Below are 72089 nucleotides of genomic sequence, written 5' to 3'. Positions count from 1 at the left end.
CCCCCCGGCCCCCCCTGGCGGGGGACGGGAGGGAGATTAGCACCTCAAACGCACAGGGTGAGCAGACCGTGGGACCTACCTTTGTTTAGAAGGGCCCGCGACTACTCAGACACGCATCCCACACGCCACCAGGGAACGGACGTGAGCAAACCCCCGTCACAGCCCCCAACATCGCGGGGTCGGAGTCAAACCCCAACCGGAGGAGGTCCCAGCCTCAGGCCACCCCGGGGCTAGGACCCCTGAAAAAAGGGGACTGGTGAGGTCTATGAGGCCGTGGTATCGAGACCCCACCAGACGGTCACTGGTGACACCACCCCCCACATCGCCAGCGTATCGGACAGGGCCTAAATCAGGTGAAGGCCCTGTCACAGCCCCCAACATCGTGGGGTCGGAGTCAAACCCCAACCCGGCGGCAAGGCCGTAGCAGCGGAAGAGGTCCCAGCCTCAGGCCACCCCGGGGCTAGGACCCCCTGAAAAAAGGGGCCTGGTCTATGAGGCCGTGGTATCGAGACCCCACCAGACGGTCACTGGTGACACCACCCCCCACATCGCCAGTGTATCGGACAGGGCCTAAATCAGGTGAAGGCCCTTCCCACCTTGGCACGCCGCTCTGAAGCGTTCTCAAGGAGGCTTCCCGCCCACAATACTGTGGGGCCAGCCGGCGTGCCGGGGAGACAACCCTCCAAGGAGGTTGATCCCTCAATCCAGGCAAACAGGTCCCAAGAGCAGAACTCGACCTGTGCCCGGAGCACTGCGGACTAGACAGGCGCCTAAGGGGTCTACTGTAAAAACAGTACCCCGGTGGAAAGGGTGTTCGGTATGCTGTGCACCATGTCACAATCTCCACAAAACCCGACCCTGCCAATTTATTAATCCTGCTGGGTTGAGGTTCAGAGAAAGAGGCTGACACAATTGGCAGACGTCATGAAAGATGCGGGGGCATACTCTCGGGCAGACGGGTCAGGCCCGGCCTCAACCCGGGAGTCGACTCTGCTACCAACACACCGGGGAGCCAACCACCCCCCTATGTTTATTTTAACAGGAGGCGGTTGCTCCCTTAACCCACTAAGAAACCTCAGAAACATAACTGCGCGTATACACAGGCTATACAAGCAGTTCAAGCGTTTCAGGTTTCAAAAGGGTTAACCCAGGCCAACAGGTTATCGAGGAAAAGGCCCGACCTGGGCCTGGTGGACCGGGACCTACACAGGGATGCATAGAGGAGTTGACAGGGCAACCTCCCCGACAGCCCCCTCCCTTCCCGGCTTAGCAGGGAGGGAGGGGTGAAACAAATTGAGAAGGACCAAGCCCCTTAACATAGTGCAAAGGTACAACACAGTATGGACCAAAGCACGTCACTGTTAAGGGCAACTCGTGGTGGCATCCATATGACACACACATTCATGACATCAATCCCCGCGACGTCCGGCCCGACTCGGCATTTCCCCCCCGGAAAAGCACAAAGTCCTTAGGGGTACCAGAACTGCAGATCTGCGTCCCCGCGGGCAACGGGTTAAACTGATCCGGTCCGGCGCGACCAGAACCAGTCCCGTGTCCTAGTCACACCGCCGCCCCCAGTCCTAAGAGGGGGGTAGGTACGCGTGTCGATCCAAAACATCACAGAGGGCGCCACCAAGACGCGAACAAACTGCTCCTGGTGGCCCACCTAATGGGCGTGAGACCCCTCTGCCAATGTTTTATTCGACACCGTCATCTCCCCCCGGAGATGTACATGAGCCCTCGAGTCTAACCTAGTGCACTGGCGCTCGGTAGAGACAAAAAATCTCCTTCCCAGCCGCCCGCATAAAAAAGCGCAGTTTTTATGATGTTGGGCAACCAAGGCGCGCCGGCCCACAAAGCATATCAATCATTGAAAAAACACTGTGGGCCAGCGCTGATCGGTCTCGTAAGACCATACGCTGTTTATGAAATCAGCGTATGGTCTTACGAGACCGATCAGCGCTGGCCCACGGTGTCTTTTATGCTTGCAAAGAACCAGAGAACAGTGACAGCAAATTTCTAACAAGAAAGAGCCTCACAACGTTTCCCCTTGCTGTCTGGGACGAGCAGCAGGGAGCCGGTCTACAAAAGACACAGACACGAGTCCTCACATGACGAGCCTGGGAATAACAACCGTGTCAATTCTGCTCCTTATGTAAGAGGGGAAGACAGCGGTCTACCCATAGAAACCTCAACGTGAGTAAACAATTGAAAAAGGTTCATGTAACACATTGGACCACGACTCTCTGAGGAGGAGGCTCTGAAAAACTCTGAGGAGGCTCCCTCACTGAGAGGGATGTTCTGAAACTCAAAGGAGGCTCTGAAACTCCCTGAGGAGGAGGCTCTGAACTCCCTGAGTGGGAGGCTCTGACCCAATATACACTACTGGAAGGGAGCAGAGTAGAAGACAATTGTCCCTACTACATTGCACCACCTATCCTTTACAATGACAGTGGTCTGTAGCACAGGCCCTGTAACTCACGGACATGTCTCTTAGCTAATAAGAAAACACGCTTGTGCTTCAATGGCCTCTCGAGCCTGGGAATAAAAACCGTATCAATTCTGCTCTTCACGTAAGAGGAGAAGACAGCGATTCTCCCAGAGAGACCACAACGTGAGTAAAAACAATTGAAAAGGGTTCATGTAAGACCTATCTCAAACCCTGCCCTCTTTTCTTGATCCTCCAATCACAACTGTTGCTTACCTCGGACAAACAGGTAAGCGACAGTTGTGACTGGAGGATCAAGAAAAGGGGCAGGGTTTGAGATAGGTCCATTTGACCAAGACTCTGAAAACTCTGAGGGCTAGATCCACAAAGAATGGATTGCATGGAGCAAGTTGCACCCTTACTTACAATTCATTATGAATTGAAAATGGGGGACCCTGATGTAAACAAGATGAAAGTCTTTCCCTGGTCTGCATTCCCTTAACAATTGTGTGTATTGAGCCGTACTGTATTGTACCCATTCTGCAATCTGTTAATACAATTTTGCAGTGGCGGCTCGTGAATTCTTCACGGGGGGCGGAATTAATTAGTATCCCCCTCTATCTCTCCTTCTCTCTCTTTCTCTCTCTCAGCGCGACGTGGAATCGATTCGTTACACAATCAGACCTAGTATGTGTAGTAGTATAGTAGTATATACCAAGAATAACTTCAGTATGAGTACAGGGCTGTACACATATTTTGCATATTGTTAAACGAGCCAAGGCTAGCTATTAAACTATCGATATGAATTGAAAATGGGGGAACCTGATGTAAACAAGACAAACGTCTTTCTCTGGTCTGCATGTCCTTAACAATTGTGTGTATTGAGCCGTACTGTATTGTACCCATTCTGCAATCTGTTAATAAAGTTTTCATTCATTCATTAATTCAAACATAGGCGATATTGAACAATAATCCACTTATTTTCAATCCAAACGAAACTCCACTCCAGAGAGAGAGAGAGAGAGAGAGAGAGAGAGAGAGAGAGAGAGAGAGAGAGAGAGAGAGAGAGCGTTAGTTAGTTTAGCATTAGCTGAGTGGCTAACAGCGGCTAACGTTAGCTGAGTGGCTAAGAGAGAGAGAGAGAGAGAGAGAGAGAGAGAGAGAATTAACTCACTTTGTTTAATTGAAACGTGGTCGAGCCGGAGGGCTTGATAAAGTGTATGTCCACTGACTGTCCCCCAGACTGTTGTCGATGTATATCCATTCCACTGCCCACTGTCCAGACTCGAGACTGCATCACAACACACAGCATCGAACATCCTGCAAACTACCGTTCTATCGTCCACTTTTAAGCAAAACCGAGAAATGCGGCTACGGAAATTATAGACGCCTCTTGCTTAGACCGCTTCAAAACGCGCCCGTGTTCCATCATAATACATCATATTTCAACGCACAGCGCGTTACGCACTGATTGACTGCGACGGATACAGCGATGAAACAGTGCACGGCGTGCACGCGCACTCAAAACGCTATTGCGTCTAGCCCGAGAGAAATGCGGCGAGGAGAATGCAGCTACGGTAACGGAACGTATTCTCTATCAGACAGTGAGTCACTTCCTGTTCAGGAAAACAATTATTTATATTTGATATATTAACATTATATTGTGCATTGGAAACACAAACATACTTAAAATGAGTAAATATTATTGATTTTAAACATGTTTATATTATTTATAGGGCTATAAAAAAAAAACAAGAAAATATATTTCTTATTCTTCTCTCTTTTAATCAGGGTTAACCAGGGGGGTCGGCGCCCGAGCGCCCCTAGTGGCCAGCCGCCACTGCAATTTTCATTCAATCAATCACTGTGCTTTAGCGTCTCGAGGTTCTCCCGCTGCTAAACTAGCCTAAACTTTTCAGCTAACTAGCTATCGTTATTTTGCTCTTCCGTGAACTGGGCCCATAACCTGTTGACAGAGTCACCTGGGGAGCAAAATAACTGGTCATGACAACGAGGTCCTCTTTAGCCTTAACTCGCGTGGTTTATTTCATATGTACATTTCCACCACGAGACCTGCTCTCCGTGAAAGCTAGAGAGAGAGAGACAGCTGCTATAGCTGCGTCTCCTTACGCCTATAGCGCCCTCTTGTGGAACAGTTAAAGTGCAGTTATATTCAATCATATTATTACTTACATTTAACATTTCCCATCTTTGCTGAGCAAGACTTTCGTACAAAAGGAATTATAGATGCCTGTCCCAAATATAGGCCAGTTGTATTCAATGATTGAAGAAAATAAAGGCCTTGGCCCTCATTTATCAAGAATTCTTAGAAAGTGTTCTATCTTTGTTCTTAAGCACATAATTTAGAATGTGTGTACGCACAAAAAAAACTGGATTTATCACACGTGCGTACACAGGTCGTACGCACACCTGTCTTGATAAATATCACTTTGATCCTACGCTGCAGCTCGTGCACGGTTTTACGTATTTGCATATAGCACCGCCCGTAATTAACCATATACGGTAATGGAACACCCCCATGAAATGTGGAAAAGTGGACTAAGCCAAGGGAAGCGTGTTATGGAGAAATACGTGACAGGCTGACAGACATGTACACGTACGGTGATGTCGGATATGATATCTATTAACTTAAAGACCATATTAACTAATAAAGACCATGCTGGAATATGACTGCCTTTTTTCGTTTTGTTCGATTAATACCCAGGGATTAAAGTTCTCCTCAATTTTATTCCAAATTGCGATGGATTTTGCGTACATTTTCTACCTGCTGCATATGATTTCTAGAGGCATACAATCAATATTGATGTCGGTATTGGGTAGCCTATATAAACAATAATACAAGAGCATATACAAGAACAATGAATCTCACTGCCATGTATGATGTAGCCTATACGCCATGTGTAGCCTGCCTATATGTGATCAATACAAACATGAACTTGAATTCCATCATGTCTGTGTGTGGGAGCTCACAAGGCTGTTGTCACAATGTAAATAAGAACGTGCACTGAAAAGTTACAGTATGTAGTTGGTTGATTATTTGTATGACAGTGTCAGATTATGATATATATAATCATGAAGATAATGGCAGATACATTCTATGGGTACATGTATAAATCATGTAGCCAGGTCCTGGGTTCTTGGCTCTCTCTCTCCCCCTCTCTCACTGTGGCACAGACAAGAGTATAAAGATCTTAATCAGACCATAAATACTCACACACACGATGGCCTACAAAAGGCACATTCATTTCCAGAGACGCAGAGTTGGAGCAATAGCTTTAACTCAATTAATTTGACACGAAATGCCACAAGTAACTAAATTATGACTTGACTAAGATTACCCCGAGATTAGGGGACGGGGCCAAGTAAAGTTTAAAGTACTAAACATAAGACACATATCAATAAATCCTCCCTTTCCAACACACCTAGAACACATTACACACACACACACACACACACACACACACCAACACACACGCAGACACACACACCAGCATGCACACACACACACACACACCAACACACACGCAGACACAACACACACGCAGACACACACCAGCATGCACACACACACACACCAACACACACGCAGACACACACACCAGCATGCACACACACACACACCAACACACACGCAGACCCACACACACCAATTATATGACGTGTCATGGGGAGGAGAGTGAAAAAGGGTTCGGGGGAGAAAGCCAGGACACACTTCTTCTGCTTTTTTGACTTGAGAGGAACACACTGACCGGCCGGTCGATACTGTGTGTTCAAATTACTAGAATTATTGCTTATTCCACTTTTTATATCGTATCTACTTTTATACCTTGTTCATTCATTTTTATATAATAAACTACCTCAAAAGTGTTTCATTCTTCACTTCTTTTTAAATCATTATTACCGATCGGGTTCTCAAAAAGGTTCCAGTCCCGACAATTTGGCTTCCCTGGGGTGGGCCAGAAACCCGCTCTGAGAGACGACCACGGGGCACCAACGTTGAAAGGTAAGAATAAATATGCATGGTTAAAAAATAGAATAAAGAAGTCTGGCGCCCGTGGGACTTCTCGGAGTGGGTTTGTGACCTTTTTCAATTTATAAATGAAATGTGAAAATTGCTAAAGATAAAAGTGAACTCAAATAAATGCTTTTGATTGAAAGTGAATGAGCAAGGTGCAAAGTTACAGTACTATTTTGAATGTTAACAAATTAATTTAATTTTTTTCCCCATAACCCTAATCAAATACAAATTACTGTGTGATTCTGTCCTTTTTTCCCCACTGTTGGTGTGATGATTGTTGAATGAAAAGTCCTTCTCTATGAGGCAATAAGTAGTGTCATAGGTTAGAAGTGACCCATTTATTTAAGTTAAGGGTAATCAGTTATTGAGTATAGACATAAAGTGGATTGCAGGTCTGAAATGCGGGAGAATTACGCCCATATTACGATTAAAGGAGCGATCGGCCTTTTCTTAGTCCTGGGATAGTGTCTCATTTGCCTCAGTCGACTGCAATCCAAGTCTTCAAGATAAGTTTAGTCAAATTGCCAAGTTAGAGCAATAAGGGTTTGATTGTGTGGATGTGCTCGATGAAAAGCAGTGTGTTTTAAATGATGTTATATTGGGTTAAGTTGTATCTTAAACAGAAAGACTCGAATGGAGTGAGATACTTGTCATATTCTTCAATTAGCCCGCCCAAAATACGGGTAGAAGATTGGCTGATTATTATGACAATTTCAAAATACATGCGAGTCTTTGAGATACTGGGTTTATTGGGGAATATTGGCAGTGTGTTTTAAATGATGTTATATTGGGTTAAGTTGTATCTTAAACAGAAAGACTCGAATGGAGTGAGATACTTGTCATATTCTTCAATTAGCCCGCCCAAAATACGGGTAGAAGATTGGCTGATTATTATGACAATTTCAAAATACATGCGAGTCTTTGAGATACTGGGTTTATTGGGGAGTATTGGCAGTGTGTTTTAAAATTATGTTGTACTGGGTGGTTAAATTGTATCTTAACAGAAGGACTCGAATGGAGTGAGATACTTGTCATATTCTTCAATTAGCCCGCCCAAAATACGGGTAGAAGATTGGCTGATTATTATGACAATTTCAAAGAACATGCGAGTCTTTAAGATACTGTCGTGACGGGGTTGGGTTTATTAGGGAATATTGGACTGGCGCTTTCATTAATTCTAGATTGGACTGGCGCTTTCATTAATTCTAGATTGGACTGGCGCTTTCATTAATTCTAGATTGGACTGGCGAAATTATTTCAATATTGGACTGGTGCATTTATTCCTAGATTGGACTGGTGCAAATAAGGGGAACAATTTTGGCATGGTTATACTAGTTCCCAAGGTACAGAGGCACGCTAAATAGTTTGGATAAATAGACTGTACTATTTCGTTAGTTCATTAGTTTTTTCACACACACGTGAAATTGTTGCAGTCTAGACGATATGTGGTACATTTAATGTGATACACTGAATCCCATTATTGACTGGAATACCACGTTTGGCTGATTGATACTAAATCGATTTGCAAAACAAAACGGATAGAGGTACAGTTGAATCATTTTGTCGTGCTGCGCTGCTTGGTCGGGGTGAATTTCTTCCCTCCATTTCACCCCAGCAGAGAATCACACGTTTTTCCCGCCTTTTTTTTCTTTCTTTTTTCACACACAAACACACACACACACACACACACACACACACACACACACACACACACACACACACACACACGCACACACACACACACACACACACACACACACACACACACACACACACACACACCTAGAACACATTCCCCTCTTCAAACACACACACACACACGCAAAAAAAAAAAAAAAAATCCCTCGCTTTACACAAATACATACTACACACACACACAGATCTTTCTTTGCCCCCCCCCCCCCCCCAGCACTCACTTGCTTAGATACATACTACACACACACACACACAGATCTTTCTTTGCCCCCCCCCCCCCCCCCCCCAGCACTCACTTGCTTAGATACATACTACACACACACACACACAGATCTTTCTTTGCCCCCCCCCCCCCCCCCAGCACTCACTTGCTTAGATACATACTACACACACACACACACAGATCTTTCTTTGCCCCCCCCCCCCCCCCAGCACTCACTTGCTTAGATACATACTACACACACACACACACAGATCTTTCTTTGCCCCCCCCCCCCCCCCCCAGCACTCACTTGCTTAGATACATACTACACACACACACACACAGATCTTTCTTTGCCCCCCCCCCCCCCCCCAGCACTCACTTGCTTAGATACATACTATATATTTTGTCTTATTTTTACGGCTGACTCACAGTGGAATCATGACTGATATAGAGCAACAAACGACGGGCCAGGTTATAGAGAAGGTGAATTTGAGGCTTGATGCGACAACTGAGCCTCAGAATAGGAAGAAGGTTAAGAAACAAATGGACAAATTGATATCTTCCTGGCAAATAAGAAATTTACTTCCAAAGGATGACGAACTTGCCCTTACGAGGACACATAGACAAGAAATACTGGACTATGAGAAAGGGGAATTGACTGTCAAAACCATAGAATGGGAAAAAGCGGGGAGACACAGAATCGGGCAGGCTAAAGCCGCTCTGGACAAAGCTGAGCGGCGTATGACAAGAGTCTCCTCTCTCTTGCTCCACTTCAAATACGCAATACCTACTCAAACGGCAGTGGGCCCTGTGTTTAAGGACATAGATGAGCTGGACCGACTCAATACACAGGCCCGGGCCAATTCCACCATTCATAAAGTACTCACAGTGGAACGAGCTCCGATACTTCCACTAATTGACTTATCTTTAGAGACCGGCTCTCTGACCCCCTTTCTCTATCCTGGCCTCCCTCCTACCCCGGCAGCAGCACAGGCCTCCGAACTGTATGGCACAAATCCCCCCGCGTACGCACCGCACAGGTCCACTCCTGGTCGGGAGATGATTCAGGCCCTTCAGGCCCCAGTAATACGCATTACCTCGGGGGTCCTAGAGGTGGCTGAGACGGAGAATGACCGTACACTGACACAATTAGTTGAACAGGTTGACAGGATTACGCGTAGTGCCCCACACCTGTTAACAGGCCTCGGCAACCGCCATGACAGAACCAGACAAGGGGGGTCCTCACCTGACACAACTTTACCCTGGGTTAAAGATAAACAGGGCGCAGCGTGCGGTAGCGGAGTGTCTCTAGATGAGGAAAGTGAACCAGGGGAGGAAGAATGTCTGCTAGACAGAAGGACGGGCTACAGCCCTGTTATGAGGTTTAACAGGCAGGAAGAGGAGCACCATGAGACGAGAGAAGTGGAGAAGATCAGTGTGATAAAGGGAAGACTGAAGATGCAGGCGAGAGGGGGTGAGACGAAAGGGGGGTCATACGACATTAGCGGAGGAGAAATGCTGATCCAGCATCAAGGTTATGACTCCTTTGCACCGACCACGAGTGGCGGAGACCAGGGGGGAGAAAGGGGGGATGGGAAATTCTCCACTCAATGCCCACTAATTGCTAGCCCTGGAGGGCAGCCCTATTATCAGCCATGGAGTCACAGAGACATGGACGCCCTAGTGGCCAGATTGCCCCCCTTAACCAAGGGTGGTCAAAAGTGGGTAATGGAACTTGAAAAGTACACAGCAGGAGATCGCCTGTGTTTAGGTGACCTCCGGGCGTTGATGGGGAGAATAGAGGGGCGATTGCCTGCTAGGCAGACCGATCTGCTCGCTCAATGCAATATGCATCAAGACCAGGAGGACTTCAATCTACATAGGCCACGCTATTGGGCAGCAGTAAGGGACCGTTATCCTACTAATCGGACGCTCACTGCACTGGCCAGCCTAAAAAAGGAATCGAATGAGGACATTCACACCTTTCTTAAACGGTGTGAGGACGTTTGGTTGGAGTGTACAGGGGAGAGGTATGACGAAACAGAGGCCACAATAATGGTGTGGAGGGGTGCCGTAGTTAAAGCTCTCCCAGAACCGGTCCGTATCAAATTGGACGATATCGTGGGGTTGGACACGAAAACTGATGAGGAATGGAGGGCATTTCTCATACATTATGACATTAGAAACCAGAAGGCACAAGGGGAGAGTGAGGAAGAGATGAAGAATCTGGCTAAGAGACTATTAAAGTTTCAAGTTGCGGAAAAGGACAGTGAGCGTAATCAAGGGAAGAAAGAGAGGAAACAGATGCTATTGGGGTCCGCCTTGAAACAAGAGCCTCAAGAGGCAGAGATGGCAGTTGCGCCTGGTGGAAATGTGATGGAACAACAACAATGGCCCAACCCCATGCAATACCCAATGTATGGGGGGGGGGCCATGCCCAGACAGGGGAGGGGCGGGCAACAGCAGCGGGATGATGCCTGCTATCTCTGTGGAATGCGGGGTCATTGGGCCCGGAACTGTTGGGGTCACAACCAACGGGGTATCACCAGGGGAAATCAGAGACCTTTTGGCCCCAGAGGAAGAGGGGGTTTACGCTATCAATCAAACATGGGTCCGCCGAACATCCAGGCAGGACAGCCACCTTCCCCCTACTGGACTCCTCCTGCATACCCTGGTCAGCAACAAGTTCCGCCCCAGTACACACAACCACAGTATGGTCCAATGCCACCCAATGCTGCGCAGTTGCCTATGGCTGCATGGGGTAATGACCAACAATGAAGAGGCCCAGAGGGTCCAGCCACGGGTGACACACTTCATGAACCAATGGTCACCTGTCTAATTGAGGGAGAGGACATCCAACTAATGGTGGATACAGGGGCTACAGTTTCTGTCCTTAACAGTCTCAGGGGTAAAGTCCCACCGCTGTCCTCTCATACTCTCAGAACGGTTGGATTTTCGGGTAAAGCAGATGTACAGAAGTATACTACCCCATTGGTCACACAAATAGGCAGTCAAACCCTAAATCACTCATTCCTCCACGCGCCACAGTGCCCAGTCAATCTAATGGGCAGAGACCTCCTAGTTAAGATAGGGGCTGTCATTTTCTGTACTTCTGATGGTATCATTTTGCGACTCCCGGGAAGTCATGACGACACTCTCATCACTCGACACTATGGACAAAGGATATTAATGTTAGGAGCAATTGACGCCCAACAGGAGCTCACACAGGTCTATTGGAGTAGGCTGCTTACTACTGAGGTTGACACGCCGGAAATACAGAGACATTATATGATGTGGAAACCATGGATAAATACCCTAGGGGCGTATAGGCCCCCGTCAGATCCACTGCATTCGACATACAACTATCTTAGGAGGACTGATGAGGAGTATCAACAGGCCTGGGAGCAAGACAAAGAAGGCCACACTGAGACAATACAGACATCTGACATTATTGTGGGTCCCCAAGGGGTCGCTGCATATTCACATCTGACCCCAGAACAGCAAACATGGTACACTCTAGACGCAGACGCCACACCCCATGTCACCTTGGCGATTGCAGTGGGGTATGAAGCTAGGTCCCTGGGCTTTATGATGAGAGAGGCCCTCACCTGTGAGTGGGTGCCCACTGCATTCCCCAAGGTCTTCACAAACCCCGTAAACAACATGTGGAAAATCCTCCACAGAGGCACAGATAAGGGCTTGTTGGAGGTACAAGAATTGGAACGTGACCATGGACGAGAACACACAGATCACCCAGACACTGAGACATGGCTGCGTGCTGTGCCGTCCAAACTGTGGACTACGGGACCATTCGATGTGGGTTGTGTGACACACAGAGGAGTATCAGTTACCCTTAAGCCTGACCAGTATCCCTGTTGGCGGCCGCAGTACCGCCTTAAGCCTGAACAGATTGTTGGAATAAAAGACACTATCGAGGGGCTCCTGGAGGTCGGGGTTTTAAGATACACCACATCCCCATGGAACACACCTATCCTACCAGTACCCAAGGCAGGGGACAGGGGGTGGAGAATGGTCCATGACTTAAGAGAGGTCAACAACGCAACCATGACAGAAAACATTCCTGTGCCTGACCCATATGTGGCACTACAGAACATCAATCCAACACACACCCACTTCACAGTCATTGATCTAGCAAATGCATTTTTCTGCTTACCCCTCGACCCAAAAGTGCAAGATATGTTTGCCTTTACCTATGGTGGCAGTCAACTCACCTATAACAGGCTGCCACAGGGCTATAAAGACAGCCCTGGGCTATTCAATCAGGCCCTAAAGAGGGACCTGGACACCTTACAGCTTCCTGAAGGGGTCAATTTGATCATGTATGTAGACGATTTAATCCTGGCCTCGCCTACAGCTGAGGCCTGTTTAAGAGCCACCACTGACCTACTGACGCTACTCGCCGAGGTAGGATACAAGGTGAAGCGAGAAAAGACACAAATAGCGAGAAGGACTGTCACCTTTTTAGGGCGACTCATCTCAGCTAACAGCCTGTCGTTGACTTCGTCACAGAGAACATCTATACTCTCACACGGTAAACCGAGGACAGTACAACAGATGTTGGCCTTCCTGGGCCTCACTGGGTACAGTAGGACTTACGTGCCAGACTATGTGACTCTGACTCAACCACTCAGAGACATGATTGCTGAAGCAGGGAATAGAAACCTCACAGCAGAACTGGAATGGACAAGGGAGGGCGAAGAGGCCTTCACTCAGACCAAGCAGGCGCTGGCACAAGCTGCGCATTTGTGCACACCAGACTATACGCAACCATTCTACCTTGATGTTTCTGAAGTAGGGGGGGTAGTGAATGGTGTCTTGTATCAGAAACAAAGGGGAGAGAGGAGGGTGATGACATACCACAGCTCGAAGCTCGACAACATAGAGCTGGGTCAGACGGGATGCGCCAGGCACCTGGCTGCACTGGCCAGAGCTATTGAAAAGACAGCTCATGTAGTCATGTGTCACGCTCTGAAGGTGAACACATCACACGGTGTAGTTGCATTTTTGAGCTCTGAGGCTTTTGCATTCTCACCTGTCAGGAAGATCAGAATTTCAGAGTCCCTCACACAGCCACACATTAGCTACGAGACCGGAAAAGCTAATATGGCTTCGGGATTAGCCTCTGATGATCATGAGCCACATGACTGCAGCTACATAGCGGAGCGTGACTTAAAAATCAGGTCAGATCTGCGGGAGGAACCGATACCAGAGCCGGATATGGTTCTCTTTTGTGATGGGTGCTGCTACAGGGGTGAGAATGGGAATATTGCTTCTTATGCCGTGGTAGAACAGAGAAACTCTAGAAATGTGACTATAGAGTCTGCCATCATTCCTCAGCCAGCGTCTGCTCAACTGGCTGAAATAATAGCATTGACAAGAGCATTGGAACTGGCACGGGGTCGAAGGGCAAACATCTTCACTGACTCTGGGTACGGCCACATGGCTGTGCAAGTGGATGGCCCACAATGGATTAGGCGGGGGTTTATTACCTCTCAAGGCACACCAATAAAACATGCAAAAGCACTTAGGGATCTTTTGGCAGCAGTCCTCCTTCCCCTGGAGGTGGGGGTCATGAAGTGTAAAGGTCATCAGAGTTCAGACACATTTATTGCCAAGGGGAATGATGCAGCAGATAAGGCAGCAAAATTTGTGGCAGGGTACAAAGGTCAGATGATGTGTTTACGTGAGGCGGAAGAGCTGGAGTTGACAGAGGAATCAATCAGGGAGCTGCAGCGACAGGCTGGTCCATATGAACAGAACCAGTGGCTGAGGAAGGGAGCTACATGTGTTGATGGGATTTGGAGAGCACATGATGGCCGCCTAGTGGCGCCGGCTAAACTGTGTCAACTGATCATAAAGCAGGCACATGGCCCCACCCATGTGGGCAGACTGAGAACTACTAAAGAGGCAGAGACGCATTGGTGGCATCCATATTTCAAAGAGATGGTGGAGAACTTCATTACAGACTGCCACACCTGTAACGCCTTTAATGTAAAAAGGACCTACAGGTGTCCTATGGGTAGGTTCCCTGTCCCAGATGCGCCTTTTAAAGAAATCTGCATAGACTTCACAGATATGGGAGCTGAGAATGTTGTACGTGGATATAGGTACATTTTGGTTGCGGTAGACAGGTTCACCCGTTGGGTAGAAGCCATCCCCTGTAGGAAAGAGGATGCGGCCACAGTTGTTAAGTGGCTAAGGAATGAGCTTGTCCCCCGTCACGGGCTCCCGACATTGGTCCGGAGTGACAATGGCTCGCACTTCACCAGTCACAAACTGGCAATAGTGGAAAAGCAGCTAGGCATAGGACACAAATTCGGTGCAGTTTATCATCCGGCCTCGCAGGGCCTTGTAGAACGAGCAAACCAAACTTTGAAGAGGAAAATTGCCAAGGCCTGTCATGGGACTAAGATGAAGTGGGTGGATGCACTTCCCCTTGCGCTGATGTCCATGAGATCTTCCCAGAGTGGGAGAACTCACCTTTCTCCCCATGAACTAATGACAGGTAGACCAATGCCAGGCCCACCCAGAGAGGGGGGTGTTGGTCCAGCGTTGAACATATGGGACATTGAGGTGGAAGATTATATTAGGGCTCTCATTAAAATCACTCGAGTCTTGTCTTCACAGATCCAGAACGCAGAGCCAGCCGAGGAGGCACCGGAACAGACTCCTGTTAAACCTGGTGACTGGGTAAGGGTCAAAGTGCACAAAAGAAAGTGGACTGACCCTAGGTGGAAAGAGCCTGCTCTGGTAGTGGAAGCTACCTCGCACGCTCTGAAGGTAAAAAGTAAAACGGGAGCTAATTGGCACCACCTCACACATTGTGTACCTGCACAGGAACCCTCTCGTAAACTTGGAGAGGTTAGACACGATTTGGCCGTGCTGGAACAAGAGAGTAATGAGAATCTGGCTACCTGATCTATTAGAATCAGCAATATCGGATGATATTCTGTCTGATATAGGACAAAACACGCTTGACGACATCCTTAATATAACGTCCCCTTCTTCTCACCAAATACGACACCAGAACGCAGTTGTGAACGTTACTGGAGTACGCCATATCTCTGTAAAACTGAGTAGGGTAGTGGTGGGTAGTCTGGCAATCACAGTGTTTTCCTTGCTACTTGCTGTACTTGGTTACGGAGTGAGATACCTCCTAAAAAATGGAAATGGCATCTAAAAATGTAAAATTCACATGTCTTAGAATCAGTCTGGTGTTAGGATGTCTGTTAGTTTTTACCCTTGGTCTGTTCTGCTATTGTTTCTCATCCAACCCCCGTGCAGTGCAGCAGACTGTCAAAGAACCCGCTTCCCGTGACTACGCCCAGAGACGCGGGGTTAGAAGGGCCAGATACATTATGGACGTCAGGTTTGAGGAAGGGAAGACAGCAACAGTCTTGATTGACGCTTGTATATTGGCTGGCTGTAGAGGGAATCATGCTGCATACTCCCAGTTGATTAAACGCATCTGTGTTTCCCATGCTCTTCCGTGCCGTTCCCCCACAGACTCAGCTTGGGACACTAAGGGGAGCAGGGACCATGGCCGCACGCAGGATCCAGAGATGAGATTAGACGAGTCGGGGCGCTCGCTTAAAGACAGGCTGACTGTGATCAACGGACAACCCCCACCCAGCTGTAAAGTAGGTTCATGTAACCCCATTGTTATTACCCTCGTAAATGCACAGGTGGGGGATGCCGTTGATCTGGTCGTAGGCATTCCGGGTGTGGGATATCCAGATTTCACAGGACCATTTAGACTGGTGATAGGGCCCCCGAACACCCCACCCCCCCTAGTAGAAGGAGTCCGACCCAGACCATTAGCCACTGAGCATCCACAAGTCACATATGTTCGTATGGGTTCGGTGGAAGACACCATAGCCATAGAGACAGGATATACTGAGCCAAATATGTGGTTAAAATGGATGCTGTTCACTGCAAAACTGAACGACGTGTCTGAATGTGTAATCTGTGCATCAGCCAGGCCCTCATTGGGCACGGTCCCCTTTCCTGTGAACATGCGGGAGGACCCCGGGGGTTTCATGTGTCTACTGGACATGTTCCTCACTAAAATAGCTGTTAAACCCAATTGCACCGCACTCACTAAGCTCTTTCCCCCCGTTGGAGTGGCCCCCATTGCTCCCCCGTTTACTCCTTATCTGGGGGCGTACACGTGTATCACCAGGAGGGACAGAGGAGGCAGAGCAGTGGGGGAGATAAAGACATGTGACACACAACATAGTGTCAACACACTGAGTACAACAGGAGACTTGTCAAAGATGCGCTACGCCAGGACGGATGTCTGGTGGTATTGCGGTACAGACATACTCTACTCCATTCTCCCCGATAGATGGTCAGGTGTATGTGCCCCTGTTCAGCTGGTTTTGCCCTTTTATGCTATCCCCTATACTGCTGAGGAATTAGAGATCACAGCGGCAGGGGGGAGGGTACTCCGCCCCAGCCCTCGCCGTAGCAGGCGTAGGGCCCCTAAAGGCTCCTTTGACAGTGGCATTTATCTTGATTCCATAGGCGTACCAAGGGGGGTCCCCGACGAGTTCAAGGCCCGGAACTCAGTGCTCGCAGGGTTTGAGTCTATATTTGTTTGGCCCACAATTAATAAGAATTTAGATTGGATCCAGTACATATTCTACAATCAGCAGCGATTTATAAATTACACGAGGGAGGCGTTTGAGGGGGTGGCGGAGCAGCTCTCCGCTACGAGCCTCATGACACTCCAGAATAGGATGGCGTTGGACATGTTAATGGCTGAGAGGGGCGGGGTCTGTTCCATGTTCGGGGCCTTATGCTGCACATTCTTGCCAAATAACACCAGTCCTGATGGCTCAGTGACCAGGGCCTTGTTAGGCTTAACGACCTTGAGTCATGAACTTAAGCGGAACAGTGGTGCAGCGGACCCTTTCGGTGGAGCGATGGAGAGGTGGTTTGGTCAGTACAAGTCTATGTTTGTCAGTATGTTTATGTCCCTCGCTGTTGCCGGTTCTGTTCTTGTCTTGGTAGGATGTTGTTGCATCCCTTGTCTCCGTTCATTGACCAACCGGCTAATTACTACTGCGCTGTCCAAGGAGAGGGATTCCTCCTTCTTTCCGCTGTTAAAGGGAGAAGGCGAGCCGGATGGGCACTCGCTGAGGTTGGCAGAGGACGATCGCGGGAGCTACATTTCTCTGTATCCTACACCAGGAGCACTAGATGCCCGTGGCAATCTCCCTGATTCTGTGCATGCTCGTGTGTATCTCCCTAATTCTATGCAATGTCCCTTTAAGTCTGCCACTCTCCCGTATGTCTCAGACCGTATGCCCCGTGTACAGGCCGTGTACCCCACCGTATGCCCCCCTCTCCCCCCTGTTGTCCCCTCTGCCCCGTTCCCTCCGTTCCCCACTCCAGCCCCTCCTCCCAGTGTCCCCTCTGCTCCGTTCCCTCCATTCCCCGCTCCGGCCCCTCCTCCCACTGTCCCCTCTGCTTCGTTCCCTCTTTGCTCTCTGACTGTGCAGGGAGAGGAGGGCTGAGAGGCCTCTGGACTGTCCGTTGCCACGTGTTGCCAGATCATGATATCCAGATGTTGGGTGGAGGCTAGGTCTCTCCTCACCGGATAACACGGACTCTCCTGTACCTGATACCGGGAGAAGACGCCTCGTGTTATAGGCCTCTAGCCTATTCTATCTCCTATTCTACTCTCTCTCTCTCATCTCTCTATACCCGCACCAATTCATCTCTCTCCTCTGGGCCCCCACATGTATGTGGTCACACTCCACAAGTCCAGCAAGGTGTCGCACTCCACAAGTCCAGCAAGGTGTCGCACTCCACAAGTCCAACAAGGTGTCACACTCCGCAAGCCCAACAAGGTTACGTATAGGTCTGATGTATTAGTGTTGGTCATCCCGTACACGCCGGAGAAGGAGCCTCATGTCATAAGCCTCTAGCCTTTTCTATCTCCTATTCTACTCTCTCTCTCATCTCTCTATACCGCACCAATTCATCTCTCTCCTCTGGGCCCCCCATTGTATGTGGTCACACTCCACAAGGTTGCGTACAAGTCTGATATGTAGGGCTGTGATCCGTCGCGGACGTCGGGCGGCGGTGAAGTTTCGTTTTTCTTTTATATTTTTCTGTTTTTTAGGGGGCCTTTTGGCGCCCTACGCCCTGGTTTGGGTTAATACACTGTTATGTTTTGTTATACACTGTTATGTTTTGTTATACACTATTATGTTTTGATATACACTATTATGTTTTATTATACGCTGTTATGTTTGTTATACACCGTTTTGTTTTATTATGCGCTGTTCTGTTGATGTGCACTGTTATGTTATGTTTGACAAACTCACAGTGAGTCTGATATGCTGTGAGCTGCGCCAAGGGCCGTTACCATAAATAGCGGGACTATGGGACGATGTGTGCCTTTTATCCTCCAGTTATGTCATAGTATTAGGCATGTTATTTTTCATGTGTTCTATAATGGGCCGTGCATTTCTAGGCCGTGGATTGTCTCGGGAGGTTTTTTGGCCACATGCAGTGACTCTGTTTGAGGTGGTAGGTGGAGAGGTTGATGATTGTGCCGTTTCTCTACCGACTCTTGTGCTTTTTGCGGTGTAGATTGGGTCGGCCGGTGTGTTTTTTATTATATACTGTTTGATTGTTTGTTGTTGATTTATGGTCCCCTTCCGTTACATTTTTTCCCTACCTGGTGGGTAGGGAAGGGGGGACTGTCAGATTATGATATATATAATCATGAAGATAATGGCAGATACATTCTATGGGTACATGTATAAATCATGTAGCCAGGTCCTGGGTTCTTGGCTCTCTCTCTCCCCCTCTCTCACTGTGGCACAGACAAGAGTATAAAGATCTTAATCAGACCATAAATACTCACACACACGATGGCCTACAAAAGGCACATTCATTTCCAGAGACGCAGAGTTGGAGCAATAGCTTTAACTCAATTAATTTGACACGAAATGCCACAAGTAACTAAATTATGACTTGACTAAGATTACCCCGAGATTAGGGGACGGGGCCAAGTAAAGTTTAAAGTACTAAACATAAGACACATATCAATAAATCCTCCCTTTCCAACACACCTAGAACACATTACACACACACACACACACACACACACACACACCAACACACACGCAGACACACACACCAGCATGCACACACACACACACCAACACACACGCAGACACAACACACACGCAGACACACACCAGCATGCACACACACACACACCAACACACACGCAGACACACACACCAGCATGCACACACACACACACCAACACACACGCAGACCCACACACACCAATTATATGACGTGTCATGGGGAGGAGAGTGAAAAAGGGTTCGGGGGAGAAAGCCAGGACACACTTCTTCTGCTTTTTTGACTTGAGAGGAACACACTGACCGGCCGGTCGATACTGTGTGTTCAAATTACTAGAATTATTGCTTATTCCACTTTTTATATCGTATCTACTTTTATACCTTGTTCATTCATTTTTATATAATAAACTACCTCAAAAGTGTTTCATTCTTCACTTCTTTTTAAATCATTATTACCGATCGGGTTCTCAAAAAGGTTCCAGTCCCGACAACAGTCATAAACCCTTGCAAAAAGTATCCGTTTTATTTAATTAATTGAAAACATGCAGCATGCCTTTCCTCCCGGCAGCAACGACAGTGGAATCCCTTTCTATTCACATAACTGCATTTGTGATGGAGCTTTGACAGCTACATGGGTGGTACAGTAATAACAGTCTATTACTCGATCCATCTACAATATCACGATGGACCGTGCCATGTAGCCTATGTATAGCCTGCCATATGTGATCAATAAAAATGCGAACTTGAATGTTGTGTCTGTCCACTATGTTTATTACTTTGTTATTCCCCCCCCCCTATCTATGTAAAGCGACCTTGGGTCTCTTGAAAGGCGCTATATAAAATGAAGCTATTATTATTATTATTATTATTATTATTATTATTATTATTATTATTATTATTATTATTATCACGTCTGTGCGCGGAGCTCACAAAAAAATAAATACTGTCTTTTACTTTTAGTCTCAGTGAAGTTTCAACGGAGCGAGGTAATCTATTCTAACCAACAAATTGAAGTAGAAAGCATTTAGTTGTGGCCAATCTTATTTGGAAACATGACACAAAATAATAGTATGTCGCTTTTTATTTGAAACAATATTTTATTGCGTTTGGAGGTGGGTGTTCTGCGTCTGCCCCCCCGTGCCAAACAAGCAGGCAGGCCAACCTCTTGTTCGCGTGTGAGCCCGTTATAATTACACTGTCGCTATCTTACAATGAACTATAATGAATTACGGTTCATACAGAAGTTGAACAGGTCATTGTTGAAACGAATGCACGGAAGCTTATTTCCGCGGTGCAATATTCAATATTCTACCATCGGGCGCCAGCTAGGCATGCTCCGAGCTGTGCGTATATTGGTATATATATGCACAAAGTCAAGCACAAGTTCAAATTGATAAGTCCCACACTTTGCTTAGAAATGATCGTACACAGGGGTTACGCACATATCTGTGCGTACGCAACGTTGATAAATGAGGGCCCAGGCTATTAATTTAAGTTTTATGGTAAATTAGATCTCCAGTCAGTTAGTGATATTAGCAAATACTGCAAAAGGAAATAGGCTTGGGTCCAACCTGTTATCTAGCAAGGCAATTCCACTGAAGCCGTCAATAGAGAAGAGTTTCCTCTCCTGAGGACATCTTTACTGTTGTACTACTGCATGATTCCACCCTATAAGTTTGAAGTGCGCTGGAAGGAAACTAGAGCAATAGGTTAACCAACAACATACGCCATTAGCAGCAGCAGACGCAGCTCAGTCCACATCTCCTCAACAAGTACACCAAGTGAATCCCCCAGGATTGGATGTTGCCCTACGGCCTGGTTCACCCACCTCAGAAAGCACTGGTTGGTGCTAATGTGAAACCTCTCTTCAGTAAGGCTGCAAGATGCAGGAGGTATGAAGGAAGAGCAGGCCTTTTCTGTGGGCGAGAGGACTGGGCCACTGGGAGAGATTCAGTGCAACCCCCAGAACAGCAGACCAGAGAGGCTGGAGGAAATTAAAAGGCCCCAAGCCCCTGTCAATGAGCTGGAGCCTTTCCCGGCCGCCTGTACGTTAATGCCAAGCAAGCAGTGCAAAAATGCTTCCGCATTCGTCACCGCACGCTAGTGCGGTAAAGCGCCCTTCTTTTCAGACAAATGCTACCGTGCGTGCACCGGCGGCGGCGTGCTCGCTCAGGTGCGTGCGTGCGCCGGCGTGCTCGCGCGAGGTGCCCGCGCATGCGACACGAGCGGAGCTCAATATATAGAAGTCACCGCCCCTTATTCAGTATCTAGCAAATAGCTCAATTGGCAAGGACACATGGCTGTGGATCCTATGGCTTGTTTGCTGGCGAGTTCGAATCCCATCGAAAATATTTTTTAACGTGATTTTTTTTTAACGTGTATTCTTTCGCCGATTAAGGTTAGGCATTGTTTCGGAGTTGGTTAAGGTTAGAACGGTTAAGTTTAGGCGCTGTTAAGGAGCTGGTTAAGGTTAGAGTTTGTCAAAGAGAATGGCAATATAATTTCTATGGTTAAGGTTAGGCATTGTTTCGGAGTTGGTTAAGGTTAGAACGGTTAAGTTTAGGCGTTGTTAAGGAGCTGGTTAAGGTTAGAGTTTGTCAAAGAGAATGGCAATAGACAGCCTATTTCCGCGCGACCTGGGCGCTGGGCGGCGGAAAATGAAAGGCGCATTACTGCATGCCACTACGGTAAATTTTTCCACTGCTTGCTTGGCATAAAGCTACACGCTTCCCGGCCAGAGAGACAGGGGAAGGCAAGAGGGAGAGATGAAGAGAGAAAAATAGAGAGAGGCTGGGGGCTGAGCTGGCATGGAACCCAGTGCTTTTAGTGGGAGAGGAGAGACTTACAGATGAAGCGTTTAGTATTCCTGGGCGCTTTGCCGCGACGCGCGCACGGTTATATCACGTTGTTTTAATTAATTGGGAACCCAGGCTGCTGTTCTGTTTTATGCCGCCAGGAGGCGCAAAGTCGCCCGGCGCGGCGGCGGTCTATTGATTATTGACTTCCTCATTCAACACTGTGTATCCGCGTCTGTGATTTGCCTAAACGTTATTATTTTGGTAACGTCTTATTTCTGACTACAGTACAGTATGTATTACTATCTATTACTACCTACTATGGGCCAGCCGTGTATAGGTGTAACAGAGTTATAATAGTTCAATGGTTGTGATGGCGGAGTTACAGTAGCGACGCGTCCCCTTCCTTTGCATATCGTTTTATTTACTACTACCTACACTATGCTGCTATGTCTACTATCTACTACTACTTTGTATCACAAACAGTACTGTATTTGCAAAACTGATATGTCATAAATGTATAGATGTACACTAGCAGTACTGTCTACCTGTATGTCATGTATGTCATTATGAATTGAAAATGGGGGACCCTGATGTAAACAAGACGAAAGTAAAAATAAAACGTTCAAACTGTTCCAACTTGTGTATTGTTTTCATAAAAGTTGACTAAGATTGTACTCTTGTATTTTGCACTGTACAGTATGTCACAGGTGAGCTTGCTAGCCATTTGATTGTTAACGTGATATAAAAAAAATAATCAATAATTGATTGATTGATTGAAAAGTTTATTAACAGATTGCAGAATGGGTACAGTACAGTACAGCTCAATACATACAATTGTTAAGGGGATGCAGACCAGAGAAAGACTTTCGTCTTGTTTACATCAGGGTCCCCCATTTTCAATTCATCATAACATATATGACATACATGACATACAGATAGACAGTACTGCTACATCTATACATTTATGACATATCAGATTTGCAAATACAGTACTGTTTGTGATACAAAAGTGTCCAGAAAAAGAGTGTATATACATTTGGCGTAGAAACTGTACATTGGAGGAGGGGGGGGGGGGGTGATCATACGGGTGATCATACAGAAAGCATCCTTGAAGCTGTCATTACAAACAAAGTTTTAGTTTTGAATCACTTCTCTTGTAACACAACTCCTGGTCTACAGTTCTCCTGGTACAGTGTGTAAACCCATCTTAGGTCCCGTCATCTATTAACAGTCTATACTGTAGTTGAGGGGAACCTGTGTCAGAAACAAAAACAAAATTACAAACATCTCAAAACAATCTGGTCAGACTACTGCTTGACCTTACTCCTAGAATCCACCTCGCCCCTGCCCACTTTGACAACCTAGGATGGCTTAGAGTAGACACAACTTGCAATGGGCCTGGTCTACAAGATACACTACACGACCAAAGTACCCATGTACATGTCAAAATACTTCCCACTTTCAAAAACACTCTCAAAAAACACCTACGGGAGACTGCAATTCTAAACTGGCCCCTGTAAATGTCCTAACACAACCCCCCCCCCCCCCCCAATGTACAGTAAATGACCAAGTATAATAATAATAACTTTGTTTTATATAGCGCCTTTCAGAGGACCCAAGGTCGCTTTACATAGGGGGGGGGGGGGAGATGACAAATTAACAAACATAGTGGACAGACACAACATATACATATAAAGTGAGAAAGTTAGGGGTTGAAGGCCAAGTTGAAGAGGTGGGTTTTGAGCAGTTTTTTAAATTAGTCCAGAGTTGGGGCGGTGCAGAGTTCTGCTGGGAGGGAGTCAATATTCCAATGTACAGTTTTGCTTGTTCAGTTGTACAGTGTCCCCCACCCACTCTTCCTACCCAACCTGTGAACCTGATGTAAACAAGACAATTTTTCTGTTTGATATCTCAATGTTTTGTAATAAAAAAAATATTCTGATTGGACAAGAGATAACAATTATTTGCATCTTTATTGTAACAAATGTATGAACAGTCAGCAATAGATGTCAAATGATTTACAGTAATATCAAGTAACAAGTGACTTATATCTCGACCATTAGCCAATGGAAATGCATCTTCAGAAATAAGATCAGATAAACAAGACTGACACAAAACTGATGAATGATGAAATGAGCACATAAAGTGCAGACATACTATAAAATCCTATCTACATGGGTGTTCCAGGTTAGTGTGTTATCGACAAAAATCCCAAGATATTTATATGAAGAGACCTGTGAGATGGACTGTGTGTGGATGACCACAGGCCTGTGGTCCCCAACACCTCTGGGGTCAAACACCATCTCCCCAGTCTTCTTAACATTTAAAACCAGACAGTTATTGTCGCACCAGTTTTTAAAACCTCTGGATTTCCAAATAATAGTCAGCTATGGTCACTGTCATTCTTAATTAGAGCTAAAACTTTATTTAACAGATTGCAGAATGGGTACAATACAGTACAGCTCATAGATAGATAGATAGATAGATAGATAGAAGAAAAACAAACCTGTGCGAGTCTTAATTCTTTATTTTTGTCAATATACTATGCAGTATACTAATATACAATGCTATATTACATCTGTTCTAGCAATGTTGTACCAATGTTTACCATATGTTACTGTTTTACCAATCGTATGCTACAGCAGTAAAGGTGTTAATAATTGGAATGGTTTGAATTTTTTTTTTTTTTGAAATCATGGAATTAATGTAAAAACACAGAAAGTATATTTAGATTCAAAGGCAATTTTAATAGCTTTCAATGAATACAGTTTCTCTCCTGTGAAATACAGTTAAAGCATTCACTTTTGACAGCCCTAGTATTTACAGGACATAACATTGTTCAAATAACAATGAAAACATGACAAACTGAATTTAAATAATCCACATCAGTAAAACTAAGAGGCCTTGATTTTCCATTTTAGCTTTAGCATAACAGATAACAGATAACTCCGTCTCTCCCTCACTATCTGGTAACGCATGGTCTGGTGGTTTCATAACAACACTGTGGCACATATTCGTTAAGGCACAGCACACAGTCACAATCTTGTCAATGAAAGAAAAGTCCTCGCCTTCAAATGGAACCAGCAGTTGGACTGGTATGGTATTATGTAGCATGCGATACTTATTGCGTACCAAACCGATCACTCTTTCAACATGGACCCTGAGGTGAGCTATTTGCTGTGTCTCTTCTACAGATTTTGGATCCATCTGGGCACGTCCGCTTGTGAATCCAGGGATTTTCACCGATGCACACATTAATGAAACATGGTCCCCAATGTCAAATCCACGGTCTGCTAAAACCAAGTCTCCAGGCAACAGTTTATTGAGGAGACCACTGTTCTCGGTCAGATGCTTGTCACTTACACGCCCTCCCCACCCTTTGGAAATGAAAGAGATAGACCCCTGTGGTGTAATGCCAATCAGGTACTTAACAGTGTGCTTTTGCTTGTAGTGGGAATATGTCTGTGCCTGCGCTTTCAGATTTGATGGTCTCAGTGCCAATTTCAAAGCAGTCCAGAATAACCGCAACACGATTGCCAAAAGCCTCTACAAACTGATGTGGCATGGTTAGTTGGAGGCAATGTCTTGGGCCAGGCACGTGGGGGCATCATTTGAGCTGTGGGCATCCACTGTGGTGCCGGCGGGGTCTGAGATTGAGGCAATATGGCTCTTGCAAAAGTCCCCATCATCTGCAGGAAGAGTTGGGTGGTGGCCTGCTGCTGCTCCTGCATGGACCTACTTGTGCTGTATAATGACAATACATTTTAATCTAATCTAATCTTTAGACAAGGTTTAATAAGGTGCAAGGTTCAAAGTAATCTATTATTAGTATCAATTTATTTGTCTAAAGATGATCCATGATCCTTTTTGATGACTGCTATGGTAGAGTGTGAACTCTCAAATGGCAACGATAAATACTAGGTGGTGGACAATTAGCATTTCAATGGTGTGGGGGTTGCAGCCATCGCATTCCAATGTAAGTGTCCTTGAGCAAGACGCTTAACCCCCTTAACCCTCCTGCAAGACTGGGTCTCGGGCTGCCTGTCTGTTCTCCTCCTCCTTCTCCTTCAGCTGAGCCTGTAGCAGTGAAGGGCTTGGGGTAATATGTGGACTGTATGAAGGCATCTGAAATTCTCTCTCTTTAGTATCTTGCCAAATTCTGATGCAGTCAGCCTGCCCTCTCGCTCCTTGTGCCACAGTGGACATGCAGCCTGTCCCGTCATTTGCAGTTGTAGTTGTCTTGCTTCCTCAAGATCAAAGCTCTGGATGTGCTGTGGTGTTGGTATGCCTATGTCTGGAGAGAGGGGCATTGGGATGGTCTTGGTACAGTGAGAGGATACAGGCAGGGATGTTGTTGGGTTGGTCTGTGGTCGCTGCAACAGTGGGAGCTGCAGCGAAAGAAAAAAGAAATAGATTAGAAATAATTTGTCTCATTTCTTTCTCTCCCCCAGAACCATTACCATTGTGGTTGGAGCCCAGGCTCAAAACGGCTTAAGATCTTGAGGTAGAAAAATGCTGTTTTTGAGGACTTGATTAGAAATACAAAACAATGAATAAAAAAAAAATATATATTACAGAGGTGTTCCATAGACTCACAGGAATTGTGTAAAAGTGCCCAAATAGTGAAAGAAATAGTAAAATAGTTCCCCTTTACTCACACACTAAGCACAGTTACCATTGTGGTTGGAGCCCAGGCTCAAAACGGCTTAAGATTTTGACAACGGAACAACATATGAAGTAGTGCAGTGTTGTAGTACTCGGGTCCAGGACTTGGACTTGAGTCCGAGTACTGGACTGATTTTCAGGACTTGTGACTCGACTTGGACTTGTGCACTGAGGACTCGGACTTGGACATGGACTCGAGCATTGACTGCATTCGGACTCGGAAGGTGCAGACAAGGACTTGTGAATTGATACATTTATTTTAGTTTTTATTTTGTTATTTATTTAGTTATTTTTTGGTAATAGGCCCTAATCATTTGTAATAAGATATTGATGGCTAGTGCATTTGTTTGGCTATTTACATTTACATTTAGTCATTTAGCTGACGCTTTTATCCAAAGCGACTTACAAGTTCTGTACGACAAGTCATCAGGAAGGGTACAACTCTATCAGCTGAGTAACAATGTTCATCAAAGTGTTGAGTGCTACAGTGTAGGTTAGTTTATTAGGACAAGTGCATGACAGTAAGGTTAGTTAGGGTTAGATTTCTTTATTGTGTCTATTTATTGTGGCTATTGTGTCACAAAGTAAATAAACTCCATTTTAAATGGTGAACGCTGTGTCATTTATGTATAATGTAGACCTTTTTTTATTTGTATGTCAGCTCTTCGACTGCCAGAATGGAGTGGACTCAACCTTGATGACTTGGACTCGGACTCGGGTAATGGGGACTCGACTTGGGCTCTTCTTTGGTGACTTGGACTTGGACTCTGACTCAAACACTGGGGACTCGACACTCGACTCAGACTCGATATTTAGTGACTCGACTACAACACTGAAGTAGTGATGTACTGACTGTACACAGTACCAACGGAACAACATACTGTATGAAGTAGTGATGTACTGACTGTACACAGTACCAACAGAACAACATACTGTATGAAGTAGTGATGTACTGACTGTACACAGTACCACCAGAACATATGAAGTAGTGATGTACTGACTGTACACAGTACCAACAGAACATATGAAGTAGTGATGTACTGACTGTACACAGTACCAACCGAACAGCATACTGTATGAAGTAGTGATGTTTTAATGATTACTCTACATAAAGCAACTTTGATATTTCAATTCTTACATTTTCCATCTCCTTACCTGCACAACCATAAATTCTTTCTTTTCAAAATCCAGCTCCAAGGGTTTTTGGACCATGAGTTGAACTTGAGTTGCGCTTTCTGCAACGGTAAACACAGGAACTACGGCGAACACATCCTTGACGTCTCCAGCCAGGGTTAGCTTGATTTGTCCTCCCTGCACAATAAACATAATGATTCATACTTAATCACAAGTAACCACTCAGGTCTTGTTATGTGTCATACAGTTGGACAGTACAACAGGACAACATGGTCTCTGCTTTTTTCATTGAAGTGTTTTGAAACAGTGATAATAATTATATTATACAGTATATACTGTATATATATGTATCTATAATTGTTGGATATGTCTGCATATATCCCTCCCTATTCACATACCTGTATAATAAAATTTAATAATATGTACAGTATATATTATATCTATATCTGTATATATCCCATACCTACTCTCAATAGTTATACCACTGGCCAGCATGGCTTACCACCATATTCTTATATTCAGAGTTAATTATATTGTTTACACTGCTTATTTGTATCATTACAATAGTTGTATTGCCTATATTAATGTATTATACTATTACCATGCCCCTCTCCCATGTACCCCCCCCCCCCCCCCCATGCTACTACTGTATGATGCCCGCATTTCCCCAAGCGGATCAATAAAGGAATATCTTATCTTATCTTAGTACATTACCTGTATCACTTTATATAATTATACTGTAAATACATGTTGCATATATTACCAGTAGCTTGTTATATATATCACATTTAATTACTTGTACATTGTATATTATTATTGCACTTAACTGTTACAGTCTGGTACACTCTGGTTAGATGCCAAACTTCTTTTTGTTGTACTGTACTTGTGCTGTATAATGACAATACATTTTAATCTAATCTAATCTAATAAACATCAAATTAGAGACTGTTTTTTTCTTTTCAATATCTCTGTTTTTGTTTATCTTTTTAAAGAATAAAAAAAAAAAAAAAAAAATCCTGTGACCTGGTCCGCATCTCTGACAGTGATGTCGAGGGGGATGGATCCTGATGAGTGCTCAATAATCTCTCCTGTGAAGGTGTCCTGCGGGACACATGTATCTTCGCACCTGTAGAATTCGGGTTTGTTGTCGTTTATGTCGAGAATTCTGATCTGTACCTCTGCAGTGGTGAAGGCATACACCCCATGGATGTTCAGATTAGCCTCAGTAGCCTAGAAGAGAAGAGAAGAGAAGAGAGGAGAGGAGAGGAGAGGAGAGGAGAGGAGAGGAGAGGAGAGGAGAGGAGAGGAGAGGAGAGGAGAGGAGAGGAGAGGAGAGGAGAGGAGAGGAGATAATTGATAACTTTACTGCTAGGCTCATATTTAATACTAGTACTACTATTACTACTACTACAACTGCTACACTACTACTGCTACTACTACTACTACTACTACTACTACTACTACTACTACTACTACTACTACTACTACTACTACTATGACAACTGCTACTGCTAAGACTAGTAGTAGTAATTTAAATCATTATTATTGGAAATAAATAAATAAAAGAGACATGTACCTTAACAATCACAACAACCTCAACAAAACTTCCGTTGCCAATGGTTTCACGGTCGATTTCGGACTTGACTGATATTTCTCCATTATCTTGGTTGATTTCAAAAAGGCATGTATTGTGTTCAATTACACTTGCTTGACTTGCTCACAATATAAACACACAGTAATACAGTAGATGATTTGTTTTATCCTATCCAAGGGATTTGTTTTGTGACATTAATTCACATTACCTGGCATTAGCAATAGAATGACAAACAGCAAGATGCATGTCATGATGTCAGCATGTATTGTGTTCAATTACACTTGCTTGACTTGCTCACAATATAAACACACAGTAATACAGTATGCTTTGTTTTATCAAGCGCACACACAGTGTTATATTAACAAACGCATTAATCAATAGTAACATATATCGCGCACGCACGCACACACACGACGCACACACGGTGTTATAACCAAATAACGCTCTGATTAACAAATAGTAATATATAGGTTTCTTTAGACTAGAATAAGTTAAATTAACTTACCGTCTCTGGAACGTTTAACGCTGGTCTGTAACGCTGTGACTGAGAAAAATGCATTTCAATAGTAATGTATATAAATTAAGAGCTTACTGATTGAGAGCTAAATCCACTGCCGACAGAAGAGACGCAATATTTACTTCCTAGTCCAGTAAAGTCCACGGCACTCTCTCTCTGCCTCTCTCTCATTTTGCCGAGGGCGGAGCTCGTCCAGCACGTTGTCACCAGCTGTATGAGAGCGCCCCCGCTGGTCATTGTTAACATTAACCACACCAAAACGACGTCATAACGGCAGGCAAACAGCTGTTCCAGGACTTTTCCCAGCTGTATCTGTAGACACATCTGCAACAAAGACCTGATAACTTTATCTGCATTAAGTCTTGCAGCCCCGGCTGAGTTGTAGGTGGATTGGGTTCCATTGTTTTATTAGTACGCTGCACTATATCACATTTATATTTACATTTAGTCATTTAGATGACGCTTTTATCCAAAGCGACTTACAAGTTCTGTATGACAAGTCAACATGAAGGGATGACTCTTTCAGCGGAGTAACAATGTTCATCAAATAGTACTGAAACTTGGGTGCTGCAGTGTTGAGTGCATAGTTGTAAAGACATAGGGCGGAATCCACAGAGAATGGATTGCGTGAAGCAAATTGCATTCGCGGAGCCTGCTCTGCGTCTGCGAGGTATCCACGGAAGCACATTGCTCGATGAGATACCAGCGCAGACTATGTGTGGCTGCGAGCAGTCTGCACTCCTGACAGCGCTCTTGGCAGAAATATGTGTCGAAATGTAGCGTGCAGTCAAGTTTAGCACGGGCGCGCTGTCCAAAAAAAGAAAATAAATTAGAAATCAAGAAATCACTCCATCCATTAACTCAACTGGACTGTCATACTATTCATTTGCACTAGCACTATTGCACTTGGGACATTGGTTATTGATGTTATTATTTATACATGCTATATTCAGTATGTTTGTATGTGGTGATGTTATAAACTCAATTTTGTTGGACCAACAATGACAATAAAGATTATAGTGAAGGTTATTATTAATTAATTATTTATTGTATAATAATAATAATAATAATAATAATAATAATAATAATAATAATAATAATAATAATAATAATAACTTTGTTTTATATAGCGCCTTTCATAAAACCTAAGGTCGCTTATATAGGGAAGAAATAACAAACAGACTGTAGCTAAGGGGCTACACAACCCTGACTGTATTTAAATAATGAGCTTGGCAAATACTAAATGATATATTAACCAATATTAAATGTACACAAAATGGCGGACACTCTTATTAACTGGAGGGGTACCAAGTTGAATTATTACATTTAATATGTAACATAAAAACACACATGTAACATATCACATAATATCCTGTGGTCACATTAATATCCTGGGGCTAATCAAATTTACATGCAACCAGTCGGGTAGTCGCTGGATAGGGGGGCCTCGCACGGACCGGGTTCCTATAGTCCAAAACGCTGGTCTTCAGTGTTGGAGTATGTCACTGCACTTCTCCTGGCTTTGGCGATATTACGATACCGTTTTTAACTGGTAATTCACTTCACCAACGTTACCATACAGCGTTGTAGCAAAAAACAACTATTTCCTCTCTCTCTCACTTTTTCTTCCCCAACTAACGGTATCTTTCTCTCCGTTCCAATACGTAACGTGCAGGTGAGTGGCTCGCAAACTATAACAGTAACTCTTCTCCGTCCCTATACGTGCAGGTGCGCGCTGTATACAGCCACTATAGCGATATATCTCTGCATGTGGCTTCATATTTGTCGCTCAAATTAGATTATGTTTATACGAGCATTAAGCCAAAGCCCACAAAGTTATATAACGATATCTAAATAAGTACGATGCTCAATATCTTGATTTGATATTGTCGTTCGAGATATTCTATATTCTTTCGCGGTCTGCTACAATTACTGCTGCCATGATCACCTGTTTAGAGGCTCATTTACATACAGAAAGGGGAGATTTTCCACCCATATTACCTCATTTAACTATATGCCAATTGTACGGACGCAAAGCCATATGTTTCGCATGAGCAACCTAATTTCATTCATTTGAGAGCGAGATGCGGCGGCTTTGCTTCGGAAAACCCGAGCAAAGCCTCTGTGGATTCCGGCCATAGCATTTTTTTCCTTTTTTCCCCCGAACATGTAAATAAATACAAACAATATAAAATCAAAACAAATCATTGATCTCAAGAAATTAAATGAAAAAAATGAAATTATAATAAACAAAAACAAAACATAACTCAATTTACATGTTCGAAAAGGAGTAGGAAGAAGTATACACTTATTTAATCCGACCCCTTTTCCACTTCTCAAATGAGTGTACTAATTTAAAACCTTACAAAACAAATATATATATATATGCAAAACAAAAATGATATATGTAAAACATGAAAGAAATTAAATAAAAATGTAAACACCCGTGAATGTCAAATCCCTTCCTCATCCCTGTACCTCGTGAACATCATTTCCTTATAATTCAGTTTGAATTGTCTCATATTTTGACATTGTTTTAGCACCACTTTCAGACTGTTCCACAGTTTCACTCCACATATTGAAATGCAGTGTCTTCTCATGGTAGTGCGTACACTAAGAACTTTTAAATTGAGTTCTCCTCTCAGATTATAACCCCCCTCTCTATCAAAGAACAGTTCTTGAATGTTTCCTGATTACCTTTTGCTTTATACATTAATTGTGCTGTTTTAAATTCCACAAGATCATTTAACTTTAATGTTTTTTACTTAAAAAATTATATGTTTTTGTGATCACGATAACCTGCAATGTGAAGTGTTTCCCCAGACTTCAGCGCAGTAATTTAAATATGGTAAAACTAGTGAACAGTAGAGAATGTAGAGTGATTTGTTATCCAGAATGTGCTTTACCCTACTCATGACTGAAATGCGGGTTGGACATGTTTTATGTGAGATTTCCAGCAGATTTTATGGTCTATTATTACACCTAGAAATTTATTTTCATTAACTCTTTCAATAATCACATAATTTTGAGCGGCTGAAGCGCTTGCCTACCACTGCAGAGACACTGGTATCGAATCCAGCTGTCAGCGGTACATCCGACTTGGTCGGTCGTCCATACTAACCAATTGGCAGTGTTAGTGGGTGGGAAGCCGGCGGGGTGTGTATCCTGGTCGTTGTAAACAGCAACTCCTACAGGTCGGTCGGGGCGCCTGCTCAGCAAGGGAGGGAACTGGGGGAAGTAGTGTGAGCCTCCCACGCGTTACGCTCCCCCAGTGCGAGTCCTCGCTGTCAGGTGAAAAGAAGCGGCTGGCTGACTCCACATGTATCGGAGGGGACATGTGATAGTATATCAACCCTCCCTAGATCGGCAAGTGGAGGGGAAATGCGCGCAACGACCAGGAAGGGGAGGGGGACATTGGCATAATGACTAAATTGGGATGGGAGAAAAATACAGAAAAAGGAGGAGAAAAAGTAGATAAAAATAATCACATAATTTATTTTAACTTGTACTTGAGTATTTGATCTACAGTTTCCAAATAACATAATTTTAGTTTTTCTCAAATTTAATGATAATTTGTTTCTATCAAACCATCTTTTTAATTTCTTCATTTCAGATGTGATGACCTCTTAAAGCTGCTGAATATTCTCACCAAACAAAAAAGATTAGTGTCATCCACAAATAAAATACATTTAAATTAAGGCTGTCAATCGATTAAAATTAGGGATGTCTGATATTATCGGCTGATATTGGCATAAAAATGTGATATCAGAAAATATCGGTATCGGTTTTCAAAAAAATATATATAAGTCTTTATTTTTTACATTTACTTAACCTTTATTTAACCAGGCAAGCAAGTAAGAACAAATTATTATTTAATTTATTGTCAAAGTATGCATAATGTTGTGTTAATTACATGACAAGAGATATGTAATGTTAATTACCTGAAATTATTCAGTTTTGGGGGGGGGGGGGGGGGGGACCCTGCATATATCGGTATCGGTTGATATCGGAAATTAAGAGTTGGACAATATCGGTATATCGGTATTGGTAAAAAAGCCAATATCGAGCATCCCTAATTAAAATATTTAATCATAGTAATCGCATGATTATCCATAGTTAACTCGCGATTAATTGCAAATTAATGGCATATTTTTTATCTGTTCTAAATCTACCTTAAAAGGACATTTTTCAAGTTTTAATACTTGTTATCAACATGAGTCAACAAATGCTTGCTTTATGCAGCTATTTAACACAAAAGGATGACCCTCATGCATTGCAAATTTGCATCACATTCAAAACAGAGTGATGCAAAAATAACTTAAAAGAAAATAATTGTAAAAAAAAAAAATTTAATAAAGGACTCACACCCCCTGCCCCCCTTTCTCTCTCTCTCACAAACACACTCTCCCAGCTCTCTTTCTCTCTTGCCCCTTCCTCATCTACTTCTAAATTACATGCTATACTATGTTATTTGATACTATCTTGTCTAGCACAGTCTCTGGAGCGTAACAGTAAGAAGCATTTTGTATGAAAGTATTCTGTACTTCTGTATGACAACTATTAAAGAAACTTGAAACTTGAAACTCTCTCTCTCTCTCTCTCTCTCTCTCTCTCTCTCTCTCTCTCTCACACACACACACACACACACACACACACACTTTGATTCAGAAACAAACATAGTATCAATGAGAGTATCAATAATACACCTGTTGCAGTTGTGACAGTCTTTTCCTCCGTTCTGGCGGTCCTGTGGCTGCGAGACAGCCCAGGTCGCTTCTTAACCCCACTCCCAGCCCCCCGGGTTTGCATAGACATTTTAGGAGAGGGGGAAACCTTGATGCATACATGTATAGGATACTCTTAATTAGAAAAGAAATCATAATTATGTTTGTTAGATAACCAAGTAATAGGGAAAAATACAATACAATTTAGAAACAACCACAACAAATTATAGCAGTAAACAGAAAAGGAAAAGATAAATGGAAAAGATAAATGGAAACAACAGCAACATGATTTTTGTTCATTCTCTGGTGTCAAGGTACAAGTGTTCAACCTAGTGGAGTACTGATTTTACCTTCTGGGCCGCAGTAAGTAATATTTGGATCGATTCTGTCCTTGCTCCCTGTGCTCTAGCACTGGATGCCTCTAATCTCAATACTTTGTAGAAGGACAATTTCCAACAGTAAATATTGAGACTATGGGGTGGTTTCCATCTCATTACGAGCATTTTCTTTGCTGCCGTTAAACCGGCCAGAAACACTCTCTTTTTGTGAGGTGTTAATTTTAGAGATGAATCATCATTTAATAATAAAATGTGTGGCAAACAAGGTATGTTTATCTCCGTTATATTAGTGAGAAATAATGCAACCTTGGCCCAAAAAGCGAGCACTCCCGGACATTCCCACATCATATGTATGTATGTTCCTATAACTTTTTGCGGACATAAAGCACATAGAGGACTTTGTAATATTTTTATTTGACAGAGTTTCCTGGGTGACAGATAAAATCTTTGTATCATTTTGTAATGAGTTAATTGGTTATTATAATTACGAGAGGTTAGTGGAATATTATCCCATACATTCTGCCAATTTATGCAGGCGTTGTAATTCTTTAAATCTATGTTCCAGACAGTGGTATTACCTGTAGTTCTGTTTAGTTTTCCTTGTATTTTATTATATAACCCAGAAACAAAACCATTTTTAACATTTATGCCATTCACTATATTCATTAAAGGGTGACCTGGTAAAGGCTGATTCCATGGGACACTATAAGTGCGCATTGCAGTGCGTAACTGTAAATAAAAAAGAAGGATGTACTAGGGACATTATAGATTTGTTTGAGCTCTTGAAATGATCTGAGACCGTATTCACTGTATATGTCAGATAGTTTGTGAATACCTTGTCTTTGCCAATTGGGAAATGTAGCTGGTTTCCCTCCCAACAGTAAGAAGTTGTTATCAAAAATAGGGGTATCTATGTGCCATTTTGTGTTCCACTGTCCCGTTTCGGCAATATATTTCCAGACGTAAATTGAATGTGCTATAATTGGGCCGAATTTAGTACGGCAAAAGCTTGGGGATAGACCAGAAAAGAGTATATCTTTGAATGTATATGGAGATACAATGTGCCTCTCCATATTCACCCATGGTATGTCAGAATCATTATTGAACCATCTTAGCAACGGTCTGAGCATAAAAGAAAAATAGTACTGTTCAAAATTAGGAACAGATAGCCCTCCTGCTTTCCTACTGTTTTGGAGTGTGGAATTGCTGATTCGTGGATGTTGTTCACGCCATATAAATTTGAATACTAGTCCCTGTAGCTTCTCCCAAAATTCTGGAGGTGTCGGTAAATGAATCATGCTTACCAGAAAATTGATCTTAGGGAGAATGTGGGTCTTGACTACTGAAAGCCTGACTGAAAATGGAATTAATAATAGTGACCAACGGTTTAACTCGTCAGATATTACCTTCTTAAGGCTCTTGTAATTTTTTGACACAATTTTGTCAATGGATGTGTATATATCTATACCTAAATATCTGAAACCAGAGCCGACTGGTATTTCTGTATGTAGTTGGGGACTACTTGCTGCTGTATTTAGGGGAAGTAAAATTGATTTATTCAAGTTGATCTTGTAGCCTGAAATAAAACTAAAATGTTTAATAGTGTCTAGGACTACAGGTAGGGACCGTGGTGTATTGTCAAGAAATAATAACAGATCGTCTGCGCGGTGGTGTAGTGGTTAACACTGTCGCCTCACAGCAAGAAGGTCCAGGGTTCGAATCCCGCTTGGGGACCAGGTTTCCATGATGCCAGTTACCCAGGTGGGGTATCTCCCAGGCCTTTCTGTGTGGAGTTTGCATGTTCTCCCCGTGCTCGCAAGGGTTTCCCCCCCCGATAAGATAAACCCAATGGAAAAACATGCACAACAACAAGATCGCTAACGCTGTGGCGTCCTTGACGAAGACGGACAGGAGCACTTGGATTGGTCCCCTGGCGCGGCTCACGTGGCGCCTGTCTGCTCCCGGCTGCCCTTGGGGGGGAAGGACGACGGGATGGGTTAATCGCAGATACGCATTGTATGCATGGTTCGCATGTGTGCCAAATGGTGACCTCGGAGCAGGTCCTAAATTATTATTATTATTATTATTATTACAGACACATTTTATGGTAGGTGTTATTTACTATTATGGGTTTTATTTCGGCACAATTTCAAATTTTTTGGGCCAAGGGTTCAAGAGATAACGCAAATAATAATGCGGAGGCGGGGCAACCCTGCCTGACGCTACGTCTGATAGGGAAGGGTGTGGAACACTGATTGGATGTGATAACCATGGCCGTTGGATTATGATATAAGATTTTGAGCATATTTATAAATGTGTCTCCAAATGCCATATTCTTCATGGTGTGCCATAAGTACTCCCATTCCAGCCTATCGAAGGCCTTTTCGGCGTCAAGGGACAACACTGCACATGGTGATATTTTTGGAGCTTTGTCAATAATGTGTAACAGTCGTCTTAAATTATCTGATGCAAATCTTTGTTTAACAAATCCAGTTCGGTCTGGGTGGACCAATATTGGCAGTATCGTCTCTAGACGTCGTGCGAGGACCTTGGCATATAATTTTAAGTCTCCATTAAGAAGGGACAATGGACGATAGTTAGCACAGATGTTTCCATCCTTTCCTTTTTTCTGTATCAGTGTGATAATTGCTGTACTTATGTCTCTATTAAAACTCCCTTTCATAATGGCTTGTTGGAACATCTCGAGTAGTAATGGACCCAACTCTTTCCAAAAGGTCAAGTACAGCTCCGGTGGGATACCATCGAAACCTGGTGATTTCCCCTTTTTCATTTCTTTCAGTGCATCGTAAAGTTCCTCCAGGGTAAAGGGAGAATCCGTTGAGGTTATTTGTTGCTCTGTTAATTTAGGTAGATCCAAGTCTTCAAAAAAGGAGTCTAAATCAGCTTTTGAGAATTGAGCTTCAGATGAATACAATTGTTGATAGAAAAGTTTAAATTCTAGATTTATTTTGGCCGGATCGTTTACCATCGCTCCTTCTTTATTTAGGATTGATGTGATGTCTGCTTTCTGTTCATTATATTGGATTTTCCTAGTCAACACAAAGCTTGGATTATTTCCATTCAAATACTCAGTTTGCCTCGCTCTGTGAGCTAGGAACTCTGCTTTTTGTGCCATTAGAGCATTTAGTTCAGACTTCGCTTTCCAAAGCTCCCTTTCTCTTTCTTGATCGTAGTTGTTTTGTTGTTCTGCAGTTAGCAATGAGTGTCTATTTTCCAATCTGGATATTTCTTGATGGTGGGCTTTGTTACGTGCTGAAGCAAATGATATTGTATTATTGCGAATAAAGCCTTTAGTTGCATCCCATAGAAATCTTATATCTGTAACACTATTTTTATTGATATTGATAAAAAGGTTGAAGTCTGATCTAAATTGCTCACAGAATGATGGATCCTGCAGTAATGTTAAATTAAATTTCCATCTAGTAGCACGTTTTGGACAATTTTCAATTGTATATACAGATATACAGATTGGCATGGTGATCTGATAAAGACATGTTGATAATGTCCGTTTTTTTAATACAGTGTAAAATATTAGCGGATATTAGTATATAATCTATTCTTGAAAATGTTTTATGTCTATTTGAAAAGAAGGTGTATTGTTTTAAACTTGGGTTATAATTTCTCCAAACATCTATCAATGAGTGATTTGACACCAGATTTTTAAATGCTGTAGTGGATGAATTAACTGAGGTTGGACCTGACTTATCCAAGCCTGGTGATAAAACTGTATTCATGTCTGCACCAATAATTATTCCACAATCTGAATACTTTTGTAAGGTCTTTGTTAGTTGGGCATAGAATGCAGAGTCATAAGTGTTAGGGGCATATGCTGATAGCAGCAATATCTCTTTGTCACCTAGAATGCCCTTTACATAAGTGACTCTGCCATCTGAATCATTCCCTTTCTCAATAGTATTGAAATTAAGTTTTCTAGATATTAGAATTAATACTCCTTTTGTTTTATTAATAGCAGATGAGGAAGACACGACTATGTATCTATTGTTTTCCAATTTTCCCAAATCTTGTGCCATTATGTGAGTTTCTTGAAAAAAAGCTATATCAATCCTTTTCTTGTCTAGATATTCAAGACAGCTGCTATATTTGATATTCTTATTTATTCCCTGTACATTCCATGAAAGTATATTTATTTTTGCCATAATATGTTCTGTAAATTTAATTTAGCTTTGGCAATTATTATTATGTATATCTTGGAATTATCCATGACACAGTAACAAGAGGATTTCTATTTGCATTAAATTGTCAAGCTGTAGAGTAAAGAATAAAATTAGCAATACATTAGGGAAATAATATATATACATCATGTAACCCTTCCCCAGTTGTAGTCCAGCATCAACCCAAAAACCTCCCACTACCCCCCCACCCGAAGACAGTCACGTGGGTAGAATACCGTAGTATCCTTATTCCACATGGCCACCTTCCTACCTCCTATTATCTGCCTATTGCAGAGTTGTGACATGTTAGCTGGTCAGACAGCTCCCTCTACTGGTCTCCCTGTGTTATTAAATATCTACATTACCAAAAAAAACAAAATTGGAATATAAACAGGGAGATACATTATTTTTTCTTTTTCTTTCTCTCTTTAATTTATGATAAATTATATTGGGTAAGGAGAGTAATGCTATGGGTGATACTATCGTCCCCACCAGTCATGTTGACCACAGTACCATCCACAGCAGCACTACAGTAGATATAAAACAAAACAAAAATACTAGCAGTAATAATTCACCCAACACAGCTACCACTATATCTGTTGCTAATAACGTAGATCGTAATAATAATAGCACAAAAAAATATATATATATATATTTATATATATATAAGCTGAATATGGCCCAAATTATATTGGGTAAGGACTGGTGAGTAATACCATGGGTGATATTATCATCCCCATCAATCATGATGCCAACAGCACCATCCACAGCAGCACTAATAGTACAAAATTAAATATCAGCCATACTAATTCACCCAACATAGCTACTACCAATACTGTCATTAATGACTTAAATCGTAGATAATATTAGATTATATTGGGTAAGGAGAGTAATGCTCTGGGTGATACTATCGTCCCCACCAGTCATGTTGACCACAGTACCATCCACGGCTGCACTACAGTAGAGATCAAATAAATAAAAATACTAGCCGTAATAATTCACCCAACATAGTTACCACTATATCTGTTGCTAATAACGTAGATCGTAATAATAATAGCACAAAACCATATATATATATAAACTGAATATGGCCCAAATTATATTGGGTAAGGGCTGGTGAGTAATGCCATGGGTGATATTATCATCCCCATCAATCAGCAGCACTAATGGTAGTACAAAATAAAATATCGGCCATAATAGTTCACCCAACATAGTTACCACTAATACTGTCACTAATAACTTAAATCGTAAATAATAATATTAACAATTTCTTTTTATTATATAAACCATGAGGGACTAAAACAAATTATATATCGACCAAATAATAGTGATGTCATTAGTAATAAAGGGGGGAAAAAATAGGAAAGGAAATTAAATTATATATTTTTTTTGTTTTGTTATATAAACCATGGGGACTTATACAAATTATATATCGACCAAATAATAATGATAACGTCATTAGTAATAAAGGGGGAGGAGAAAAAAAATAGGAAAGGATATTAATAATTATAAAAAAAAAAAAAAAATTTAACCCATGAACAAAAGAGGATTTTATATTATTCCAAGTCCATGTGGCCACGTTAGTCTCAAATGTTCACAATCTTCCAGCTGACCACCGCGCGACCATAGGCATACCTGTGTTCTGTGATGTGATACAGTAGTAGACAGTCTCGTCCTAGGTCGGGGCTGGTGTTGAATGTGCCTCCGCGTCTAGCGTGGGCTTGATCTCAGTTGTGTAGAAGTCCATTGCCTCTGATGCTTCGGTGAAGGAGTGAGTCTTATCCTTGAAGGTGATGAGCAGCTTCGCAGGGTGAGCCACCCCGTAGCGCAGTTTTGTTTTGCGTAAGAGTGATCTGAGCTCATCAAAGGAGGCTTGCTGCTTGCGTTGTTCTGCTGTGACATCACGGAAGATGCTGATTTTATGTCCTTTGTATTGTAGCCCACCTGGTTCTTTAGCTTTCCCACCGGCAAGACGCACAACCTTCTGCCTTATATCAGAGTTGTTGAATTTTGCGATTAGGCATCGCGTCTTGCCTTTATTTGCCCCGATGCGGTGAGCGATACTGATCAAGTGAGGTGGCCCTAGATCTTCGCCAAAAAGTTCGCTCAGCATTCCGTTTACAAAACAGTGTCGGGTTGCCTTGTTCCGTTCCTTCTGGTAGCCCCAAGATTCTCACGTTGAGTCTTCTGCTGTGGTCCTCAAGCGATTCAGTCTTCTGTTTTAATGATTTAACTTCCTCAGATAGTGATTTATTCTCTGCTTCCAGTTGTATCAGCCTTTGATCAGTGTCGTTGGCAGCCGTCTCGAGAGAGAGTCAATCTTGTCCAGGCATGATGTTACCTTTAGCTGGATTTTGTTTAGATGATCCTTGATCGGCTTTAGATTGGTTTCGAGTCCTGTAGCAAGTTCTTCTCGTACAATTGTTCTCATGAGCACCGCTAGGTCAGCGTTCTCCATTGTGAACTTTGTTTGTGCACGCGTGGTCATGTGTTTGTTCAAGAGCGATTAGATTGTTTTGAACGAATTTGCTTACAAAATAAAAGAAGCTGATAAATGTCGAGGTAAAGTCAACTTTAGTTTTGTTCTTTATGGGTTCAAAATAATGATTATTCGAGGGTTTGCTGCGACATGCTGCGAGCTGCGTTCAGTCCATGCCACCGGAAGTAGAATAATACAAGAAAAAATGTTTTTTTCTAAAACGTTAATCGTGAGTTAAAATAAATAGTGGCGTTAAAGGAATTGTGCATTACCGCGTTAATATTGCGTTAACTTTGACAGCCTTAATTTATTAGATACTTTACATATATCGTTTATGTACAAGATGAACCATTTTGGACCCAACACTGACCCCTGGGGGACACCACAAGCAATGTCCAACCATTCAGATTTATAATCTCTCATCATCACAAATTGTTGCCTTTTATTTAGATAGCTGCACCCAAGACGTAGGAAGAGTGCATGACAGTAAGAAGGTTTGTTTGTTATAATTCTTTTTTTCAGATATTGAAGATGTGTTTTTAGTCGACGGCGAAATATTGGTCTGGTTTCTTCTGTCCTAACTGTGGTGGTGAATTTCGTTCCACCATCGTGGAGCAAGGACCGATAATAGGTGTTTCTCTTTGATGACCCTCCCGGAGCTCGGATAGGAGTAGATCTGAGGCGGCCAGAAGAGCGTAGGGGTCTTGAGGGTGTGTAGTTAGAGACCATTGACTGGAAGTAGGCGGGAGCCGTTCCCTTTGCCGCGCGATATGCCAGGTTGAGGACCAGTGCAGGTCACTAAGAAATGGGGTAACATGGGCTGATTTTGGTAGGTTGGAGATCAGGCAGGCAGCTGCGTTCTGAATGAGTTGAAGAGGCTTGGTGGCATTGGTCGGTAGACCAGCGAGCAATGCATTGCAGTAGTCGAGGCGAGACATGACTGTTGCTTGGACAAGGAGTTGAGTGGCTTATTTTGTCAGGAAGGGGCGGATCCTTCTGACATCGCTGGCATTTTTTTCACTGTCAAATATGAACATTTATTAATTGATATTCTCCTTTGTTTCATCACAATTTACTCAAGCCTAGTAACAGACACAATATTTCTGACACAGGGAATACATCCATAGATGTCCCTAGATACCAAGAACATGTAAATGGACCTTGTAGAAGTGGAGCATGTACTTGGGTATGTACTTTTAGCATGTACTTGGGTATGTACTTTTAGGCACATTTCCAGAAAATATGGTTAGGGCTTAAGAGGTTTAAAACACTGTACTAAAGTATAATTGGGTACTTGTTGTTTGCCTACAAAGACGTCTGTGATGATGATATAGAGTAATAATGCAATACTACTCAATAGGCTACCTGTCAATCACATACTTAATATTTTATTCTTACAGTAGGCATACAAGCGCTTCAACTTCACACATGCTAGGTTCACATCCCATGTGCTTGTTTTATGAATATGTTATGTGTTAAGACAGTATCTCCCAGAAATAACCCATTTCATTTGGGACGTGTATTCAGCAGCACCAACCTTAAATGATCCATAGCACCTTGCTGCATTGTGGATGATGGAAGCACAGATTAGCACAGCTAATTCACACTGCAGAGGAGTAATATTACCATAATGCTGCAGCAGATAAAGTGTCAGGGAGTTAATTTTCCCATGGTACTGAAGAAAGTACTGCATCACTGGCTGACGGGGGAAGGAGTGGGGCTCATCAGGTCTGCGCATTACAATCGCTAGCTCTGCATGAAATATAGTTTTTGTCCGATTAGAAGAGATCTGACTAATAGGGCAGTGACGGACAGGGCAGACAGATAATTGAAGGCTTGCTGACTTCTCTCGTTCTCTCTCATTCACTATTTCTCCCTTCATCTCCTCCATATTGGAAAGGCAGTGGGGGTCGTTAGACACCATGGTGTGGGAGACCAGTGCTTGTCAATTTGGATTTCATTACATTTTCCCAGGGCTTAATTAGATGGGAGTCTATGAGACTAATGTAATTTTGAATAATGAAGAGATCATGGCAGGAAATGAGTTTGCGCTAATGTGTTCACAATAAGACAAAGTGCAAAGACATAAACTATTCATTATGGACCAAAAGAAGAAAAAAAATCCCCTGGGTGTAGATTTTCATTTTAGTCTCAGAGTAAAGGTTGATGTGACAGTCAACACTGGGCCACAAAGACCCGGCTTTTGTGAATAGAAAACAGAAAATCAGACCGGTTTCTACAGTACTGCCAAATCAATGCTAATTATCAAAGCACTCAGTTGGGAAGGTTTTTTGCCAATGTTTGAGGAGCAGTCCCCAGTGAGCACTAATACACGTCTGATCAGGCTCCAGGAATAGGGAATTAATTACAAGTCAGTGCCATTTTATCTGATTCGATCTCATGCCCAGAGTGGGAGCTGAAACCTTGTTTGTAATGCTGAGTGCAGCAACTTGCTTATATAACGCATACTGTACCTCCTGCATGCTAGGTGCAGCACCAAAAGGGATATATGGGGAGCCAGCAATATATATGGGGAGCGGGCAATATTGAAAGGCAGAAATTGTTTCATGGACAATGAAGCAGCTTTATATGACAGATAGCCTGAGATGCAAGGACAAATCCTGGCTGAGTAAGAGACAACTCAGAGGGCTTAAGTCCATGTGGAATAAACCGGCCCCATGGGAACCCCACACATGCTGCACCCGTCAAGCTAAGATTGACTGTGTGGAGAGGATGTAGATATAACCAGAAGAGCAGATTAGAATATGACTCCAAGAAGAGTTTTCACATGAATTTCCTCTTGAGGGTGAAGCAGCGTAGGCTGTGCTGTGGATAAAAAGGTTTCCCTGGATGGGAAGGGAGTTGTACTGTGTTAAAGGTGCATATTAAAACAGATAAACTCACTTCTCTATCTATGCAATATTCCAGACACTACGAGGAGGCTTTTAAGACCACCCAATTATTATAGGAATGTAACAGAAAGTACCGTAAGCCTTGGACCGAGATTTCTCCAAGCACACGTAGAAATTGATTGAATAGCAGCACCAACGAGCCAAATTCAAAAGATGTGAAAGGGACGGACACAGTGGTGTCGTCAAGCGGGATAGACGTTCGTCAAGGACATTTTTACAGAGTCAAATATTTATGCCTGGTAATCGAGTCACCCCGAAACAGCCTCAGACATTTGTATTGATAGTCATTCCACTCCACAGAGTGTATCACTGATGCAGCACATGGTGCTCCGAGGCCAGCTTATCTCCTAGATTTCTGGTTCCATTTGGAGTCGCGAAATATGGCAAAAGCTGATACCGTCGGAGCAAACATTTGTTCATTCGGGAGGAAATACACATTCAAACACCGCAAACACCAACAAACACCCGGATCTTTCTTGGACGTGAGAGAGAGAATAGGGATACACCACCTGTCACACCATATTTGGAAAGTTTGATTGACTGTAGCCACGCCCCCTTTTTAACTTTGGAGCCCTCTGATTGGTCGAGATGTTTATGGGACTTATGGGTATGGCATACCCATGGGACTTATGGGTATGCCATACCTTATAAGGGCATATAGCCACATTTGATGGATTGTAACCACGCCCCCTTTTTGAGATGGTTTATGACCCCCTAGGGCTTCTCTGATTGGTCGAGAGGTTCAAGGAGGCGGGACATCCGGTTTAGGAGGCGGGACATCCGGTTACGGAAGGGGAGGGGTTGTAAGGGCGGGGACTTCCGTTTTTAGATTTTTTTTACAATATAAACGTTTTTTTTTATTTTAATTTTTTTTCACCATAAAAATTTTTCAAAATAAAATATTCAATATTTTTTTTTTATTGTCAGAAATAAAAGATTCAAAACGTTTTTTTATTTTCAATTTTCAGAATGTGTGTATTCCAAGGTCTTCACAATATGTATTTGTGTATTACAAGGTTTTCAGAATAAACATTTCACAATATGTATTTGTGTATCTTGAGAAAAATACAATATCTTCAGAATGTATTTTGTGTATTTGTGTATCTTCACAATATGTATATGTGTATTCCAAGGTTTTCAGAATAAACATTTCAAATGTGTGTATCTTAAGAATAAGTGTATATCTTCAGAATAAATGTGTGTGTGTGTGTGTGTGGTTTAAGTTACAGAATTAAGAATAAAATACATTTTGTGTATTCCAAATGCCAAATGTAAAATACAATGTATTATTCTTCAGAAATGTTCAATAGCCGTTCTGTCAGTATGCTGTTTGTGAGTGTGTGTAGATTTGTTTGAGTAGAAAGAAAATGTGTGTGTGTGTGTGTGTGTAGAAAGAATTCTCCTTCTCAGTAGACTGTCTCCACTCCGTAGGCTGAAATGACGCTCTGGAGGTTCACTGCAGTTCTGAAACTGTCACGATTCTGAAAGTGACACCCCCTTAGCTGTCATATAGGAGGGGTGTATGGATAGCGAATAGGGAAGCCTAAAACTAGTATATGCAGCTTCTGTCAAGTCTAATAGATTTATGACCCTCCGACTTCCCCCTTTCTGCAGAAAAAAACTTGAGGCCCCCAAGGTGTGGCTGTGCGTGCATGTTTGTGTCTATTCTTGGATAAAGCCAAATGTAATGTGTCTATATTTTTTAGTTTTCATATGTAAGAGTGTGTTTAAGCAAAAGTCTAAATAAAAGAAAATACAAATGTAAGTGAATAATAGGCTGATGTTGTTTGAAAAAAAAGTGATTACTTGTAAACAGGGGTTCTAACTAACCACAATAAGTATCTATGTATGTATGTATGTATGTATGTATGTATGTATGTATGTATGTATGTATGTATGTATGTATGTATGTATGTATGTATGTATGTATGTAATATGTAGTGTTTGTGTGTGTGTCTGTGTATGTGTGTGTGTGGAGGATTGTTTTTTTTAAAGAAAAATACAGTGTGTCTATAAAATGGTTTCTTGGATAAAGACATAATCTTTAGACATTTGTGTTTAAGCAAAAGACAATTACAAATGTGTCTATAAAGTGTAGAATATCATACTCTTTAGACATTTGTGTTTAAGCAAAAGAAAATTACAAATGTGTCTATAAAGTGTAGAATATCACAATCAGGGGCGGATTTAGGATTATAGGAGATCCGGGGCTTAGCCCAGATAGGTGCCCCCCCCCCCCCTTTTTTTATTTTTTTCATTTTCCTTTTTTTTTTTTTTTTTTTGCAGGCAAGGGGTGTTTTTTTTTTTTATTTAATTAACCTGTACGTGCAATTTCCTGCAATATAGAGCCTTCAATCTTGACCAATAAAGCTGCTCTTTTCACTATAAAACTCAGTTAACCGTTATGGTTAGATTTATATATTGGGGGGGGATATATCATATTTTTCATATGATCAAAAAGTGGTGGAGCAAGAGCATACCTTTGCTCCCCCAAGTTCAATAGTGGGAGAGCAGAGATGCTCCGAATGCTCTTATGGCCAGGCGTCTATGATTCGCTGATACAAGGTAAAATAGTGCAGTGCAATAAAATAGTTAGTAAAATAGAATAAAATAATGCAATAGTGCATTGCAATAAAATAGTTATCATCGTATTTTTTCGGGAGGCCGGTAAGGAGTGCATTACAGTAGTCGAGTTGGCTTGAGATAAAGGCATGGATCTGGTTTTCAGCGTCCTTTTGATTTATAAATGGCCGTACTTTAGCTATGTTTCTGAGGTGGAAGAATTCAGTTTTTGTCAACTTGTTGATTGTGATTTAAAGCTTAGGTCTGAGCAGTGGCGGCCGCCACTGGGGGGCGCTAGGGCGCAGCCCCCCCTTCAGGCCCTGCCTGGTTATATGAGAGTAGAACAAGAAAAGGTATCTTTTTGTTTTTTGTTTTATAGCCCTATAAATAATATAAACATGTTTAAAATGAATAATATTTACTCATTTTAAGTATGTTTGTATTTCCAATGCACAATATAACGTTATTATCGCAATTAAAAAACACTCGTTTTCCAGAGCAGGAAGTGACATCACGTTTTTTTTATTTATTTTTTTTTTTCGTATTTCTCGGCCCGGGCTATACGCGATAGCGCTCTGAGTGCGCGTCACAGTTTGATCGCTGTATCCGTCACAGCCAATCAGTGCATAACGCGTTGTGCGTTGAAATATGACTATTATGTTGGAATCCGGGCGCGATTTGAAGCGGTCTAGCCAGTAGCGTCAAGAATATCTGTAGCCGCATTTCGCGGAGACGCTCTCTGATTGGCCGACGCCAGTATTTTTTTCCGTGGCAGAATTTCACAGAGACGATCTCTGATTGGCCGAATCCAATTTCTAATGTTCCAATTCTAGCTTCTAGCTTCCTAGGTTGGTAACTCCTAGGTTGGTCTAGGTTGTTTGTCTTAGAGCGTGCCGTGACTGCAAGTTCTTTAGACTGTTAAGCTTAGGCACTCTTTCAAAGTTGGTTAAGGTTAGAGTTTGTCTTAGAGCATGGCGATAGAACGCCAGGTAGTTTGCAGTCTGTTCGAGCGGAAATGGACAAAGGAATGTACTTGTTGAGTGTTGTGCTAACGAGCTAACACTTGGCTATATGGCGGATTATACACGTTTATCAAGCTCTCCTGCCCTGGACGTTTCAACTAAACAGTGAGTCTCTCTCTCTCTCTCTCTCTATCTCTCTCTCTCTCTCTCTCTCTCTCTCTCTCTCTCTGTGCTTAACGTTAACGTTTGTAAATAGTTTTTTTTAGGAGCAGTACTGTTTAGTACAGCAGGCTACTGCTGGCCATTCATGAAGCGAGACATTGCTGATTGTTTATTTATTTTATAACACAAGACTATGACTACCAACTGCCTAGCCAGCCGTGTATCAATCTTGGATGCAATAATAACGTTACTTACCACACTGACTATGTCGATGGCTCATTGATTTAACTACTGCAGCTCTCTCGGATTGAAAATACGTGGATTATGGCTTGTTCAATATCGTCTATGTTTGAATGAATGAATGAATGAGAACTTTATTAACAGATTGCAGAATGGGTACAATACAGTACGGCTCAATACACACAATTGTTAAGGGGATGCAGACCAGAGAAAGACGTTTGTCTTGTTTACATCAGGGTCCCAGATTTTCGATTCATATCGATAGTTTAATAGCTAGCCTTGGCTCGTTTAACAATATGCAAAATATGTGTACAGCCCTGTACTCATACTGAAGTTATTCTTGGTATATAATAGGTCTGATTGTGTAACGAATCGATTCCACGTCGCGCTGTGTGTGAGAGAGAGAAGGAGAGAGGGAGAGATCTGCCTGTGTTTGGAGACGGGCGAGTTTTGTTTCTAACTTTTCTATTTATATTGTGTTTCAAGTTGTGAATTAGAGTCTAGACTATACTTTATTTGACTGGTTGTGTGTTGTTGTAGTAACAGCTGAGCGACTCGTTCATAAGAGCCGATTCATTGCCGTGAGCGTGAGTCGAATCGCTCACGTCTTGCCATGAGTCTTGCGTGGTACAGTACTGTACTGTACATGTTTGCAAAATATTTGGTATAGCGCCCCTAGTGGCGAAGTACCCAGCGGCCGCCACTGGGTCTGAGTCTACCATGACACCAAGACTTAACTCACTCAAATACAGTTAGCAGCTGGATAGACCACAGATGGAAATTAGCTTCTGCTAAATCTGGTGCAAACATATTTTCATGTAACAATGATGAATTGTCAAAAAAAAAAAAAAAACATTTTTTTATTTTTTTTTTTAAATAGATTCAGGGCTTTTCAGAAAACATTCGGGGCTTGAGCCCAAGTAGCCACCCCCTAGCCCCGCCCCTGATCACAATCTTTAGACACTTGTGTTCGGAAAAAATATATGTGTAGATAAAATATATGGGTGTTACAGCATGGTGTAATGCCAACAGGGGACAGGGCTAGTGTTTAAGTCATATGCTTGGAGGCTAAGTTCTGCAAGATGGTTGCCTCTCAAGGGTGGGGGGCTGATTACAAACACCGTTGTAAAACCGGTGAAGGGTTTTATTTAAAAAATAGATTCTTTTAAAAAGGCTGCATTAGTGTTTTTTGTATTATTCACATTAAGTATTACACCTATATTACACTATATATGATAGCTTAAAGAGAGTTGTGCTGAAATGTCTGTGTGGGTCTGTGTGTGAGAGGTGTGAATAGGCTCCTCTTAAAACACCACATGGGGGCGTGAAGATTAGGCGACATGCAAACTCAGAGTAAAACTGTAGAACATTATAGTCACATTTACAGTCATCATTCAAATACAAATGGTTTATATCTTTGTAACATGAAAGTTAGTGTAGAACATTATACTCATAGCATATGTTTAGTTCACACAATGGATGGGTTCACATGAACACAATTTAAAACAGGTACTAGAATTAACGGATCAGATCCCAAATCCACTGTAACCTCACGCCTACTCACAAAGGCTATGGTTAATAAAACGTTCTATTATTCTAACCTATATGGGCACAATGGACATTCAATTCCATCCATTTAATTCACACAACATATATATCTGAGTTAGGGGGCTAGGGGTTAACGTTTATGAATGTAGCATAAAATCATTAGAATTGTTATCGTGTAGCAATAAAACACAAAGTAGGTTCATGAGAACATGCAGATTATTTATTAATTTCAGATTATTTGACTTGTTCCAAGACCAGATGACATTTGAAGGAAATTCAAGATATTATATGAGATGTTTTTAAAAGGGGAAGGAACTAATTTACTAGATTGAGTCAGACCGGGCTCTGAAGATGTCCAGGGCTAGGGTGTCTGTCTGCTGACAGTTTGGGACACGGTGCTTACAGAGAAGTTGTAGTTATTATTTCTTATTTCGTAAAACGAATACAATGTTGACTGGAAAATGAGTCTTTGACAAGGTTAAGAGGTAATAGATCAGAGAAAGTCTTTTGTCTTGTTTACATCAGAGTCCCCCATTTTCAATTAATCAGGGCCTATATGGCATACTGATAGACAGCAATGCTACATCCAGACATTTAGGACATAGCAGATTACAAATACAGCAGTGCTTGTGATAACTTGTAAGGGTGTGTCTGTCCAAGCTGTTTTAACTGTTTCAATAGGGTATTTCATGTGTCTTAAATTAATAAATTAAGACTTATTTCTGGATATAGATCACTTCAAAGCCTGAATGTCCATATACTGTTTAGGCCTACATTTTTAGGTCAACTTCCCCTTTTTAGCACGGTTCAAACCGTACCAACACATCTAACCCCCATTTATGTCACAGCACCACTGAAAATTAGGACAGAGTTTGGGTAAAAGGCGTTCTATGCTAGCTAGACCTTCTGTGATAGCTATGTCTGTAATGGACTTTCAAAAACGTTGAAACTGTAGACCATTCACCACCCTATCTGATTTTAAAGTTCCAAATTAAGGGGATTTAAAGAATGAGAAGGGCTAATGTCCCTGCATCATTGTATAACGTGGTGTTATATTTTATATTTATGACCTGACCATCTCTCCCATACCAACCTCCTGCAGATCAATAACTTCCATCCTCTTTTTTAACCTGAAAAACCCCATTCAATATAGTTTGCGATACCTCAAATGTAATGTTCAGAAAGTATGTATTTTTAGGTCTTTTGTTGTTGCAGTCAATTGGGACCAGGTCTAGCTTAAAAAAAAGGGGGTCAATGATCTCAAATGACTACATGGTAAAAAAGGTTTAGCATCTTTCATGCATGAATTGGAACTATATTGTGGTACACACGAGTAAAACAGCCATAATATTTGCAAACAGCATTGTTCCAAACAGTGTATCACAAAATCTTTGTATCTAATGTAGACAATATGCAATTATATAATTGTCACCTGAAAACATATTGCAGGATATTTAGCAGAAACTATGGTAAATGTACTTTGATGCATGTAAAAACATGAGTTTCTTTAATAGTTGGGTCTGTGTGTGTGTGTGTGTGTGTGTGTGTGTGTGTGTGGGGGGGTGTGAAATGGGTCCCCTTAGGTGTTAAAACGCCCTACATGGGGGTGAGAAGTTTAGCAGTTTAGAGGACATGCCGACTTAGAGCAGAACTATGGAACGGTTCACATAACATAATTATCCTCTCTACTGGATTATGTAATAATAATGCACAAAGTAGATTCAAGAGAACATGCAAACTATTTATTAATTTCAGCTTACATGTCTGAAAATTTGACTTGTTCCAAGACCAGATGACATACGAAGGAAACTCAAGATATTGTATGAGGTGTTTTTAAAAGGGGCGAATGAACTATTTTTTTAGTAGATTGAATCATTAGTCAGAAGGATAATGATATTTTGTCAAGAGGTGGCATATATCACCCCCATGACACATCCCTACTTTGTAAGACAAACAGCTTTGATGTTGTAATTACAGTGATTAGGCTAGTTTGCCTGTCTAAATTTTTTTTATCAATCTGCTTATTGTGTATTTTTAGATGTTTGTTTATGTTTTATCTGTCATTTGGACCAGACTACCTGGTAAACAACTTTCGTGAAATAATTGGAACTATATTGTGGTACACACGAGTAATTCAGCCATAATATTTGCAAACAGCATTGTTCTAAACAATGCAAGGCATACATCTTTGTATCTACTATACAGTTTGTATTTATATCTTTGTTATATGTGACGTGCTCTCACAGAATCAGTCGGATGTCGCAATTGCTCATTTACATAGGAATGCCTTTTTCTGTCAAACCGCGGATTTTTTTCACCTTTTTTTTCTTTCTTTTTTAACATTATTCTAATAAAACAACACCTTGGCTTTCATAATATATATATATTATTTCTCATTTCGACTGGGAAATATGATTTTGAAGTGTATCAATGAGAGATGGGGGGAATAATAATAATCAGGTCGCAGTTTTACTCAAGCGTCAGTTTACTGTCTCCTCCCAAAACTGACTCGTCAATCGCCCTGCCAATCTTCTCTGACACATGACACAGCATGGCAACAAGAATAACTATGAATGATAGGCTTGTTTGTTTGTTTGTGTGTCTCTTGATTGTCCAATCAATGAGTGTTGCTATACAAGTCGCGCGAAGGAGGCGACGCACCTGTCACTTCTGTCAGAGCTCACGGTCAACGTTATGCTTATGCTGGCCCAGCCAACACGTTAACGCTGGTATTGATCGGATCTACACTCTACATCTGTATCATCTGTTTTCTTTTTAGATTTGTATTCTATTTTAGTTCATAATGGCATCCCGCGATCCGGACCGGGGTGAAGAAGATGTAATCGCTCGGCTGTTAAACAGCAATGCGGTGCTGTCTGCAGAGTCTGGTGATAGATGGCGCCAGCTTATTAGTGATTACTTTTTTGCACCGGGACCTGATCAAACTATTAATAAATCACTCGGACTCGGACTCATCCAGTGACACTGAGACAACCTCAGATTCAGACTCTGTGGGACCCCTGCAGCTCTCTGTCTCGGATAGTGATGAAGAAGAGACGAGCGAGATGGAGCGAGATGGAGAAGCGCTTTTTTTAATAGACCCAACAGCTGAAGTGCTTCAAAGACTACAGGGCGAATACGCAAGTGTTGAGGTTGGATGCGATCTCGAAAAGGCTCGTTTATTTGCTTGTATCTGCAAGCTTAACAAAGGGCAAGCCTGCTGTACGCGGTTTACTCCTGAAGATATGGTGAAAATGCGCGACCAGGTTCAAGAGCTGACTGCTGGTAAGAACTTATCCACTTCGCTAGAGAGAGAGAGAGAGAGAGAGAGAGAGAGAGAGAGAGAGAGAGTCTATCTCTCTTTCTCTCTCTCTGTATCTGTGTGTGTCTCTATCTATCTCTCTCTCTGGTGTATAACAGCTTGTTGCTGCAGGGTTTGAATAGTTACTAGGTGAAAGAAATAACATGTAAAGATGTCAAATTATTCTATTTGCTCCGTGTGTGTGTGTGTGTGTGTGTGTGTGTGTGTGTGTGTGTGTGTGTGTGTGTGCAAGAAACAGAGCGAGTGAGTGAGAGAACTTGATCAACTTCAGAACTGTAGACTGATAATGCTGCGCATACATTGTGTGTGTGATGTACATGTATGTTTTTAACTGATGGCAGTGAATAACGGTAATTTTGGTGTCATGTCCCAGGTGAAAAACACATGTTCCTGTTAGGAAAGATTAGCAGCACCATGAACCTCTCTAAAGACACTGCATGTTCCAAAAGGAAAGATCAGAAAGAGAGGAAGCACCAGAGGACGTCTTATTTCATAGATGGCCAACAAATATGCAGACAACATTCAAGTTTCTTCATGTGTAAGTATTATTTTTGTATTAAAGACATTGGAACAAATCAATGCCCGGTACTGGGTCCACAACTTTAAAAGCATGCTGTAACATTGCCCAACAATACATTTTCTGAAAGCTACAAGTGTTTTGTTTTAGAATATAATCACCAATGATTACTTACTCTTGTGACAATGATAAATAAATGCATTATATTCTATTTACAAAAGTTAAAAACTAGTCCAATGTCATTCATAGATTTCCTTAACGATCATAACAAACTCCCCTCTGCATCCTATACAGTTCATTGCTTTGTGTTTGCACAATAAATATTGTTATTTCTCACGTTCTTATTTGGCTTAATGTCCGTGTTTATGTGTTTCAGAATTTCACAAGACAAGCTCACGGCAACCATCAAATTCTACAAGGAATATGGTGTGGCTCCCAGGATAAAGAGGGGTGGGGGTCGCTTGGCCAACAAGAAGGTGCTTCATTATGAAGACATCAGGAGGATCGTGAGATTCATCAGCAACTTTGCAGATGACTGTGCCATGTCACTCCCAGGACGTATTCCCGGCTTCAAGAGGGCAGACATCCGTGTGCTTCCAACAACGGAGACTAAGTCCTCTGTGTGGCGGAAGTACAAGGCGTCAATGCATGAAACTGGTGTGTATGTCTTAATATTTTCTTTGTCTTAAGATACTTGTTATTATGACTGCAGACATACAAACAGGTGACACATTTTTTTTTTATTATTAAAGGAAACACCAGAAAGGTTACATTTAACACACACATAAATTATACATACTCATCTATCAATATTTTATGAATGTATATTTTTTGTGTTGATAAAAATGATTCAAAATGAAAATAAATAAATAAAAAGTTTATAATTTTTTTTTTTATGTTGTTAAAGATCCAGTCAATGATCCACATTATAACAAATGGGTGGCCCCACCACCAAAAAAAGAAATGGGCAGATGTTTTTATTCTCTATTCGACTGACTGAACTCTTGATTCAAGGACTAACACTAGACGACAAGGACCAAAATGCTTTCATTGCATTTGATTGATTAATTAGTGTTATTTGACAATAATAATGATTAATGGCTCATTATAAATTAGGCCCTTGATTTGCTTAAGTGGACTACTGCTACTACGAACCTGTCTTATTTTATCACTGTGTGTTCACTGTTCAGGTTATCGTGCTGCTGGCAACAGCACTTTCCGGAAGATGTGGTGCCAACTTCTGCCATACATTGTAATTGGCAAACCAATGACGGACCTCTGCTGGCAGTGTCAAAAACATAACGTGGCCATATATCGGAGCTCCAACCTGCCCGAATGTGTGAAGTCTGCCAAACTTCAGAAGCAGGAGGAACACCTACGCCTGGTGGGAAAGGAGCGGGACATCTTACGGGGGATGACCGACAGATGCAAGGTGGTGGTAGAGGATCTCTCTGCTAAGCTTGGCCCTAACACACCCTGCAGTAGAGATGTAACTGTACATTACAGTTTTGACTTTGCACAGCAGGTTAGTTTAATTACTGTAATTGAATTATCACCCATTTGTCATTTACAATATTCTTTCATTCAGCTGATACATTTCTTCATTTAAAGGTGACATGCATTATAAATGTCATTTTTCAGTCTCTAGCATTGTATTATAGTAATAGGAGTTAGTATCAATGTGTTTTTGTGTCTAAATACCATATTGGCGGATTGCTCTGATTCAGCTCAGATAATTTCCTGCTCCAGTAAATTAGGCCATCCTGATTTGAAGGCCTGAGTGACGTCACTCAGGCTCTGGGTAGCGGACAGTGATGTGATTGGCTCTGTGGTTGTAGCTAATGCCCGCCCACAATCTACCTAGACTGACTACACAGCGAGTGGAAACCACCTCCTCATACTGCGGCAGAGTGAAACCCACCTCTGCATGCACTCTGGAGGGAGAGAGAGAGATAGAGAGGGAGAGAGAGAGGGAGGGAGAGACAGAGAGAGAGGGAGAGAGAGTGAGAGAGAGAGAAAGAGAGAAAGAAAGAAAGAAAAAGACAGGCCGTTATTGATAAGGCCCCCTCTCTCTCTCCCTCCCTCCCTCTCTCTTTCTTTTACTCTCTCCCTCGCGGCAGCTTGTGCTCCCGAATGGGGGGGAGCTTGTGCTCCCTCCCTCTCTCTTCCTTTCTTTCTTTCACTCTCTCCCTCTCCCGTTCGCGTCAACATTTTAGGCAACCAACTTGTGTTCAGCGTTTCTCTGATTGGCCACGATGCCCATGTGGCCGCGGCAGCGCGAGAGAGCGGCAGTGCGGAAATAGGCTGCATTCTATTGCCATGCTCTGCGACAAACTCTAACCTTAACCAACTCCGAAACAATGCCTAAACTTAACCCTAACCTTAACCAACTCCGAAACAATGCCTAAACTTAACCCTAACCTTAACCAACTCCGAAACAATGCCTAAACTTAACCCTAACCTTAACCAACTCCGAAACAATGCCTAAACTTAACCCTAACCTTAACCAACTCCGAAACAATGCCTAAACTTAACCCTAACCTTAACCAACTCCGAAACAATGCCTAAACGTAACCCTAACCTTAACCAACTCCGAAATAATATTGCCATGCTCTAAGACAAACTCTAACCTTAACCAACTCCGAAAGAATGCCTAAACTTAACCCTAACCTTAACCAACTCCGAAACAATGCCTAAACTTAACCCTAACCTTAACCAACTCCGAAACAATACCTAAACTTAACCCTAACCTTAACCAACTCCGAAACAATGCCTAAACTTAACCCTAACCTTAACCAACTCCGAAATAATATTGCCATGCTCTAAAACAAACTCTAACCTTAACCAACTCCGAAAGAATGCCTAAACTTAACCCTAACCTTAACCAACTCCGAAACAATGCCTAAACTTAACCCTAACCTTAACCAACCCCGAAAGAATGCCTAAACTTAACCGGCGAAAGAATGCACGTTAAAAAAAATCAAAAAAAAAGAAATTGAAGTGATTCGAACTTGTCACCAACGCACCGCAGGATCAACAGCAAGGTGGCGAACCAGTTGAGCTAACCGTCGATGTTAAAAGAGGGGGGATTACGGCTGCATAATGCCGCGCGCTCCGCCACCGCCGCGGGGGCGTGGCTAGGCGCAAGCAGGTTGCCTAAAATTATTAAGCCTCCCGTTCGGGGGGGTGTGCCGCGTGGCAGGATTATACGGATTATACACGTTTATCAAGCTCTCCTGCCCTGGACGTTTCAACTAAACAGTGAGTCTCTCTCTCTCTCTCTCTCTCTCTCTCCGACCCCCCCGCTCTCTCTCTCCCACCCCCCCTCTCTCTCTCTCTCTCTCTCTCTCTCTCTCTATCTCTCTCTGTCTACCAGTCGCAGACTGTGTGGACTGACTGTCACTCAAAGTGCTTATGGGCGGAGCCAGGCCATAACAGCCTGAAATCTTGAGGCTGAAAAATTATGGTTTTGAGTACTTGATTAGAAATATAAAACAATGATTTTTTTATTTGAAAAAAACCTTACAGATGTCTTCAATAGACTCAGAGGAATTGTGTAAAGTTGCCCAAATAGTTCTAGGAATAGCAATGCATGTCCCCTTTAATGTTGCAGGTCCACTACCCCAGTGACCCTCTTCAGCCTGGCCCAGTATATTTTCTTGTGCCAAGAAAGTGTGGAGTATTTGGTGTTTGTTGCGAGGGAGTACCCCAGCAGGTAAACTACCTGATCGACGAGGCCCACTGCAGCAGCAAAGGGTCTAATGCAGTGATCAGCTACCTCCACCATTTTTTTGCACACTATGGCCTTGGGGAGAGGCATCTGCAGCTGCACTGCGACAATTGTTCCGGGCAGAACAAGAACAGATACCTGCTCTGGTACTGTGCTTGGCGCTGCATGGTGGGCCTGCATGACACCATCTCACTGAACTTCCTCTTGGTGGGTCACACCAAGTTTGCCCCTGACTGGTGCTTTGGGCTTTTCAAGCAGAAGTTCCGCCGCACACCTGTCTCCTGCCTTGAAGACATCTGCTGGGCAGTGAGACAAAGCACAGTCAGCGGTGTGAACATCCCGCAGCTGGTTGGGTTGGAGTCTGGGGAGGGTTTGGTGCCATCGTATGACTGGCAAACCTTCCTATCCCTCAGTTACCGCCCACTACCCGGAATCAAGCGGTTTCACCACCTCCGCTTCACACACCAAAAGCCTGGGGTCGTCCTGGCCAAGGAGTTCCAACACTCACCAGAGCAAGAGTTTGAGCTACTGCGCCCTGATGCAATGGTGAGACAGGAAGATCCATGTCAGCAGGAGAGGCCAGGACTGGATGCCAAAAGGCAATGGTACCTCTTCGACAAGATAAGAGACTATTGCACTGAGGAGACCAAGGACATTACATGTCCCCAACCTTCTGTCCCTCGGCCAGGTGTGTGTGAGTGAGTGAGTGTAGTGTATGCACTTGTAATGGTGTGAAGAATGATGTTCAGCTACAGTATGTTAGTAATACCGTTTTAGTATTGTTAAATTGTGAATAATTTGGGTCAAGCAGCCATTGTAAATAAAAGTCCTTTTATTTAATGTACAAGTGCACCACCTACAGGTGTGAAAAAGTCAAGGCTTTTGTGGTGCGATTCATAATACCGGTGCATTGCAAAGATGTCTTCAGCTGGGAGTAAGATGCTCTGCTCCTCGCTCCGTATAGAAAAACTGTTAATACTATAATTTAAGTGATCAGTGTGGAAAAATCATCAGTATAATTTTATGATTCACTGTAACTTATGTAGACCACAATTAGTTCGCTGATAATTTGTGTAAATACCTTTATTACTGACTGAGAGGTGACGGAAGTGCACGCTGCTTTTATGCACATGTTGCTAGTTGCTAATGTGCATTTTTCTGTTCTGTAGCTTGATGCAAGCTGGAGCGAGCGACCGACTGTATTCTTTGACCTGCTGGTTGTGTGTGTCCCATTCACAGGTACAGTTATGTGAAATGTTTAGGTTAGTTTAGCTTATAGTTTTGTTAACGTGACTGCTGTTACTTTTTGTAAACTGAGGGTGGCAGCATAACATCATTGATATCCTTGATGCCATGTTGAAAAATAGCATGGTGTTTGTTGTCTCGGGCCAAGGCGTTGAAAATTACTTGTATGATCTAACGTTAAGTGTGTGTTCTCAGATGTCATCCTATGTACGTGTTTTCCCCATTGAGGGTCCCTGCAGGATATTACTTTGAGATCTACTTACATAGCCTGCGCTTAAGGCTTTTTGAAAATATGTTGAAGCTGGTGAGAGAGAAAGGCTTGCTAAATAATTGGCAATATATGATAGAGACACTCTCAGAGGATGAAAGTCTTCTATCTGAAAACGGCTTAGTTACTATTTTAGATCATATGAATGGTCATTTTAACAGAGCACACCTGTTATGTTTATACACTGTAATAGTGGATGTTACAGCTTTTAAACTGACAAATCATAAGTGTTTAGAAACTTTAGATATTAATCACATTGTTGATGTTATCCACGCTTATATTATTGATAAAAAAGGTTACAGCATGATCTGCAATATTTTTATAATATACACAACTGCGTTTCTTTCTACCTCAAGATGTAATAATTGTTTTGAATGATTCTAAGTTCATCCTAGTAATAATACAAATATTATCCAGTGGTGCAACTATCTTCAGCTATGTGAATTGGAACCCTTTAAGACTTCGAAATGTCACCACTGTCAGTTAAATGTAATGCATGAAAACATTTTTAACATTTGTTAGGATCAAATCATATTTGTAAGGTCCTACAATACATACATTAATGACCCCTCTGGTTAAACACATATTCTTTAAACAATTCAATAAGAAGTATCACATTAAATCATGAATAAGCTATAAATACCATAAAAAGTCCACCAAATTTAAACTAAATGAATGCAGCACTGTCATACATATCCTTGCAAAGGTATGGAAAAACCTATCAATAGGACTTAAATGCATCTCAGAACTAGTGTTGAGGAGATAACCCTAGACCCTTCTTAAATGTTGCTGACAGTCTTGCACTAAAACAAACAAACATTCAAACAGTTACAATAAAGCATACCAACACATTTGTTTTGTATAGAAAAGGTGTAATTCCCATAGCAGGAGTCGAACCCGTGCCTCCCTGTTGAAACCAGGGCATCCTTACCGCTAGACCATATGGGATTTGCATGTGGTATACTGTACATAACCTGTATACACTCCGACAGGGCTCCGGGGTCGGATATTTATCTTTCTGTACACGTTTTTAACGTAAAATATATTAGTAGAACTCTTTTTACATCATTCTACATAAGACTACTATATAACTATAAGATACATAAGAACATCTTATAGAACATAAGACATGTTTTGATATTAACTCTTTCAGTGCCACGCCTGGTTTTCCGTTTTACCGCTTGAATGCCACCATCGGCGCCAATGTTAACGTTAATATCTATAATAATCTATGTTTTAAATTATGGCTATGTGTCTAATCTGCCCATCGCATTATCAAAGACTATTTTCCAGTCAGTGCTGTGAAGGCAGATTGTTTTTTTATCGCGTCGTTTCCGTTTCAGAGCAGTTAGAAAAGCCCCCGTTTTGATATAAAAAACAGCTCATTCTGGAGCATTCTATGAAAATCGTCTTTTAGTGGAATATTCCACAACGTTGATATTCGTCTGCCTTTTTATGAATCATTTTCAAATAAACGCTAGATGATCAATATTATACGTGCACGCAAGCACATTACGGCCGCGCACTGATAATCGCTCCGTTGATTTCCTCACAGACTTTTACAGTGAAACCGAAAGAAGACATTTCACAAAACAGCTTATAACTTCATCAAACTTACTCCGATTATCCTACCACTGATAACATATAGTCCTTACCTGACATCAGATGGTATCCAACTGGTATATTCCAATTCCTGATCACCATTCGAAAAAAATCGATACGTGTATGGATCCAACGCGACACTGTAGATCTCCATGATCCGCGGGGATCTGAGGCTCCAGAATGAACTGTGGTAACCCCGGCTGGATCAGTGAACTGGAAAATGTGGAGTACCGGATTTTTTTCCCCATTCATTTTCATTGAGTCCATTCCAAAATCACTTATGTCATCTGGGAGACGACAGGGGGCGCTTTTTTCCACAGTGATCACCGGCGCAGCTCGGCTATACTCGGGTAGGCTCGGGTGATGCAATCATTTTTCAGATCGCAAAAAAAAAATAAGAATAATAATTCCGAGAAATCTCGTGAGTGGCACGCAACCACCTATAAAAAAAACAGAGAAATCTCGTGAGTGGCACTGAAAGAGTTATAAATGAAATGCCTCATTGTTTTAAGGTGCTTCATACAAAATATAATCGATCCACTATACCCCTGGATTCACAGTCCAGATATTATACATAATTTTTTCACAAACAGCATATTTATTGTGTGAATGAAGCAAATCTTTCATGTAGAAATAAGACATGTCAACAATAGACCTATCAGCCAGGCCATCACTGAAACAATATGAATTGTTTATGCTACACAATACATTTCACAGAGTAAATTTGACTCAAACAGAGTACATTTGGATAATTGAATGTGAATAATACATTCCTATCTCTGACTTCACAAGTCTGTCCAGGGTTACTGATAAATGACCCCGTCCTGGATACATTCCTATCTGTGAACACTATAATCACGGTAAAACCTAACATTGCATTATTTTCATGGTTATAATGTATAAAATACATCTTTGTATTAAGATGTTTCATGCTAAATAGTTCTTAAAATGAATTTCCTTCAATCATCGGGACAAGGAGCACACAACCTCCGCCGGTAATACAGTGCATTTAGCTTTTTTTTCTGCAAAATTATTATGAATTATAATATTGTATCAACAACTTTCATACATGTTAGCCATACTATACACTAACTATGGTGAGTGAGTTAAAATGTATTTGCCTTAGAATTATCATCTGTGAGCTGTTTGAATATCTCCTATCGTGTGTAGGATTTAATGCATATAATGCATTGATTTTTATTTTATTAAATTTTTTCTTCTCATTACTCTATATTTTTTAAATATAATTTAACTTACATTGTTCTTTTCCAATGTTCTTCACATTAAGGTGTCAATATTACTATATATTTTTTAAATATATTGTAACTTACATTATTCTTTTCCAATGTTCTTCACATTAAGGTGTCAATATTGATCTACAATCTTTTCCTTTTTTTTTCCCCCACACGTTGGTGGAGGGTTCAAAGGAATATGTCGATAAAGGTTTATTCTCTTTTTATTTTATTTTTTATTTTTATCTTTAGGTTATTTATCACAATACTTCATTACAGTAAGGGAAGGTGCAAGACCAAAAGCGACATTCTATTGCAATAGAATGGAAATGTTAGATCCTATGGCAATGAGCATAGGAAAATTAGGATTACAATGCTCAGGTTGGGCAATCCGGTGGACCATGGGAGAAAGTCAATCGCGGAGGATGTGTTCTTGGAACACAGGCATGTTCGACTTTCTGGGAGAGGGGAAAATAGGGGATTTTTATTTGTATATATATATATGTTTTTAAGCTCAGCTCTCAACGGGACCTCATTAATTGGATGTGCATCTATTGTAGCTTCATACTCCAGAAACATTACCAAAAACTACACGAAAACATGCATAGACTATGGCTAGTTTGAATATAATGGTATGGAACACCGGTGGGATAAACAAACAACACAAGCGCAAAAGCGTGCTTACACTGATGAAAAAAGAACATGTGGACGTGGCACTATTAAGCGAAACGCACATTTTAGAGGGAGACATAAATACGTTAGCGGATAACATATACCATAATATTGGTCACTCTTCTTTTGCTACGAGAACTAGAGGGGTAGCCATAGTCGTCAGACGCAAATTAAATATCGAATTGAAAGGGGTATGGTCGGATGCTGAGGGGCGCATAACTATAGCTAGGATTATACACAATAACAGGAAAATTGCATTGGCAGCGGTATATGCCCCGAATTTGTACGAAGTGGGTTTCTTCACTTCACTAACAGGAGAAATGTTAAACCATCCCGAGTACTCATATATAATAGGTGCGGATTTTAATGCCATTTGGAACCCAAGGATGGACAAAACTTACCTTTCCTTCTCCAGCGAACAAAAGAATTCATCTAAAGCATTAAAAGATTGGTCGAAATCAACAGGAGTAACTGATTTATGGCGTTCACTTAACCCCATGACCCGCAAGTACTCCTGTCGTTCGGCGAGACACAACACACTATCCAGAATTGATTACGTCTTTGCATCCCCGAGAATATTTGATAAATACGAAGTGGAAATGACACCCAATGCGCTATCAGATCACTGCTACTTAATCCTGAAAGCAACATTTGGTACACTATCTACCCGGGCCCCAAGATGGCGTTTTAATTCGATGCTGCTTAACAACAAGGAATTCATTACACAAATTAAAGAAGCTCTCACAGTATTCCTACAAGATAATGCTAACTCGGTGCAAGATCCCAGAATATTATGGATGTCGGTAAAGAATATGATCAAGGATTTCTCGGATAGATTTACCTCCATATTGCGCAAAAATCAAAACACAAAACTGTCTGAAATGGAAACGCTTTACTCAACGCTTTTTAATTCTTTAAAATACAACAACTCTACTAGACTAGATAACCAAGTTAACATTCTAAAGACAGAGATCAAAGCAATGTACAGACAAAAATCGGAATTGCAAATACGCAGCACTAGACAACAGCAGTACTTCCAAGGTTCTAAACCTAGTCACCTATTAGCCATGCGACTAAGAATTAATGCAAAATTTGCAGATATAACTGCCATTAGGAAACAACAAGCTCTAGTAACAGAACCCAAAATAATAAACGATACATTCAAAGAATTCTACTCCGATTTATATAACTCAGAAACGACCTTTGATCAAGACAAATTAGACACATATCTTAATCAAATTACTCTCCCTAAACTTACGGATGAAGACGCTAAACAGTTAGAAGTACCGATCACATTAGAAGAACTCAAGAAGGCCATATCCGGAATGAAAAACGGCAAAGCTCCGGGAATTGACGGTATCCCATCAGAAATGTACATTTCTTGCTGGGACATATTTGGACCCTTATTACTAAATATGATCTTATACTCAGTCAAAGAGGGAAGCTTCATTGAACACCAAAATACCGCACTCATTTCAGTTCTTCACAAAAAAGACAAAGACCCCACTGAATGCGGTAGTTACCGTCCTTTAAGCCTCCTCGGAACCGATGTCAAACTGTACTCTAAGATATTAGCCATCAGATTGCAAAAGCATATGACGTCTTTAGTTCATACGGACCAAACAGGCTTCATAAAAGGTCGCCTGATCAATGATAACATAAGGCGAATACTGCACGTACTAGATACAGACAAAGAGGACATCACACCTAAGGCGATACTATCCCTGGATGCTATGAAAGCATTTGACAGGTTGGAATGGTCGTTTCTATGGGCAGTATTGGAAAGGATGGGGTTAGGAAAAGGTTTCATTGATATGATTAAAGTACTATACAAGGACCCATCGGCCAGGATTACAACAGGCACATTCATCTCCGATATCTTTCCGGTATCGCGCTCAGCCAGACAAGGTTGCCCTCTTAGTCCCGGACTATTCAATCTATCATTAGAACCTTTAGCACAATTTATAAGACAATCCCAACACATAGAACCAATAGTAATCAAGGGCACACATCATAAAATTAGTTTATATGCGGACGACGTAATATTGTTCATGCAAAACCCCAACAACACATTGCCGCTTATACTCAAGTTGATAGAGAACTTTGGTGATTTATCGGGATTTAAAATAAATTGGCCTAAGTCGGCTTTTCTTCCTCTTAACACCAGTGCAAAAAAAGAGACAACCCTCCCAGGTGCGATACCCATGGTCAAACATTTCAGATGCTTGGGTGTGGAAATATTTCCCACCATAAGACAAACGGTGAAGCACAATTACACAAAAATACAGAACAAAATCAAGGACGACCTGGACAGGTGGGCAAAACTTAAAAACTCAGTACAGGCAAGGGTATCAATAGTTAAGATGGATGTATTACCAAGAATCAATTTCTTCAGCTCAATGCTTCCGTTACCTCCTCCAGAGGGCTACTGGAAAAGATTACAAACCTCCACATACAAATTTATTTGGAATAACAAACCACCTCGCATAAAAAGATCCACCGCACAGAGAAGTAAAGCAGACGGTGGCATGGCAGTCCCAGATTTTTTACAATATTTTAATGCCTTCACATTAAGACCATTGAAGAAGATATGGTTTGACCCCGAGGCTTTGGTATCTTGGAGAAAATTAGAAGAAAACATAGTAGCCCCACAGAGATTGAAAGACATAGCATACACTAAACTTTCAATCAAGCATTGTGAGCGAGAATTTGGCCCAATAATAACCCATGCAATCAGGACATGGCGGGAAACACAAAGGAAATTTCCTAACCATCAAGTATGGCATAATCACACTCCCATATTCAATAACAATGCTCTCTTAATGGGAAAACGACCTATAAGATTCCCTGTATGGGAAGAAAGAGGCATACACTCATTAGGGGATATTTTTAATAACAAGGGCCTCTGTAGTTATGTCGAAATATGCATAAAGTTTAACCTCACCGAGTCCACATGGCTTTTTTACATACAGTTACGACTTTGTATGAGATCTCACGGTGTTCCATTACACATACCAATTGAACACCACAGATACCACAAATTTTTCTATGAAAGATACATTGGGAGGTTTTGTATCAGGTTTTTATTATCAATTACTAGCGTCCTCGTACGAAACCCTTCAACTAGACAATGTCTGGAGGAGGGATATACCAGACCTGGAAAATGACTTTGATTGGCAAGGAGCCTGGGCAAATGTCCGACTTACATCAAGGAACCCGGATCATCAACAAATCAATCTGAACTATATTCACAGGACATACTTGACTCCTATAAGGCTGTGCAAAATGGGGCTTATACAAGACTCCAAATGCTCCCAATGTACAAATGGGGACGAAGGAACATTTATGCACATGTATTGGGACTGCCCACCAGTTTAGGCATTCTGGAAAGATGTGTCCCAACAATTATCAATACTCGTATTTTGGAATATACCTGTACACCCCGCGGTATTGCTATTGAATGATGTTTTTGAGTTTGCAGTGAACCCACAACTAAAAAGATTGGTTTTATCGGGTATCACAGTAGCTAAAAAACTGATTGCATCACGTTGGTTTCAACCGGAAAAAATGTGCCGGAAAGTGTGGTTTCTTACATATCTTGATGTGATATATCAAGAAATATCAACAGCAAGAATTCTGGGGCTCAATGAATCCAAAATGTTAATGTGGTTAGAAGTGGTGGAGAGAATAAAAGCTAGCCTATAATGGTGATGTCTGGTTAGGAGTGAGGGATAATGGAGGTACTATCCAAGAGGGGGTCCGGGAGGGGGGGATTTGAGCTGGAGCATATGTGTGTAGGGTTTTAGAAAATAGGTATTAGGGGTATATTATATACTAACATTTATATAATTGTAACTTCGCTGGATATACACGGTATACGGTTAAAATGTTATTATTGACTATTTTTGTTTTATCCTGTTTCTGTACTTGCATATATTTTAACCACCTTTACTGAAAGTTTCATTATACATTGTGTGTTGAGTACTGACTTTTAATAAGTTTTGTTTTGCAATAATAAAAAAAAAAAAAAAAAAAAAAAAAGGATTTAATGCATATCGAAATATTGAGAGCATAAAACTCAGGGGGGCTAAAAAAAACTAGATGCTGTTCTGCAAAGTCCTTCATAAATGTGCTATTTGTATACCTTAGAACAGGTTAAAGAAAATACATTTGGGGCTTGAGCGTACTAAACTTCTAAAAAATACATCTGTATTGAAACACTTTGTTTTTTTTACCTCATCAGTGTGTAAACAGGTAAAACAAACTAGGTTGATATGTCTGTTTTTAACTGTATCGGTCAGTTTCATGGTTCTGTATCGTTAGTGGCTTAGCTTGGCATCACTACTGCACTATCTCGCGTACGTGCACGCGTACTGAATAAACCACAAATGTACCTCTAATACCAGTATTAGTCTGACCACACCCCTCATCAGCTTACCTTCATAAGCAGGTGTGTGGTCACCTGCTCTCCTCCTTCTCGCTTTCACCACAAGGAAGAAGTGCCTCGGTAGATCCCCACACTTGACACCATGATGGAAGAAATTGGATTAGGAACAGCTTTGGGAAACAAGGATACGTTGACATCATATCTTTATTTTCTCTCTCACTATTTTCGAGAAAATACGGCGATATTGTCTTCGTACTGGAGTGTCTGGAAGATGATGATCATTCTAAAAACCCTCCACCGGTTTTCGTATTGGGAGCACGCCGCTGCATGCTTCTCAACTGCAGTTCCTTGCTGTGTTTGTTGGGGTGAAACCTGTCAGGCCACAGCTGAACTGTCGGACATGCCGCTGTTGTGAGAAGCGGTGCGTTCCAGGTTGGGTGAGTAGTGTTTGCTGGCGGGCTCCACTTGTCTGTTAGTGCTATGGGGGCTACTTGACAAAGTTTATGGAAACCGGCCCCAGACTAGGGTCCTTTGTTCAGCCACCTAGGCGACAGAAGGCCTTGGTCTGGAGACCATTATAGTTTTAACTAGTGGGCCGCGACCATTGACACTGGTGATCCCTGTGTGTTCTGGACGAGTGGATTCTCTCTGTCACCGTGTTAAGGCCCCATCTTTCATATCCAAATGAGAGTATTCCTTCACGAGGGGATATGTGCATGTAATGTGCGATAGCGGCAGATTCATGTTCAATGTCAGCTACACAGGCCACTTGGTACTGTGCTGATCCGTCGGATGTGGTAATGTCACCGTTGTGAAGCGGTGTGGACATCTTGTTTTCTCTTTTCTCTTAAAAAGTGAGGAGAGGTTCAGAACGGCGGCCTGTCTGGGTGAGTGTTATGTCATTGTTTACATGTTCATAGCTTACGGTTAGCCGGTCAGCTGTTAACTGCTGCGTTAGCCTGCTGGATCGCTGCATGGCCTGCTCCTGGCGCGGGGTAGCTTAGCTTCTCGCGCGCCGCCGGGAGCTCGCTTCTGATCGCGTGCGTCGTTAGATTGGCGTCTCGCGAGCAGAAGCAATAGCACCCGAACGGTTGGAGCAGCCGTTAGCTTGATGCTATTCTGTTGAACGTGCTTTGATTTTAACATGTTTTACACTCTTGACCACGACGTCATCCTTGACAGGGGATGTTCGTCGACCCTGCCCTGAGCCTGGACGGGGATTGCGTCAACAAAGAGGACTGTAGCGACTGGTTGGAGCGGCGACGCTGCCCGGATCGAACAACACAGGACGGCTGTGTTCTACGGTGTCTTGTGACTGCACTTCGCTGATCTGCGTTCCGGGTAGGTACGGGGTTGGCCAGACCTCATAACACGTCTTCTGGTTTTACTTTGCTAAATGTATTGTGAATAACGGTGTTTTTCCCAAAACGTGTGTTGCACAATGCATTTAGGATACGTTGCGGGTTATGTGTGAGCTGTTTTTGTCACTGGCAGTTAGCTTCTCCGTGCAAACGGGATGTAATGATCTGGTTGTTGTGTGAGTAACACGGCGTGTACTCACAACTAAGGTAACTAACCTATGAAGCTATGCTTGGTGACAAGTGAGTAAAGGAATATTCTTTCTCAGACTGTAATGACAATGAACAGTGTGTTCACACATTAACAGGTTTTCCTGTTTTAACTGGCCGTATTGAGGGTAAAATAGGAGGATTGTGTTTTCCCCCCCGGTTCCCTGGGGACTTTATCACCTCCTATCAGACATGTTGTGCATTAATTGTGTCTTTTGTGTGGTAGGGATACGATGTAACTCTTAGCTTGATTGCTGAGGTTGTGCTAAATCTGCTGGAGAAACTTATTTCCTAAAGGGAAATTGGTTTGGTTGCTGTCATGTGTGCTTAGCAAGGCCTGTGGTCGATACTAATCAAGAATGATGTATTCTCTCATTGTGAAAAAAACGGCGTTCCTCTGTTGAGTGTTTTTGCCATTTTTTGTAGGTGATGATGGGTTGTGTGTGTCATGTGACCTACAACTGGGTTGTACTGGCCACAGAAGCACATGTGTATGTTGGACCGGGGTTCTTAGAGCCCTCTCTATTCTGTGTTTTTCCTTAGTAAAAATCAGATGGCAGGTTAGCTCATGCACTGTGTGGAGCTGTGAAACGCTTCATGGAGCTGACTATGACTGTGTCATATTCTCTTTTTGTCGTTACGTCGTATCATGGGTGTGGGGTCGTAAAGGGGTGAACTGGTAACCTTTCCTCTCCCCATTGTTCTGTCGGTCAGGGGTACACCCCCTGTCCTTCAAGGTTCCCGTCACGTGGCGGTTCGGCACGTTACGGGGGGGGGGGGGGGGGGGGGGGGAGGGAGTTCCTGGTCCCACGGCCTGGTATATTGGGCGTGTGCACCGCAGGAATTCCCCCGCCATAGAGTACGTCACCGTGCGCGTCTCTGTTGGTAGGACTTCCGTGTGCTGTTCAGGTCCATGTGATGGATCTGTTTTCAGGGGGGGTGGTCAGGGCTCCTCCTCACCAAGCGCCTATTCAGGCCTTCTGTGAGTTCGGACTCCTTCTTCCATGTGAGGAAGCCTCCATCAGAGTACAGAGCCTTCCTCCTCAGATTGTCAAAGTGAGTGGACCCTCTAGAAGGGTCCTTTTCTATTGTATGTATATTCGATTCAATTCGTTTATTGAGTGTGTATGGGTTCAGTGCCTCTTCCCCGGAGGCCCTAAAACCAGTTTTTTACATGGCTCAAGGTGCAATATATTCTTTTCAATCTGTACAGCTCGCGTGGGAAGTCTCTCTGGGGATCCCCGTCTCTTTCCTATGGGAGGGTGGTGGGATGTAAAAATGTGAAATTTTTTTACCCCGGCTGTGTAGACTGGGATACATACTGTTGATGCTTCCTTCTTCTATTCCAGAAGTGTTGGAGTTAGGGAGTGTCACACCCCTCTTGTCGTTCCCCTGGGCGCCTTGGGGATTCAATGACAGGTCTAAATAGCCTGTTCATTGATGGGGGTGTGTCCCGACGCACGTATAGTGCTAGCTCGCTGTAAACAGGCGATTGACTGGCACGCCTTGGTTGCTTGTGGTTGAAACAGCGTTTTTATAAAGCAACTGAGATGGGGGTTTTTCCTCTTCCGACGACCACATCCCATGACCTGGGTGGGTTGTCGACGGATTCTCGTTCATGTCTGGGGGATGATGACGGGATGGATCTGAACATATGTAGTGGGGTCTCACGCCCTTGGGGTGGGCCACCAGGCGCGGTTCGTCCGAACGTCTGGGTGGCGCCTTCTTTTCATGTTAAGATCAACACGCATATCTGCCCTTCTCCTGGAGTAGGCATGTCGGCGTGGTTAGGGCACGGGACTGGTTCTGGTCACGCTGGTCCAGATCAGTTGAACCCGTTGTCCGCCGGGGATGCAGATCTGCTGTTCTGGTACCCTGAGGGACTTGGGCTTTTTTTCAGGGGGGAAAAAGCCGGGTCGGTCTGGGTGTCACAGGGTTAAGCGCTATGGAGACCCTGGTTGGGTATGTTTTTACTCAGCACTGTCGTCATGGCTTACAGCCATGCCATTCTGTACGCGCTCGATCTCGTCGGATCTCGGCCGCTACACAGGTTGGTCCTGGTTAGTGCTTGGTTGGGAGACCGCCGGGGGAAACCAGGTACGGTGTGCTTAGGGGCTGGTTCTCCATTATTTTTCGCTCCTCTCTCACGCATGGCGAAGAGGGGCCTGTGGGGGTGGTTTTTTGACCTCCTCTGGTGACCCTGTGCTTCCCGTACCGCCAGGCCCGGTCCGAAGTGATGTTTGCGACCCGTAGGCCTGGGTTAACCCTTTTTGGAAACTGAAACACTTGTACTGCGGTATAGCCGGTGTATGCCCGCAGGTGTGTTTTGGAGTTTTTTCTTGAGGGGTTATAGGAACAACCACCGCATTGGGTAACACCGAGGTGGTTGATTCCCTGGTGTGTTGGAGCAGTGTCAACTCCCGGGTTCACCGTTTGAGGGTGCCCCTGCACGTTCATGACGTCTGCCAATCGTGTCAGCCTTCTCTGCCTCGACCCCTCTGGGTGGGGGTTTTTAAATGGAGGCTTGGTCATGCAACACCGCCAGCTTACGCTCCTTCCGCCGGGGCGGCTGTGTTCAGCTGTCCCCTCTGGCGCCTGTCTCGTCCGCAGTCTCCAGGCTAGGGTTAATAGCCTGTTGCCTGGTTTTTCCCCGGTGCGCTGCCTGCTTCCGTTGGTTAACCTTTTTGTGTGCTTACGGCCATGCTGACTGCCTGTTCTGCAGGGTCAGTGTGCCAGGCGGTGTACTATTGGGGGGACGGGGCCCGCTCGGCTTACGGCCATGCCAACCTGAACACGCCCAATCTCGTCCGATCTCGGAAGCTAAGCAGGTTCTGGCCTGGTTAGTACTTGGATGGGATTCCGCCTGGGAATACCAGGTGCAGTAACTGAGGGGCCTTTGTCCGAATACGCTGGCAATGTGGGGGGCGGGGCACTACGTGCCCACCTGGTGGGGTCTTGATGCTGGCATCATGGACTTCTCCGGGCCCCCATTCCAGGGAGTCCAGTCCTTTTGGTGGGTCTGGGTCTTCCTTCGCGCTCCGCTGCTACGGCCTTGCCACGGGGTTGGGTTTGCCCTTGGCCCCGTGATTCTGGGGGCAGTAACGAGGTTGTTCCTCCGTTCGTTCCCGGGTGGCATGCGGGTTGTGCGTGTGTGTAGTCGTGGGGTCAGGCCACGGTCTGCTCACCCTGTGCGTTAAGTTGCTTGAGTGCCTCTTCGCA

General features: G+C 42.7%; 1 protein-coding gene across 1 annotated transcript; it reads right to left on the bottom strand.

Moving 5' to 3' along the window:
* Positions 1-25864: 25864 nt before the first annotated feature.
* Positions 25865-30297, bottom strand: LOC311226028 (cadherin-related family member 2-like; the record flags this gene model as incomplete). Its single annotated transcript, XM_084311409.1, has 5 exons — positions 30196-30297; positions 29120-29326; positions 28118-28273; positions 26451-26685; positions 25865-25944 (listed from the first exon to the last, which is right to left on the bottom strand). Exons 1-5 carry the CDS (start codon positions 30247-30249, stop codon positions 25865-25867), a joined length of 732 nt encoding a protein of 243 aa, XP_084167535.1. The 5' UTR covers positions 30250-30297.
* Between the last annotated feature and the right edge of the window lie 41792 nt (positions 30298-72089).

Source organism: Notolepis coatsorum (genome assembly GCF_963971535.1).
Source record: "Notolepis coatsorum genome assembly, chromosome: 3".
Taxonomy (NCBI): Eukaryota; Metazoa; Chordata; class Actinopteri; order Aulopiformes; family Paralepididae; genus Notolepis; species Notolepis coatsorum.
This window is presented reverse-complemented; position numbering and strand designations above follow the sequence as displayed.